We start from the raw sequence: 72,089 nt of genomic DNA on the forward strand, positions 1-72,089 counted from the left end.
GGAACAAGGTTATCTGAAGAACTTTACTAAGAGCACAGTGGTCTGGGGACTGATAACCATAGCTCCATATGATGAAATGGTTGGGTTCTTAGGACCCAAAGGAACCCCTCCACAAAGGCCTTGGCACCAGACCATTACCAACTCTCCAAAGCATATTTCTGGTTTTAGAGAAGGAGCTCCATTTTATTATCACTACATCAGGTCTCCAGGAAATTCATAAGGATTAGCCCCCAAGCTGTTACTAGATCTCCTAGGAATGTCCCTGATCCTTGCCTGAGGGAATAAATAAAACCCTTGATTGATCAGGTAACTCCTCTGCCCAACAATGTTTTGCATTTCAAATATATGTCTCCTGGTGTCCTATTGCCCATCTGGAAGAACTGTGCTTTTCTAAAGAAGAAAACTGGAACTTTGAGCCACATCAGGCCTTGAGGTTGTTTAGGAACCTGAAATGCCTCCTTGAAAAGCTTGCTAGAGGTTTTTTCTTATATGAGGATGTGCCTGATGTCTGGTTTTAAATCAATGGTGGCTTCTCTGTAGTAGTTTGGAGTTAAATATCTGGACAATCCAGTTGAACAAAGTGTGCCCTAGCATCCTAAATTCTAACAGCCCTGATTAAAATAAATTTATTGGCAGATGGCGCTCCAGCGTCGATCCCGGGAGCATCCTGGCTGCCCTGTGCGAGCAAGGTGGGGGGAGCACGCGCAGGGGGCGCGCACGTGAGTGCGGGGCCGCGCGCTCAGTGGAGCGCATGTTTGTGTGGGGGGGGGGCTGCTGGGCTTCCCCGAGCCAGCATGGAGCTGCTCTGCTCCAGGTGGCAGGCCACGGGAGCAAGGGAGCAGACATGGATTTCGACTGGTAGCAGCACTATTTCTACGACTATGACTGCGGGGAGGAGTTCTACCACTCCATGGTGCCCAGCGAGGACATCTGGAAGAAATTTGAGCTGGTGCCGTGGCCCCCATGTTGCCACCCTGAGGCTCGGGTCCTGGCGTTGGGGACCCAGCCTCTGGGATTAGTCCCGGGGAGCCATGGCCCGGAGGGGGTGCTTGGGTTGAGGTGGAATCTCAGGGCCATTTGAAAGCTTGGGGCAGGAATTATGCTTCGATCATCCCCCGTGACTGCATGTGGAGCGGCTTCTCTGCCTGGAAAGCCCTGAACGACTGGAGAGAGTAGTGAGCAACCGACTCACCCCAGGCGTGCCCCGGCTGAACTTGCCCAAAGCTCCCACCACCCCGAACTGCACTCCCAGCCTGGAAGCCAGTAGTAACCCGGCGCCTGCCACCACGTGTCAGCTGGGCAAACCCAAGACTCAGGCCTTCTCCGGGTCGAAGAGCCCCAGCGACTCCGAGGGCGAAGAAATTGACATGTTAACGGTGGAGGAGAGGCGATCTCCGGACATCCGATAGCCAGTCAGCATTACGGTGAGAGCAGACCCCCTGGACCCCTGCATGAAACATTTCCACATCTCTATCCACCAACATCAGCATAACTATGCTGCCCGCTTTCCTCCAGAAAGTTGCTCTCAGGAGGGGGCTCCAGAGAGGGGTCCCCAGGAACCAGAGGCTCCAGAGATGGAAGCTCCCAAGGGCAAAGGGGAGGAAGAGGAGGAGGAAGAGATTGTGAGCCCCCCACCTGTAGAAAGCGAGACTCCCTAGTCCTGCCACCTAAAACCTGTCAGTTCTGACACTGAGGACGTGACCAAGAGGAAGAACCATAACTTCTTAGAACGAAAAAGGAGGAATGACCTCTGTTCACGGTTCCTGGCCCTGAGGGACCAGGTGCCCACCCTGGCCAGCTGCTCTAAGGCCCCCAAAATCGTGATCCTAAGCAAGGCCTTAGAGTACTTGCAAGCTCTGGTGGGGGCTGAAAAGAAGATGACTACAGAAAAGGCAGCTCCGGTGTCGGCAACAGCAGCTGCAGAAAAGTATCGCGTACTTCAGTGACTACTAACCCACCAAAAAGCCTGACTTCTCTGTCACACACATGCATTCACGCCCTGCGTTTGGAAGTAGGGGAACAGTGTGGGGGGCAGACAGATGGTAAATACTACCTGTGCCTCTCAAAGACCAGCTGCCACTTCCAGATCTGCCCATCAAGATGGCTTGGCATTGCTTCCTGCCCTCAGAGAAAGCTTTGGAAGTAGCCGTTCTGCCTGCTGGGACTCTGCTGGAAGGGTAAGTGGGAAGCAGGCTACTGAAGACTCATTTGAACAGCTTGTTTTCTATAAGCTACTGCTGGGTTACGTGCTTCGCGAGTTTTTTTTTAATACTGTATTTTTGTATGCTTTTTGCAAAGTGGTGTTAACTGTTTTTGTACAAAAAGAAACACAAAAAAATAAAATACATTTATCTTCTGGGTGATTTAGAGGCAGTCCTCTCTCAGCTAATTCTACTCTGTGAGACTGAACTATTTCCAAGGCATCGGCAAATCCTTTATATCAGCAATTCAACTCTTCTACATGGCAGCTTAGAAGTGCAGCGCTACCCAACAGGTGAGCTGCCTTGAGACCGTCCACATAGTTAAGCACAAATGGAGATTGTATGTAAAGTTAAATGCAAAGTGCTCAATTTTGAAAAGATACTGGAGAAACTAGGCCTCTCGAATATGGCATATTGAAGTTGAGCAGAAAGATTTTTGTACACACAACACCCTGCTCCCAATTCTCTAAGCAGATTAAGCCCACAGCACTAGGTCTACGAATTAACAGGACCACATGGGAATTCATGAGGCAGAGAATATGGCGGCAGATTCCCACACAGATCCCGCAAGGATGCACCATGCTGTTTGCCGCACCTCTCCCTCTGCTCCTCCCCATCTGGAGACAGCATTCCCTTGCTCACCATGTTGTGGTTCCTCAGATCGCCAAAGCTCTCAGATCGTCCTCTCCCTGCAGCAGCAACTTCACCACAGCACAGGAAACAACTGGCACAAACTCCTCCACAAAGCCGAGTCTGAAGGCGGTGCCCGGAAGAGCCCTGCACTGTTTCTGACTGGCAGGTCACCTGGAGGACCTGATTGGCTGGTGTGGTCTGAGTGGCAAGAACACTCTCCACAGGGCTATAGTGTGCTTAAAGACACAGTACAGTAGTTCCTGGCCATTCCTTCCACCTGAGTCAAAGATCTTTTCTAGATTGGCCAAGCTTTCCATTTCAATAGCACTTGCCCCTTGCTCCAAAAGGAGACACTTTCACAATCTTGCACTCCATAGGAACTTTTCCTTTTTCCTCCGGACACAATGTGGCTAGGTAGCTTGTACTGTGTGAAAGATCCTACACACCCCCTCCTCAGAACCCGCAGCTAGCAGGCTCCCCGGAAGAACGTCCTGTTTGCTTGAAAGATTATCAGGATCAGCAGCTAGCCTGCTCTCGTGAGAGGAAAACAGGATATCTATAAGATAGGACATCTACAAAGCAGGATGACTTCAAAGTAGGATACCTATAAGATAAGAGCAGGATGTCTGCTGCCAGACATCCATGCTGGGAGAGGAAAACCATTCATGCCCCCCACCTCATTCTGATAACCACGCTTCTGCTTCTGTAAATTGCTTTTTGCTGCCCTCTTTCCTATAAAAAGTCCTCCTCCCAGTCTGCAGGCGAGCAAGTCCTCCGAAAGACTTTGCCGCCCGCAGGTACCTGTGTCTACATAATAAACCTCTTGCAGTTTGCATCCGACTCGTGGTCTCGGCCTGGTCTGTGGGTCCGGGGTCTCCACCTGAGGGAAGGTCCCTACCGGGGGTCTTTCACTGTGCACTGTGCTGTGCTAGGTGTGCACAGTGATTTCTTGTCCTACAGGGGGACGGGTGCACAGAATATTAACAGCTAAAGATAACTTTAAGGTCACAAAAGATGATTGTTCTCAGGCTTCCTGCTGAGGTCACATGAATATAAGGTACTTTTTACATGGTTTTCACAGGGATTTCACACAACAGGAAAAAAGAAAAGAAGGAACCAGATCTTAAACAAGATGATTAGTCTTTCCCCAACTGATGGCTGGATGATGGCTCCATTGCTTTATGGATTCTATTCCTGAAATTCAAAGCAAATTCCAGGCAAATGAATAATAATAAAAAAGTGTAGTGTTCATAAAAATTTGAATACATAGATAATAATGGAGCTAGGAAGAATGTCTCTTGAGAACTATTGTTAGCCAGCACATCTCTTTCCTTGGTCAGGTAAATAAAATATACAACTGCAGTATTCAAGATTCTCTACATGAGCAGAACAGGTAGAATGAATCTCACCATGATTGTAAGAAGTGGGCTTATTAGAATGTCTCACAAGCTGTGGTCCAGGTAACTTAAAAGTAGCTGCCTACCATGGTAATTGGAAAACTCCAGGACATCACTTCTCAATGTTTTGTCTAAGATCAAGTGTAGAATTCAGTAATTATTCAGTCCACGAGACTGGGTATTGTGTGTGTTTTGTTTTCTGCTATGAATTTGAGTAGTGTGCTTTCAAGGTCTGGGAAGAAGACTTTGGTATATTGATGGAGATTACATTAAATATATTAATTGATTTTGGTAGGGTTGCCATTTTTATTAGGTTGATTCTACCTATGCAAGAGCATCTTTCCATTTTCTTGTATTTTCTTCAATTTCTTTCTTTAAAGACTTAGAGTTTTGAAATAACAGGTCTTTCACTTCTTTGGTTATTGTTACCTGAAGATATTTTAAATTATTTGTGGCTATTATAAATGGTAATACTCCTCTGATTTCTTTCTTAGCTTCTTTTTTATTTGTATATAGGAGGGCTACTGATTTTTTTGAGCTGATCTTGTTTCCTGACAAATTACTGAAGGTATTTATGGGTGGTAGAGGTTCTCTGATAGAGTTTGTGGGCTCACTTATTTATACTATCATATCATCTGTGAGTAGCAAAAGCTTAACTTCTTCCTTTCCAGTTTGGATCCCCATGATCTTCTTTTGTTTTGTTTTTTCTCTAGCTAGAATTTCAAGAACTATGTTTACTAGATATGGTGAGAGAGGACAGCCTTGAATTGTTCCTAATTTTAGTGGGATCATTTTGAGTTTCTCTCCATTTAATTTGCTCTATGTTTTCTATATATTTCTTTTATTATGTTAAGATATCTTCCTTGTATCCCTGATGTCTCCAAGACCTTTATCGTGAAGGGGTGTTGGATTTTGTCAAATGCTTTTTCAGCATCTAATGAGAGGATTATGTTTTTTCTTTCAATTTATTTATATGGTGGATTACATTGACAGACCATATACTTCATATGTTAAGCCATTCTGCATCCCTGGGATGAAGCTAATTTCATCATAGTGAATAATTTTTTTGGTGTGTTCTTTGATTCAGTTTGTCAGTATTTTATTGAGTATTTTTGCATTAGTGATCATGAGGGTGATTGACATATAATTCTCCTTTTTGATTCTTTGTGTGGAATTAGTATCAGGATAACTGTACCATCATAAAATGGAAATGTTTGTATGGAAACGTTCCTTCCTTTTTTATTTTGTGTAGCTATTTGAGGAGTATAGTTGTTACCTCTTCTTTGAAGTTCTAGTAGAATTCTTCACTGAAACCATCCAGTCCTTGGCTTTATTTTAGGTAAAGGGAGGCTTTTGATGTCTGTTTCTATTTACTTGAAGGTTATAGGTCTGTTTGAATTGTTCACCAGGTCTTGATTTAATTTTTTTTTTTTTTGGATTTTTGAGACAGGGTTTCTTTGTAGCTTTTGGTTCCTGTCCTGGTACTATCTCTTGTAGACCAGGTTGGCCTCAAACTCACAGAGATCCGCCTATCTGCCTCCCGAATGCTGGGATTAAAGGCGTGCGCCACCACTGCCTGGCTTTTGATTTAATTTTGATATGTGGTACCTATTCAGAAAATTATCCATTTACCTTACATTTACCAGTTTTGTGGAATACAGGATTTGAGATATGATGAAATGATCCTCTGGATTTTCTCAGTGTCTGTTGCTATGCCCATCTTTTCATTTATGATTTTGTTAATTTGGATGTTCTCTCTCTGATTTTTGGTTAAGTTGGATAATGTCCTTAAATGTCTCTGCTTTTACATTGTGATTATGGTTAGAAGTGGATTTGTTAACTGAGCATGCTTCAGGAGAGGGAGAACATTGCATGAGCATGTTCAGACTCCCTATGTAAAATCCCCATGCTTCATTTGTTGAGGAAAAACACTGTTTTGAAAACAACTCCCAAGCTCTTTGTGCCTCCTGCAGGCAAGAATTTTTTTTTCTCATTTCTTCTGTCTTGGCTATTGATATGGCTATTTTTGGTAGTCAAAACTGACTACCCCTGGGATCATCTTATATGTAAAGAATTAATTATACCTGAGAGATTTTACTTCAAGGTTTTGAAATGGGAAAGTCCTCCATTAATCTGTATAATTTGAAATGATCAGACCCACCCTAAGCTGCTTTGTGTCTGTGCACACTTAACCAGTGAGCCATCTCTCCTGCCTGTGTCTGTGCACATTTTTAACACCATCACTCATGAGCAGAGGTAGTGGGATTTTCTGGTTTGAGATCAGTCTGGCCTACAGAATGAGTTTTCCAAATACACAGAAAAATCCTGTCTTGAAATCACAAAAAGAAAAAAAAAACTAAATCAAACAAAGACTATGACCCAATTTTGATCAGCATCTCCCGTTCTGGTAGCAGCAGTCACATATAAAGTATTTTGAAGAAGAAAAGTCCTTTTTGGGGCTGGAGAGATGGCTCAGTGGTTAAGAGCATTGCCAGCTCTTCCAAAGGTCCTGAGTTCAATTCCCGACAACCACATGGTGGCTCACAACCATCTGTAATAATGTCTGTTGCCCTCTTCTGGCCTGCAGACATACAGACAGAATATTGTATAATAAATAAATAAATAAATAAATAAATAAATAAATAAATAAGAAAAGTCCTTTTTTGCCTTTGTGCTCTAGCTCTGGTTACCAAACTCATTCCTTTACTAGCATTAGTACCTACTTCATTGTAATTTTGGTGAATACTTAAAACCAGCTGAGTCACAGAGCCTTGTGGGTAGAACAATAACTGGCTTCTTCACCTGATCTTAGGCAAAAGGCTGAGAAGCAAGCTATTGGATTCTTCAATTCCATTGGTAAGCACCTGTTCTTAAGTTACCTGAACAACAACTTGTCAGACATTCTAATAAGCTCACTTTTTACATAATGGTGAGATTTATTCTACCTGTCCCGTTGATGTAGAGAATCTTAAATACTGCAGTTGTATATTTTATTCACCTGACCATGGAAAGAGATGTACTAACTAATAATTGTGCTTATGAAGACATTCTTTCTAGCTCCATTATTCTCTATGTATTCAAATTTCCATGAACACTACTCTTTTTATTATTATTCATTTGCCTGGAGTTTGCTTTGAATTAAGGAATAAAACACATAAAGTAATGGAGTCATCATCCAGCTTTCTGATGGGGGAAAGACCAATCATCTTTTTTTTTCTTCTTTTTGGTTTGTCGAGACAGGGTTTCTCTGTGGCTTTGGAGCCTGTCCTGGAACTAGCTCTGTAGACCAGGCTGGTCTCGAACTCACAGAGATCCGCCTGCCTCTGCCTCCCGAGTGCTGGGATTAAAGGCGTGCGCCACCACCACCCGGCTAAAGACCAGTCATCTTGATTGAGATGTGGTTCCTGCTTTTCTCTTTCCTGATGTATAAAATCCCTGTGAAGACCATGTAAAAAGTACCTTCAGTACATCTGATCTCAGAATGAAGCCACAGAACAAATATTTACTTTTGTAACTTTAAAACTCTCTTTAGTTCTTAGTATTCCAGGCATTTTTCTCTCTGTGGGATAGGAAATTACTCCACCCACCTAGCACAGTGCACCTTACAAGTCACATAGTGTGCTGGAAGAAAAAGGGAAAGTTCCTAAGAGTGCATGGAAATGACATTGATTGCTTTTGTAGCCAGGGGCAAGTGCTATTAAAATGCATATATTCTCAGACCTGAAGAAGTTCTCTGTTGGTGTGAATGGATTAGACAGGAAACAGTATTCTGTCTCTTTAAGCACACTATAGCCCTATGTGAGGTGCTCCTGCCACTCAAAACTCATTAACCAATCATACACTCCAGGTGAGCTGCCAGTCAGAAGCAGTGCAGGTCTCTTCCGGGCATCCGCCTTCAGTTTCTCCTTTGAAGAGGAGCTGGCGCCAGTGGATTCTTGTTCTAGGGTGCAGTTGCTGTTGCAGAGAGATGATGAGCTGAGAACTTTGGCAAAATGGAGAAGCACAACATGGTGAGTGAGGAAATGCTGTCTCCTGATGGGGAGGAGCAGAGGGCGAGGTGTGGAAGACACTATGGTGTTACCTCCATGGGTCTGGGTGGGAACCTGCTGTCATATTCCCTGTATTGTTAAGTCCCTCATGGTCCCTGCTAACTCATGGGCCTAGGGGCAGGCGTCTGAATAACTTTGCTCTGTGGCTTCATCTCCTTAGAGTATTGGGAGCAGGAAGCTCCCAAACTCCTTCCTAGTCAACTTCAACAGGGTTCATGGATTCATGGACACAAGTTGGCAAACTCAGAGAAGCCTCGTTTCACCAGTATCTTCTCGATATCGAGCACTTTGCATATAAGCTTTAAATATAATCTGAATCTATATTAAATTTGTGGAGGTTATCAAAGCATCTCATGTGTTGTGTAGCTTTCCATTACTCTACCATAATGTTGAAGAGTAGAATTGGTGATACAATAGATTGACCGATGCTTAAAAAATAATTAAGTCCCACAAAGTAGAATTTAGCAGAGGGAGAACTGCATCTAAAACACCCAAAATGTAAGTATATGCTAATTAGGGCTGGAAGAAATTAGAATGCCCGGGTTTGCATTGTTCACTTGAATTGTCCAGATATTTGACTCCAAACCATTTCAAAGAAGCCATCACTGATTTAAAGGTGGTGGTTGTGCACACCTTTAATTCAGTACTCTTGAGGCAGAGGAAGATGGATTTCTTTGAGTTCAAGGCCAGCCTGATGTACAAGAGTTCTAGGACAGGCTCCTCAGGTACTGAGAAACCCTTTCTTGAAAAGTGCAGGGATTAAAGGCGAGCCCCACCACCGCCCAACAAAGATGCTATTTTTCTTCAGAAGCTTACTAGGCATGGCACGTATCTTCTGCAACACCTCTCCACTCTATCTTTTTTATCTTTTACTTGTCCAGTCCAGTCTTTCTATCCCCTTGTGATCTTCACCTTAGAACCCTGTCAGTGTAGAATGACCTGCTGTAACAGGTCACGGGCATACTTGAGAAAATAGTCTGAGAATATTTTTGCCTAAATATTTAGACTGACAAGTTGCTTGTTTCCATTTCAGTTGTTCAGAGTATAATCTGGACCATTATCCTAAGGGATACTTATGGATAACAGCATATACTGTATGGAAAATCTATCTAACCTAGCTCCCCTTGAGCATTGGCAGAGATCAATGCATAATATCATTAAAGAGGCTATTCTTTGTTAATATTCTAAGTGTATGATATGATTTCTCATTGGAAAGGCATATTAATTCTAGAAGAGCTGCATTTCCATCCAGATAGAAATATTGTTTCTGAGACAACTTCTGTTATGTTGACTCAGGTGGCCTTGGTCCCTGTCTGTTGCTTTCCTGGACAGTGACCTTGAGTGTCCTCTATATTAAACCATCAAAGTTCCTTTTTTTTTTTTTGGTTTTTTGTGACAGGGTTTCTCTGTGGCTTTGGAGCCTGTCCTGTAACTCACTCAGGTAGACTAGGCTGGCCTCAAACTCACAGAGATCCACCTGCCTCTGTCTCCGGAGTGCTGGGATTAAAGGCATGCATCACCACCGCCTGGCTCACCATCAAATTTCTTAAATGACTGTACCAATTCAAAGTTTTAAAATTATGTATATGTCAGACAGTGGTGGTGCATGCCTTTAATCCAAGCACTTGGGAGGCAGAGTTAGGCAGATCTCTGTGAGATACAAGCCAGCATAGTCTACAAGAGCTAGTTCCCGGATAGGCACCAAAGCTACAGCGTTACCTGTAGAAGGGAGGTGAGCAGGCCTGCTTTTCATCCCTGTCTCAAACCAAACCAATAAGTTAAAATAAAATAAAATAAAATAATGGATTTGATTCATGTAGTTGACTACCCAATGAAGTCGCAAGAAAAGGATTTGCATATGGAGCATTTCTTCTGTCCTCAGACCACAATTGGAAGAATAGATTATTGTGTTCACTGCAGGGGGCACAGCATAGGCAATGAAGGGTTGGAGCCATCACTATGGAAAAGGGCCTGACTGAGGTAGTAGTAGTGGTTTGTAATTGCCCAGCATGTGTAAATTAATGTCATGTGAATGAACACAGACCAGATTGTGTGGGTGTCCAGATTAGGAAGGTTATCTTGAGTGAAGAAACATTGAATTTGCAATTAGGCAACTATCCTCTGCAGATATGATCGATCTTTTTTTAATTGAAATTTACTGAGCTCTACAATTTTCTTTGCTTCACTCCCTGCCTCTCGACTCCCCACTTCAACCCTCTCCCAAGGTCCCCTGCACCCAATTTACTCTGGTGTCTTGTGTTTTTATACTTTATACTTCCCATATAGATTAGAGGTATGTCAGTCTCTTTTAGCATCCTCATTTTTGTCTAAGATCTGGGATTGTGGTTTGTAGGCTGTTTTTCTTTGTTTTATGCTTAAAAACTGCCTAGGAGTGAGTACATGTGACAATTATCTTTCTGTGTCTGGGTTAACTCACTCAAAATAATGTTTTCTTTATCCATCCATTTTCCTGTAAAATTTAAGATGTCATTTTTTTTTCTGCCGTGTAGCACTCCATTGTGTAAATGTACCACATTTTTTTATCCATTCTTCTATGGAGGGGCATTTAGGTTGTTTTCAGGTTCTGACTATGACAAACAAAGCTGCTATAAAAGTAGTTGAGCACATGCCCTTGTGGTATGATTGACCATCCTCTGGTTACTTATCCCAAAGTGGTATTACTGGTTCTTGAGAAAAGTTGTTTCCTAATTTTCAGAAAAATTGCCACACTGACATCCAAAGGGACTGTACCAGTTTGCATTACCACCAGTTGAAGTTACTTTCCTGTCATGACTTGGCCAAGTAATTATACAAGACATAAACTAGTTAAGATAGGATAATTAATGAATATATTGTTCTTATTGTATATAATTGTGTATTGGGCTTATTACTCTCTTATTTAAACAAAAGAGGGGGTGCTGTAGGAAGGCTTAACAGCCAGTAGTTGCCCAACCACTGGGGCATGGCCTCTTGTACTAAAAATGCCAGTATAGAGCATGAGTCCAGCCTCTTTTCCAGCTGCATGATTTGGTTTCTGATCTCAGTTCAAGCATAGGATTCTGATTTGTGAGTCTATCCCTAATAAATAAACATCTATTTCTCAGTTCTGAGCTAGTGTTGCATTTCTTTTAAGAGTCCTTCTTTAAGGATAATTAAATGTGAATCTTTGAAGTGATGAAATGATTTCTTTCAGTTTTTGACCATGGACCTATAGTGACTGGGTTCAGAATGTACTTGACGGAATGAACAACCTCCCAGAAAAAATAATGTGTTTGAAGAACTTTCTCTCCTTATTGGTTTTATTTCAATTTTCTGTGGATCTTTAGTAGGAGAAGCCTTTCTAGATGAAATTCCTCATTGTATGCTATGAGTTTCAATACCCTAAAGTAATTTCCTGACATTTATATCTACTGTGTTGTGCTTGACATTAATCAGTCAACTTCCTACTTATACTGAAATGCTTTTACCATCATTATAGGCTCAATCTCTAAATCACATAAGATAGAGCAGAAACAGTTGTTATTCAGTGCTCAAGAGTTTGGTAACCTCCTGTTTTAATTGTTTTGTTTGCTTATCTGAGTAATTGTGTGGCTCTAAATTCCTGAAACTAAAGGGAGGAATCATTCCTGGCTCTATTTGTTTCTATGTTATTGGATGATGGCCCTGGAATGCAGGTATTTTTTATGTCAAGTATATTCTACTGTGCTGAGCTTCATGGTTATCTTGAAATTTAAAATCTGACAGAGAGTATCACTCTGATTCCTAGGATGCCATCTTGTGGGTTGATAGAATTAATACTGCCTGAGTATTTTGAGTCATTAAATTGCAGTTGTATGAACATCTTCTTGCTTGTTATGCCTGCTTTGATTTTTTTAAATCAATATGACTGTTTTATATGCCTGCATGGATATGTACCATGAGAGTGATCAAAGGATATCAGAAATCCTGACCCTGGAAAAATGGATAATTGTAATCCCCATGTAAGTACAGGCAAATTTGTCGAACTCCATTCAAGATCAGCAAGAGTGCTGAATTAATCTGTTCTATCTTCAGGTCTGTGTTGATTATTTATAACCAACATTTATATTTCTACTGTTTTCATCTGTCCACTTGTAACTGTTTTATACAGGAAGTTCTTTTTCTTCAAAAAGTTATTGGTATTGCAGTTTATATTAGGGTACTTTAGGGTCTGGAAGATGACTACATAACTGGAGTGAAAATAACTCTTTGTAGAAATTTCAATAAAAGCCTGTTAGTTTTTCTATCCCATTGTTTATTTTATTGAGGTTTGCCATGGAGACAGAGTCTTAATGTGTACTGCCACCTCTCTTGGACCTTATTGCATTGACTTGACTGGCATTCAACTCAGTGACAAATATACCAACCTCTGTTTTCTGAGCGTTGTGGTTAAAGGCACAATATACCATTACACTCATTTGTCTATCTTTTTTCCTTTCTGTAATGAGTAATTTTTCATACAGATTTCTCATGCATGCAATTTACTGTTGATCTTTTTTTCTTGCCCCACCCTGTTAATAGACATTGTTCTTAAAAGGTGAAATCCCATTCACGGTGCATAGAAATGACAGAATGGTCTCTCCTTTTCAATTTTCTTTTAAGTAACTGACTATATCATGGAATAAGAGTGGGGAACACCAGAATCATACAAGTATACTTTCAAAGAAGTATGCATTTCCAATGATGTCACTGTCATGCTTACATTGTACACATATATGGTATATTTTTGAAGGAAGTGACCTATGATGATCTACATATCAACTTCACTTAGGAAGAGTGGGATTTGCTGAATCCTTCCCAGAAGAATCTCTACAAAGATGTGATGCTGGAGACCTTCAGGAACCTCACTACTGTAGGTAAAAATGAATTTCCTTCATGTTTCAAAATATGGAGAACAACTTTTCCTTGGCTTATAATGTTGTTCTGTAATTTGATTTAGAAAGAAGAAAATGAGATGAATAACACAATCGTAGTTCCTAGGTGTCATTAAGATAATGATCTAACTGTTGTACCATATTAAATAATATAACATACATATTCTGGTACTGTATTTCAGGGTACATTTTGGAGGAATGTAATACTGAAGAACATAGTCAATGTTCTAGAAGACCTGCAAGGTAATTTGCTTGTGCAAGTTTATAACAATGTGCCTCTGATGAGTTTGTAATATGTCCTGGAACAATTAATCAAAAGCAGCAGTGTAAATAAGCACAGTTTTAAATGCATTGATGGTTATTAAATTCTCACAAATCCATACTCCCAATTTCTCATATGTGAATTGCATTTGCAAGGCATTCATTTAAGAAAAAGTCAAGGAAGCAATGACTAAACAGATATCACCATTCAAGTCATAGCAACATGAGAGCTATGTAGTAGATCTGCCAGTTCATTTGTTTCTTTCTACTTATGAGAAAAAATGTATACACATTTTAGTGATGAGTATAGCTGCAAACTTTCTACTAAATCAATAGCCTATGGTAAGACTTGGATTACTCATATATTTTTTGTGACTTGTTAAGTTTAGTGAAAGTAGCAGTTAGAGTCAAGGGTCAAGGGGCTGTTGTTGTGAGAAACCTTAATATCTATACCACAAGTCTATGAGGAACAGCAAGTCAAACCATGAGGATTCAATGTGGAAATCTTTATTCACTATTCTTCCTTTACTATGTATATCATATGTTACTCTACACAAGTATATGAGAATATGGATATGGAAAGATGTAGCATACATCTCATTAAGAACAATTAGAAGATAAACTGTACTTCCCATGGAGAGTATACTTGTTCAATTAAATTGAAGTATACAAGTAATTGGTTTTGTACCATCATTGTTAATACATAAACAACCTCACATTACAAAAAAGCCTTATGAGTTCTAGGTCTATAAATACTTCTTGGTGTCTTAGTTCACTTAGCCAATGTATAATGATTCATAGTATTGTAAAATTTATTAATGCAGTAAAGTTGGTAAGTCACTCAGTGTATGTAGTTCTTTTCAAAAATGTGAAAAATATCATAGAAAAATATAGGGATAGGTATAAATGAAATAGTAAACTATGACACAAAGCAATTTATCATCACAAATATTTTTCCAGATGCAAAATGACCCCTAATGAAAGAAAAAAACATGATTTTAAACAAAGTTATAAGACCTTAATATTTGATTCATTTTTACAATTGGAACAAACTATGAAATTAATTCATACAGCTATGAGGTTCAACACTGTATTGAATGTGGTAAAGCTTTTACATGTGTCAATTATCCTTGCAGGATTGAAAGAAATCAAACTGGAGAGAAGTTTTCAGTATATTCTCAATGTGATAAAGCCTTGTCTTATGACACTCACCTTCTAAGAAATGAAAAAACACATACTGGAGAAAAATGCTGTGAAATGAAGCAATGTGGTAAAGCCTTTGCTTATCACAGTCATCTTCAAATGCATGAAAGAACACACACTGGAGAGAAACCCTATGAATATAATCTAGATGTTAAAGACTTTGTTCTTTATGAAAATCATCAAAGTCATAAAAGAACATATAATGAAGAAAAATCATATGAATTTAATCTGCTTGGTAAGGCCTTTGCTAATCACAGCCATCTTCAAAAGAGTAAAAGAACACATACTAGAGAGAAACCCTATGAATGTAATCAGTGTGGTAAAGCCTTTGCACATCACTGTGAACTTCAATTGCATAAAAGAACACATTCTGGAGAGAAACCTTATGAATGCAATCAGTGTGGTAAGGCCTTTGCTCAACGTGGTAATCTTCAAACACATAAAAGAACACATACTGGAGAGAAACCCTATGAATGTAATCAGTGTGGTAAGGCCTTTGCTTACAACTGTGCTCTTCAAAATCATAAAAGAACACATACTGGAGAGAAACCCTATGAATGTCATCAATGTGGTAAATATTTTGCACGTCAGGATCATCTTCAATTGCATAAAAGAACACATACTGGAGAGAAACCTTATGAATGTAATCAGTGTGGTAAGGCCTTTTCTCAACACAGTAGTCTTCAAACCCATAAAAGAACACATACTGGAGAGAAACCTTATGAATGTAATCAGTGTGGTAAGGCCTTTTCTCAATGCAGTAATCTTCAAATGCATAAAAGAACACATACTGAAAAGAAACCCTATGAATGTAATCAGTGTGGTAAGACCTTTGCTCAACACAGTCACCTTCAAACACATAAAACAGAACATACTGGAGAAAAACCCTATGAATGTGATGAATATGATAAGGTCTTTGCTCAGAACTGTGCTCTTCAATTGCATAAAAGAACACATACTGGAGAGAAACCCTATGAATGACATCAATGTGGTAAAGACTTTGCATGTCACAATCATCTTCAATTGCATAAAAGAACACATGCTAGAGAGATACATGTGAATGGAATCTGACGTGAATCCTTTTTCCCAATCATCTCCAAATATGTGCAATAAGACATCCTATGGAGAAACTCTGAGTTTAATGTGTGTGTTCTTTAAAACCATGAGAAAAATCATACTGTAGTGATACTCTATGAAAATCAGTCTCAGAATGTTTTGTGCTTCACATAGGTGTAAGAATTTTTGTGTGTAATCAATCTGATTAAGTTTGTGCATATTACCATAATCATTGGACCTGAGGAAAAAACAGAGGGCTTATTGTAAATTATTCTTTAACCAAAAGCAGTTATTGTATAGAAAAGAATTTTATAGTGTCAACAATTTGTTCAAGCATCATGATACATCTTTTTATTTTAGTTTGAAGTGGCAAACTAATGAACAAACATTTTATGAGGCATTATTGGTTGGAGAAAGGGTATTCAAAGAAACATACATTGGTCCTGAAACCAGAGCCAAAAGAAAGCACCTTGTCTCTGAATCTAGAAGTAGTTAAAGAAACAACATCTCTCTGAAAACAGCTAAAACATTAAAAGGGGCCAGTAAAGAAACACAATTTGGCTCTGAAACCAGATCCATAAAAACAAACTCTATCCTTGTCCAATTGAGCACAAAAGCAACGAATCCCTTGGCAGAAAATCAAGCCCATCTCTGAGCTTTTTCAGGATCAGGGATTGAAATTCAGCAAATTCCCACCATCAAAATCTCCTTTGCTCTCTGTTATTAAGAAGTCTTATTTAAGCCATATGCTCATTCAGTATACAGCTGCCCCTTTCCACACTTTGCAGAGGTATTCAAGGTTCAACGGATGGGATGGGCCTACTTTCAGGAAACTCACAGGCTAGCTGGCTAGGGAAGCTGAGGCCACTGGGGGGTGTCCTGGGATTTTGTTCTGGTATGGAGGACATAGAGAGTGGGGTGTCCTGCTGCATGGGTAATCACTCACCTCTTGATCCCCTCTGAGTAGTAGCAGGCTGTGTTTCAGAGTTCCATTGAGGTTGTGGCAGGGGGTTTGTAGGGATGTAATAGGAGATTTGGGGCAGAATGGGACCTGTAGAATTCAGGGTCCAATGGATCATGAGTATATTTCTTAAACTTTAGTTTTTAAGTTTCTTCACTTATAGTTTCTTTGCTTTTCAGTTTCTCGAGACAGGGGTTTCTGTATCTTTGAAGTCCTTTTGTTTTATGTTTTTGTCTGTTTTGTTTTTCTTACTTATTTATGTTTAAGCAATGTCTCCTGTAACTTAGGCTGGCCACACACAATACCATTGAGAATTCCATTGCACACCCTATCCTGCTTCTGCTTCCAAGTGCTGAAAAGTCCTCCATCTGCTTCATGGCTGGACCTTAACTGGTCAGTGAGAAAAAAATAAACCGGTAAAAAAATAAACCTCCTACTTTTCTGGGTTATAATGCAAACTTAAAAATAAAGATGGATTGTGTACAAATTGAGTTCAATGACGAACTTAAAGCATGCATAGCCCCAGCACAGAAAGGGATGGCCAAGAAGAAACATGAAAACTTACTAAAGTAGTCTACTTTAGAAATAAATATTGAGGTGATACATTCTAGATGATTGATTGAAGGGTGATTCTATTTAGTAGTATTAACAAAATCCCAGAGTCAGATATTTGGGTAAAGCTGAGAGAACAGAGAAGCAACACAACAGCCACATTCACTTCTTGCCCCTCCAAATCCCTATGGATATGGGGAATAGAATTGAGATCATTCTTTTGGGCAGGAAGTGATTTTAGCCTCTCAGCAATCTCCCCAGCTCAAGGCTGAGGGCCTTAAAACCAATTAGAGCTTGACAAATGAGACAGATTTCTGCTGGGCACATTGTTCCCCACCAATAATCCCAACACATTGAATATGGAGACAGGAGGATTTTTTGGCTTTCAGGTCAGGCTAGTCTACATAGCAAGAACTGTCTCAAAAGAAAACATTAAACAAACATTCGTGCTGATTTTGGTGGTTCATACTTTAGATTTCATTCAGTACATGGCAAGTTGATGCAGGAGTATCACCAATAGATTCAAACCAGGCTAAGGTATCTTGTGAGACCCTGGTCAACAAAATTTCCCCTCCCCAAACGTTTCAGACGGCTGTTCTTTTTAACATTTCTTAAACCTAACAAAGGTCTACCCATTTGTTTGGAAATGCTGAAACCAATACCCAAAATGAAAATGGAGAACTGATTAGCACTTACTGTAGATTCTAAATCATAATTCTCAAGGGGAGAAATACTAGCTAAGCACTCTTCACTCTTTTAAATAAGTGAGCCTGTTAAAATAATCTTAAAAATGTTTGTATTAAATATGCAATGATTTACTAGCTAGGGACTTGAGAAATTATGAGGAAAATCTATCTTGGAAAAAAACTTCAGATTGTTAATTCAACAGATCCAATACATAATATCAGTGGGTTTTACCTTGCTGTGCTTTAACCTTTAAAGGTGATATATCCCTTTTAAGCATCCATTTACTTAATTTTAAATTTTAATAGACATGAATAAATGACAGCAAGATAAAATAGATTTCTACTAATAAGCACCTTCAACTTGATCAAAACAAATGATTAAATCTTCCACACATCTAATGGCTCATACTGTTTGATAAATTTTTCATCAGAAATAACACTCAATATTACAGTTTATTTTTCACATACTCTTTGGACTATTACTGCATGAAAGGTTATTTTCTTCATATGTATATAATGTGATACTCAAGTATTAGCTAAAAGTGTTTCAGGTGTGTAATTATGACATAAATAAAAAATTGGGAACTAGAAGTTTAAAATTTTAATTGACTAAAAAATAACAGTATATTAGTCAGGATTCTCTAGAGTAACAGAACTTAAGGACTAAATCTCTCCATCTATATATCTGTCTGTCTGTTGTCTGTCTGTCTATGTGTGTGTGTGTGTGTGTGTGTGTGTTTGTGTGTGTGTGTGTATGGGGATTTATTGGAATAACTTAAAGGCTGCACTCCTACAATTGCTGTCAGTGACTAGAAAGTGCAAGCTCTCATAGTTACTCAGTCCCACCAGACTGGGTGTCTAAGCCGTTTAGTGTATGTGCTGGAATCCCAGAGAAATAGACTTCAATGACAATGAATACATGTGCTGACAAGTTGAGGGAAAGCAGAGAGAGCAATAACAGCCCACATTCCTTCGAGCAGAATATGAACTCAGACTAAACATGTACCTTCCAGCCTCAAGGTCTAGATTAGAGGCAGGAGTCATCCATCCTCAGTATCTGGGTCAAAGGCATGTCTTCCTGCCTTAATGTCCTGATGATATTTTTTTTTCTCCATTTTGGAGTTGTAGTTCATTCCAAGTGTAGCAAAGTTAACAACCAAAAACAGCTTTCATAATCAATCACTTGTCAACTTGGCATACAGTCATATCAACTTATTAATTTCCAAATTGAAATCAATAACCAGGTTGTAATTATGCCTAAGCATAACATAAGTATACCAAATACAATTGCAAATGCATTATCTATTTAGAATAGTGGCAATGTCCCTTGGAGCACGTTTTTTCCTATTATTTCAAAATTATTTCTAATAACCACAGATATACCCATAATTCATATTGCAACATATGTTTAGAAAATGAAAAGAACATAGAAGTAACTGTACAAATGCATTATCAACAAAATACAACAGAAGCACTCATGCCAGTTAAAAGTCTCCTTTCTGCAATGGTCACGTGTCTTAGATGGTATGTATAACTGCCATCTCTATTACACATTCTGTATTTCTTTTACCCTCTTCAAGCACTTTACATGGTCTTGGGCCTTTTCCTAGAGAAGTGACCTATCCCATATTCCTGATGGATATGTGACCTTTGCCATACTTATTGTATTAGATTTTTGTCATTTCCCATTAATTTTAATCACAAGGTACAATGTCAGATTGAGACATCCCAAAGGATTTGTTGCATTCAAGACATAATCCTTCTTATTTTCATCATGCAGAGGCAATTCAATTCCCCCAAAGTAATCTGGATATATCACCCTGTCAAAGGTTGTTATTCCTTTCTTATTTTGTTGGTTTAAGAGTATTTGAAGCCAAAGTAACCAGAGGAAAGTCTGCATTGAAAGTTCAATACAATATTTGTTGTGTCTCCTGACAGGAGTTCCTTCATTTTGGTAACAACAGTTCTAGACCAGGCCAGCAGAACTTAGGGTGGCAGAAACTGGAAGCAGACATTTTCCTAGATGGTTGCTGGTGGCAACAGTAAGCGGAAATATTCCATTTTCAGACCTTGATTCCTGGACTTATCGATCCTGCTTACAGGAAAAACCATACCATATATTGCATGCAGATTCGGTGCTTATAGTACTTTCTGGAGAAACTTGCCCCAGTCCTCACGATGCTGAGACCTTATTGGTACTGTAACTGTTTCTTCAAAAGAACAAAGTTCATTCAGTCTTTCTCTGAGGTGAATTTCTTCAGGATGATGGAGAATGCCAGGCCATTCTCTATTATACTTTCTTTCACCCTCTGCTAGCACATCACGTGGTCCTGGGGCTTTTCCTAAGAAGTGACCCATACCTTCCTTTTTCATCCTTCCTGGATAAGGTGTTATAGTTTCCCATTAACTTTAATCACAAGGCACAGTACCACAAAGAGATGTTCTAAAGGATCTCCTGCACTCCAGACATAATCCTTCTTACCTCCATTGTGCAGAGGTAATTCAATTTCCGCATGGTAATTTGGATATATTACCATGCCTAAGGTTGTTTTTCCCTTCTTTGTCTGTGGACTTAAGCGCATTTGAAGCACATATTGTGAAAGGGAAGTCTGCTTTTAAAGTTCAATAGAATATTTGATGTGTCTCTTGACAGGAGCTCTTCCCCTTTGGTACCAAAACATCCAGGCCATCAGAACTTTGGTGGCAGATATAGGAAGCACACACTTTCATAGATGGACCGTAGTAGTAATAGTCAGTGGAAATATTTCCTTTTCAGCCCTAAATTCCTGGACCAATGGATCCTGGCTACAGGAGAAACCATACCATATATTGTGTATATTCAGATCATATATGGTTTTCTGGAGAAACTTGTCCCAGCTCTCAAGACGCTGAAACCTAATTGGTGCTGTAACTCTTTTTTTCAAATGAATAAAGTTCTTTCAACCTTTCTATCAGTCCAGCTTCTTCAGGATGCTGGAGAACATGTTAATAGCAGAGGATTCCATGATTGTAGGACCACTCTCAGGGTTCTCTGGCTGGGAAGAGAGATCCCTGTTCAGAAGCAATACTGTAGGGAATACAATGTCCATGGATAAGACATTCTGTAAATACATTGATCAGGGTTTTATAGAAGCATTACTTGTAGGAAAGGCAAATCCATAACCAGAATAAGTATCTACTCCTATAAGGACAAAAACTTGTTGCTGAGGGACAATTGTCTTCTACCCTATAAAGTTTTGTTGCTTGTATTGCTTTAATAGAAGGCTGATTGGCCAGTAACTAGGCAGGAAGTTTATGTGGGGCAACCAGAACAGGGGAGTTCTGGAAGAGGAATGGCTGAATCTGCAATCTCACCTGAGTAAATTGAAGCAAGATGATAAAGCCTCACTGATTAAAGGTACCAAGCCACGTGGGTAACACAGCAATATTTATGGGTTAATGAATGATGTAAGAGTTAATAAGAAGCCTGAGCTAATAGGCCAACCAGTTTATAATTAATGTAAGCCTCTGTGTGCTTCATTGCGACTGAACAACTATGGGGAGAGGTGGAAAGAAGCCTAAGTCAAAAACTTGTCCTTTCCATGGAGGAAGTTGTCCAGTGTAGTCAACCTCCCAGTAGGTTGATGGCTGGTTACTGCAGCAATGGTGTCATATCTGAGGCTCAATGTTGGTCTCTACTGTTTGGTCATCTGACAATCAGCAGCAGCTTTAGTCAGGTCAGCCATTGTGAATGCAAATCTATGTTGTTGAGCTCATGCCTATCCCCTGTCTTTGTGAACAATATATTGTCCCAGGTTTCAAGTGATTCATTTCTTGTATGTTATTCAGTTTTCTTCTTTCTTTCTCTGTCTCTTTCTCTCAGTATGCAGTGCTGTTAGGTGACTTTACCTTGAAGTTTTCTGGTTTTGTGTTCTCTATCTTTTGTTTCTGTGAGAATTAAGGTATTGGTCCAGTTATTATTTTAGATCAAACATTAAGGTTGACAATCAACTTTTCACAGTGTCATTTACTGGATTTTCAAATAAAACATTGTGGTGCAATATGAACATGCCAGAGACATTTCTTTCCACCATTTTTATAATGTATATATGTTCCAGCATGAGTGAGGTAAGAATGTCACTAAATGTCTTTGCTTTTACATTGGGATCATGTTTAGAAATGGATTCGCTGATGGAGCATGCTTAAAACGAGGAAGAATATTATGTGAGCATGTCCAGACTCCCTATGTAAAATTTCCATCCTTCCTTTGTTTAGGAAAAAGACTTCTTTGAAAAAAAAAAAAAACTCCTATGCTTTCTATACCTAATGCAGGGATGAAAATTTTCTCATTTCTCTATCTTGGCTCTTGAGTTGGCTATTCTTGGTAGTCAAACACTGACTACTTCTGGGATTATCAACTACACAAATAATTGATTATGCCTGAGAGGGATTTTATTTAATTAAAGGTTTTGAATAGGTAAACCCTTCATTCATGTGGATCATCTGAGGTGGTAAGCTCCACATTTTTTTTTTTTTTTGGTGTTTTGCAACAGAGTTTCACTGCAGCTTTGGACCCTGTTTTGGAACTATTTCTTTCTTTCTTTCTTTCTTTCTTTCTTTCTTTCTTTTTTTCTTTCTTTCTTTCTTTCTTTTTTTTTTGTTTTATCGAGACAGGGTTTCTCTGTGGTTTTGGAGCCTGTCCTGGAACTAGCTCTTGTAGACCAGGTTGGACTCGAACTCAAAGAGGTCCACCTGCCTCTGCATTCAGTTCCTGGGTTTAAAGGCATACACCATCACCACCCTGCAAGCTCCACTTTTAGCTGCTTGGTGGCAGTGCACACCTTTAATATTATCACTCAAGAGGCTGAGACAGTGGGATTTTTTGAGTTTCAGACCAGTCTGGCCTACAGAATGAGTTTCAGGTCTACAGAGATGAATCCTATCTTGAAAACACCAATCTAAACAAAACAAACAAAACAAAAACAGAAATAACAAACAAACAAAAATCCAAACAAAGACTATAATCCACCTTTAACCTAGATCTCACCTTCTAGATGATTGCAACTGGAATAATAGAAAGGATATTGAAGAAAGAAGCTCTCTTTTTGCTCTGGTATCAAATTCTGGCTACTAAGTTCATTCCATTATTAGCATTAGAGTCGACTTCTTTGGAATTTTGATGTATATTGAAAACCAGGTGAAACATTGAACCTCATGGACTGAACAACTACTGGATTCTTCACTTGATCATAGACAAAAGGCTGTGCAGAAATCGACTGAATTCTTCCAAATTCCATTAGTAGACAGCTATTTTTAAGATGACCTGGACCACAGCTTTTGAGACTTTGTCATAAGCCCAATTTCTACTAAAATGGTGAGTTCATTTGTCCTGTCTTGTTCATGCTGTAACACAGCTGTATATTTTATTCACAGCAGTGCTCATAAAGACATATTTCCTGGCTCCATTATTCTCTATGTATTTAAATTTCCATGAACCCTACTCTCTTTAATATTTTTCATTTGCCTGGAATTTGCTCTGAATTTCAGAAATAAAACTTGTAAAGCCATGGAGCCACCACCCAGCCTTCTGTTGGGGGAAAGGTCTTTTTTAGGATCTGGTTCCTGCTTTTTTCTCATGATTGTCTGAAATCCCTGTGAGAGTGAGGTAAACTGTACCTTTAGTTCATCTGACCTCAGCATAAAATCACACAACAAACATTTCCTTTTGTGATCTAAAAATTGTCTTTAGCTGTTAATATTCTGGGCTGCCTTCTACATGTGGGACAGGAAATCACTGCACCCACCTAGCACAGCCCACTGTACAAGCTAGCTAGCCACATTGTGTCCTGGAGGAAAAAGGCAAGATTCCTATGGAGTGCAGGATTGTGGCAGTGTCTGCTATTGGATGCTCAGGCAAGTGTTATTGAAATGCGTGTTTTTGCAGTTCTAGAAAAGACTTTTGATGGGAGCAGAAAGGAATGCCCAGGAACCATTGTGCTGTCTCTTTAAGCAAACTATAGCCCTTTGGGAAGGTTCATCCCACTCAGGCCTCACTAGCCAATCAGACCCTCCAGTTGACCTGCCAGTCAGAAGTGGTGCAGTGCTCTTCCTGCGACCTGCCTCCATGTTAGGCTTTCCAGAGGGAGCTGGCACCAGTGGATTATGTGCTGTCTGCCTTTGCTGCTGCAGGGAGATGATGAACTGAGAGCTTTGGCGGGCTGGAGAACCACAACATGGTGAGCAAGGGAATGCTGTCTCCAGATGGGGAGGAGCAGAGGGTGAGGTGAGGTGCATTTTCCCCAGATCTGGGTGGGAACCTGCCACCAGTTTTCCTGTGTTGTGAAGTCCCATGTGGTCTTTGCTAATTCATGGACCTGTGGGAAGGCCTCTGAATAACTCTGCTCTGTGGGCTTAATTTGCTTAGAGAGTTGGGAGCAGGGAGCTGTGTTTACAAACGTCTTTCTAGTCAATTTCTGCAGGCACGATACATTAATGGAAAACCATTAGCAAACTTGGAGAGGCCTAGTTTCTGCAGTATCTTCCTGACATTCAGTAGTTTTCATTTAACCTTCGCATATAGTCATCATTAATTTTAAATTTGTGGAGGTCATCCACAGCTTCTCATGTGTTGGGTAGCACTCCACTGCCAATGCTTAATGCATAGGCTAACAAAGTAGAATTTAACTAAAATTCTACTGCATCTAAACATTCAAAACCTAAGTATTTTTTTTATTTATTTTTTTTATTTTTTATTCTTTTTTAATTAAAATTTCCACCTGCTCCCCGTTTCCCATTTCCCTCCCCTCCTCCCAAATATTGCCCCCTCCCCCCACTCCCCTCCCCCTATCCCCATTCCTCTTCTCCTCCCCCCACACCATTCCCCCTCCCTCTCGATACTGAAGAGCAGTCCAAATTCTCTGCCCTGCGGGAAGACGAAGGTCTTCTATCTACGTCCAGGAAGGTGAGCTTCTAAACAGGCTAAGCTCCCACAAAGCCAGTTCATGTATTAGGATTGAAACCTAGTGCCATTGTCCTTGGCTTCTCATCAGTCTTCATTGACCGCCATGCTCAGAGAGTCCGGAATAAACCCATGCTTATTCAGTCCCAGACCAGCTGGCCTTGGTGGGCTCCTAATAAATCAGTTCCACTGTCACAGTGGGAGGGTGCATCCCTCGTGGTCCTGATTTTTTGCTCTTGTTCTCCCTCCTTCTGCTCCTCATTTGGACCTTAAGAGCTCAGACCGTTGCTCCAAATTGAGAATCTGTCTCTACCTCGATCCATCGCCAGATGAAGGTTCTAAGGTGATATGCAAGATATTCATCAGTATAGGATAGGGTCATTTCAGGTTCCCTTTCCTTAGTTGCCCAAGGTACCAGCTGGGGACATATTCCTGGACACCTGCGAACCCCTCTAGAGTTAAGTCTCTTGCCAACCCTAAGATGGCTCCCTTAGATAGGATATATACTTCCCTGCTCCCGTATCCATCCTTCCTATATCCCAACCATCCCAATCCCCCGAGCTCCTCCCATCCTCCCCTTCTCATATTTCTCATCCCATTTCCCCTTTGCCCCATGCCACCTCACCCGCAAGTTCCCAGTTTTTGCCCTGCAATCTTGTCTACTTCCCCCTCTCCATGCAAATGACTATAGGATTTTCTTTGGGTTCACTTTCTTATTTAACTTCTATAGGATCACGCATTATATGCTTAATGTCTTTTATTTATGGCTAGAAACCGATTATGAGTGAGTACATCCCATGTTCCTCTTTTTGGGTCTGGGATACCTCACTCAGGATAGTGTTTTCTATTTCCATCCATTTGCACGCAAAATTCGAGAAGTCATTGTTTTTTACTGCTGAGTAGTACTCTAATATGTATATATTCCACACTTTCTTCATCCATTCCTCCATTGAAGGGCATCTAGGTTGTTTCCAGGTTTTGGCTATTACAAATAATGCTGCTATGAACATAGTTGAACAGATATTTTTGTCATTTGATGTGGCATCTCTTGGGTATATTCCCAATAGTGGTATTACTGGATCTTGGGGTAGGTTGATCTCAAATTTCCTGAAAAATCGCCACACTGATTTCCAAAGTGGTTGCACAAGTTTGCATTTCCACCAGCAATGAATGAGTGTGCCTCTTTCTCCACAACCTCTCCAGCAAAGGCTATCATTGGTGTTTTTGATTTTAGCCATTCTGACAGGTGTAAGATGGTATCTCAAAGTTGTTTTAATTTGCATTTCCCTTATCGCTAAGGAGGTTGAGCATGACCTTAGGTGTTTTTTGGCCATTTGAATTTCTTCTGTTGAGAATTCTCTGTTCAGATCAGTGCCCCATTTTTTTATTGGGTTCATTAGCATTTTAAAGTTTAGTTTCTTGAGTTCTTTATATATTTTGGTGATCAGACCTTTGTCTGTTGCAGGGTTGGTGAAGATCTTCTCCCAGTCAGTGGGTTGCCTTTTTGTCTTAGTGACAGTGTCCTTTGCTTTACAGAAGCTACTCAGTTTCAGGAGGTCCCATTTATTCAGTGTTGCCCTTAATGTCTGTGCTGCTGGGGATAAACGTAGGAAGTGATCTCCTGTACCCATATGTTGTAGAGTACTTCCAACTTTTTCTTCTATCAGGTTCAGTGTGTTCAGACTAATATTGAGGTCTTTAATCCATTTGGACTTGAGTTTTGTGCATGGTGATAGATATGGATCTATTTTCATTCTTCTACACGTTGACAACCAGTTCTGCCAGCACCATTTGTTGAAGATGCTCTCTTTTTTCCATTGAATACTTTTAGCTCCTTTATCAAAAATTAGGTGTTCATAAGTTTGTGGGTTAAAATCAGGGTCTTCTACTCGGTTCCATTGATCGACTTCTCTGTTTTTATGCCAATACCAAGCTGTTTTCAATACTGAGGCTCTGTAATAGAGTTTGAGGTCAGGGATGGTAATGCCTCCAGACGATCCTTTATTATATAAGATTGTTTTGGCTATCCTGGGTTTTTTGTTTCTCCATATAAAGTTGATTATTGTCCTCTCAAGATCTGTGAAGAATTTTGATGGGATTTTAATGGGGATTGCATTGAATCTATAAATTGCCCTTGGTAGAATTGCCATTTTTACTATGTTGATCCTCCCTATCCAAGAGCAAGGGAGATCCTTCCATTTTCTGGTATCCTCCTCAATTTCTTTCTTCATTGACTTAAAGTTCTTGTCAAATAGATCCTTTACTTCCTTGGTTAGGGTTACCCCAAGATATTTTATGCTATTTGTGGCTATCGTGAAGGGTGATGCTTCTCTGATTTCCATCTCTGCTTCCTTATCCTTTGTGTATAGGAGGGCAACTGATTTTTTGGAATTGATCTTGTATCCTGCAACGCTACTAAAGGTGTTTATCAGCTGAAGGAGTTCTTTGCTGGAGTTTTTGGGGTCGCTTATGTACACTATCATATCGTCTGCAAATAATGAAAGTTTAACTTCTTCCTTTCCGATTTGAATCCCTTTGATCCCCTTATGTTGTCTTATTGCTATTGCTAGAATTTCAAGCACTATATTAAAGAGGTATGGAGAGAGTGGACAACCTTGTCGTGTTCCTGATTTTAGTGGAATAGCTTTGAGTTTCTCTCTATTTAATTTGATGTTAGCTGACGGCTTGCTATAAATAGCTTTTATTATATTTAGGAATGACCCTTGTATTCCTAATCTCTCTAAGACCTTTATCATAAAGGGATGTTGAATTTTGTCAAATGCTTTTTCCGCATCTAATGAAATGATCATATGGTTTTTTTCTTTCAGATTATTTATATGATGGATTACATTGATAGATTTTCGTATGTTGAACCAGCCCTGCATCTCTGGGATGAAGCCTACTTGATCATAATGGATAATTTTTCTAATGTGTTCTTGGATTCGGTTTGCCAGTATTTTATTGAGTATTTTTGCGTCGATGTTCATGAGTGAGATTGGCCTGTAGTTCTCTTTCTTGGTTGTGTCTTTGTGTGGTTTTGGTATCAGAGTAACTTCAGCTTCATAAAAGGAATTTGGCAATGACTTCTCTGTTTCAATATTGTGAAATACATTAAGGAGTATAGGTATTAGGTCTTCTTGGAAGTTCTGGTAGAATTCTGCATTAAAGCCGTCTGGACCTGGGCTTTTTTTGGTGGGGAGGTTTTTTATAACAACTTCTAATTCTTCGCGACTAACAGGTCTATTTAGATTGTTCACCTGGTCCTGGTTTAACTTTGGTATATGGTACTTATCTAAAAAAGTGTCCATTTCTTTTACATTTTCCAATTTTGTGGCATACAGGTTTTTGTAGTAAGATCTAATGATTCTCTGAATTTCATCTGTGTCTGTGGTTATGTCTCCCTTTTCATTTCTGATTTTGTTAATTTGCGTATTCTCTCTCCGCCGTTTGATTAGTTTGGATAGGGGTTTATCAATCTTATTGATTTTCTCCAAGAACCAGCTTTTTGTTTCATTGATTCTTTGGATTGTTTTCTGTGTTTCTATTTTGTTGATTTCAGCCCTCAATTTGATTATTTCCAGTCTTCTACTTCTCCTAGGTGAGTCTGCTTCTTTTCTTTCTAAAGCTTTAAGGTAGGCTATTAGGTCTCCAATGAGTGCTTTCTCTGTTTTCTTTATGTGGGCACTTAATGCTATGAACTTTCCTCTTAGCACTGCTTTCATAGTGTCCCATAGGTTTGAGTATGTTGAGTCTTCGTTTTCATTGAATTCAAGAAAGACTTTAATTTCTTTCTTTATTTCTTCCTTGATCCAGGTGTGGTTCAGTAGTTGACTGTCCAATTTCCATGAGTTCATAGGCTTTCTGGGGATAGCATTGTTGTTGAATTCTAACTTTAATCCATGGTGATCTGATAAGACACAGGTGGTTACCGATATTTTTTTGTAACTGTGTAAGTTTGCTTTGTTACCGAGTATGTGGTCTATTTTCGAGAAGGTTCCATGAGCTGCAGAGAAGAAGGTATATTCTTTCTTATTTGAGTGGAATGTTCTATAGATGTCTGTTAAGTCCATTTGATTCATTACCTCTCTTAATCCTCTTATTTCTCTGTTAGGTTTCTGTCTGATTGACCTGTCCATTGGTGAGAGAGGCGTGTTGAAATCTCCTACTATTAGTGTGTGTGGTTTGATGACTGCCTTGAGTTTTAGTAACGTTTCTTTTACATAAGTGGGTGCTTTTATATTAGGGGCATAGATATTCAGGATTGAGACTTCATCCTGGTGAATTGTTCCTGTTATGAGTAAAAAATGTCCATCTCCATCTCTTTTGATTGATTTTAGTTTGAAGTCAACTTTCTTAGAAATTAGTATGGCCACACCTGCTTGTTTCTTAGGTCCGTTTGCTTGATAAACCTGTTCCCAGCCCTTTACTCTGAGTAGATGTCTGTCTTTGTGGTTGAGGTGTGTTTCTTGTAAGCAACAGAATGTTGGATCCTGTTTTCATATCCAATCTCTTAGCCTGTGCCTCTTTATAGGTGAGTTGAGTCCATTGATATTAAGTGAAATTAATTACCAGTGGTTGTTAACTCCGGTCATTTTTCCTTTCTTTCTTTCTTTCTTTCTTTTGGTAGTAGAGTTTGTGTGTTTCCCTTCTTCAAGTTGTGCTGGTGAAGGGTCATTAGATGTCTGAGTTATTGTGGGCATTGTTGGACTCCTTGGTTTGTGATTTTCCTTCAATTACTTTCTGAAGGGCTGGATTTGTGGCTACGTATTGTTTAAATTTGTTTTTATCCTGGAAAATTTTGTTTTCTCCATTTATAGTGAACGAAAGCTTGGCTGGGTATAGTAGTCTGGGCTTGCATCCATGGTCTCGTAGTTTCTGCAGTATATCTATCCAGGACCTTCTGGCTTTCATGGTTTCCATAGAGAAATCAGGTGTAAGTCTGAGAGGTTTACCTTTATAGGTAACTTGACCTTTTTCCTTTGCAGCTCTTAATATTCTTTCTTTATTCTGTATGTTTTGTGTTTTGATTATTATATGACGAGGAGATGTTTTTTTTTTGATCCAGTCGATTTGGTGTTCTGTATGCTTCTTGGACCTTCAAAGGAATATCTTTCTTAAGGTTGGGAAAGTTTTCTTCTATAATTTTATTAAATATATTTTCTGGACCATTGAGCTGTAGATCTTCTTCTTCTTCTATCCCTGTTATTCTTAGGTTTGGTCTTTTTATTGTGTCCCAGATTTCCTGAATGTTTTGTGATGAGAATTTGTTGGTTATGCTGTTTTCTTTGATGAGAGTGTTTATTTTCTCTATGGTATCTTCAGTGTCTCTGATTCTTTCTTCTATCTCTTGTAATCTGTTGATGGTACTTGTCTCTGTAGTTCCTGTTCGTTTATTCAAATTTTCCATCTCCATCCTTCCCTCGGTTTGTGTTTTCTTTATTACTTCCACTTCATTCTTCAAGTCTTGAACCGTTTCCCTTACCTGTTTGATTACTTTTTCTTGTTTCTCTTGGTTTTCTTGGGTATCTTTGAGAGATTTATCATTTCCTCTACCTTTTTGTTTGTAATCTCTAATTGGTTGTGGCAGTTTTTCACCTCCTGTTTAAGGTCCTCTATTATTTTCATAAAATTCACTTTTGAGTCGAATTCTTCTAATTCTTCTGGATTAGGGTGTACACTTCTCATTTCGGGATTCCTGGATCCTGGTGATGTCACGTTGTCTTTCAAGTTGTTGGGGGAATTCTTGCATTGGCGCCTGCCCATCTTTTCCTTCAAATGGAGCCAGGAGAGGCCTGATGTCTTGGACCAGTCTTTGCTGTGACTAACTCTCTAGGTGTATCTCCTCAGTGTAGGGGCAGGAACCGTTCCCTTCCAGATGAACTCCTCAACACCAAAACATGGATGCGTGGTATTCCAATGACCCGCGTAAAGAAGGCCGAATGCAAGGGGTCGGGCGGGGTCCAGTAGAACACAGGCGACACTGCAGTACAAGCTGGAGGTGCCTGCGCTCCCTTTTGGGGGTTGCTGAGGCCTGCCCGCTAGGCAGGCACTCACTGCTCTGGTTGGGTAGCCTTAGTGTAGGGGCGTTTGTGCTCTCTACGGGGACCGTCCGCCCCAGGATAGCACACACTCACCTGTCCCGATGAAACTTCTCGGCACCTACACAGGAACTCCTGGATGCCCCAATGAGCCAGGGACAAAGGGAAGTAGGGCGCAGGCAGAGCAGGTCCAGGAGATCACAGCAGAGACTCCAGCCCCAGCAGCGGGGGCCCGCTTTCCCTGGCAGGGACCTTGAGGCCTGCCCTCTAGTCAGGCCCTCACTGCTCTGGGTTGGTAGCCTTAGTGAAAGGGCAGGAAACTGTTCCACAGCTAAGGACCTTGCAGACAAGGCAGGCTTGGGGGTGGGGGTGGGGGGTGGGTGTGTAGGAAAGAAAGCCTTGCAGCAGGAGCTGGGGGGGGGGGGGGCGTTTGTGCTCTCTACCGGGACAGTCCGCCCCAGGATAGCACACACTCACCCATCCAGATGGGACTTCTCAGCACCTATGTGAGCCAGGGACCAAGGGAAATAGGGGGCAGGGAGAGCAGGTCCAGGAGATCACAAGCAGAGACTGCAACCCCAGCAGCAGGGGCCTGCTTCCCCTGGTGGGGACCTTGAGGCCTGCCCTCTAGTCAGGCACTCACTGCTCTGGGCTGGTAGCCTTAGTGAAAGCAAAACCTAAGTATTTGTTAACCAGGGCTATTAGAAGTTAGAATGCTCGTGAACACATTTTTCAACCGGAATGTTCAGATATTTGGCTCCAAACCACGACAAGGAAGCCATTAAAACCAGTCACTTGGCCCTTTGCCATATCAAAAACAGGCTTCTAAAAAGCTGCTCAAGGAGGCATTACAGGGTCACAACCAATCTTAAGGCCTGGTGTGCCTTAAAGTTCCCCTTTCTTTTTGAGAAAAACATAGTTCTGCCAGATGGGCAAAATGACATCAGGTAACAAATATTTGAAAAGCAAAATACTGTTTTGGTAAGGACTGACCTGGTCAATCAAGGCTTTCATTTGGGACCTCAGGCAGGGAGAAAGAACATTCTTGGGAGCATTCCCTAAGGGCCCGATGTATTAATAATAAAACAGAGCTTCTTATCTAAAGCCAGGAATATGTTTGGAAGAGCTGGTAATGACTGGGGATAAGTCCTTTGTGGAGAAGTTTCTTCAGGTCCTGAGAAACCAACTCTCCAACTCTTCCCAGCATATGGAGCTATAATTTTTAGTCCCAAACCAAATCTGCATGTAGGAAAGTTCTTGAGATACCTACCCTGTGTTCCCCTTGTGTAAAATTGTTTGAATGGCCTCCTCCTAAATTTTTCCCATTGTGTAATAGTTTCTACTGAGTTCATAAAATTCTTCCATTTCTTTCCATTTACTCCCAGGAAGTATACAAGATATAAAGTGCTTTTCTTCTTTTCTCTTTTTTATGTTGTTTTTGTTTTTTGGGACAGAGTTTCCCTGTAGGACTGACCTGACTATCCTAGACTGTCATGACTATTCTAGAACTCATGCTGTAGACCAGGCTTGCTTCAAACTCACAGAGATTACTTGGCTCTGCCTCCGGAGTCTTGAGAATAAAGGCCTGTGCCACCATTGCCTGGCAAGATGCTACTTTTCTTAAGAAGCTTACAAAGCATAGGACATATCTTCTCCAAGTCCTCCTCACCATAGCTTCTATCCTTTTTACATTTTACTTGTCCCGTCTTTCTCATTCCCTGTGACCTTCACCTCAGAACCCTGTCAGTGAAGAATTCCCTGCTGTTTCAGGTCACCCTTGTACTTAAGAAATTATTCTGAGAATATCTATGCCGTGTAACTCTCTTGTCTGCCTAAATGTCTAGCCTGCCAAGTTGTCTGTTTTTATTTCAGTTGTTCAAGGTGTAACCTGGAGCCTGAACCTAAAGGACACTCAAGGATAATAGCATATGTGGAACTCAAAATCTCTCTTAGTTTGCTCCTCTTTGAGCATTAGCCAGAGATAGATGCATGCCATCATTAAACAGATTTTTCTTTATTAATTTACTAAGTGAGTGAAGTGGTTTCTCAATAGAAAGGCATATCAGTTCTAGAACAGTTGCATTTCCATCTTCTTAGAAAAATTGTTTCTGAGACAACTTCTATTATATTGACTTAGGTGGCCTTGTTCTGTTGCTGTCCAGGGCAATGACCTTGCTGTTCTCTATATTACATGTTCAAAATTCTTAAATAAAAAGACTGTACCACCTCCCAGTTTTAAAATTTTGCATTTGAGTCATGCAGTTGACTATGCCATGCACTCACAGGAAAAGGATTTGCATATGGAGCATTCCTTCTGTCTTCAGACCACAATAGGAGGAATAGATTATTGTGTGCACTGCAGGGGACACAGCATAGGCAATCAGGTGTTGGTGCCACCATTATGAAAAAGGACTGGACTGTGGTAGGGGGTGATTCTGTAATTTGCCAGTATGGTTTATTTTAATTAATGCCATGTTAATGTATACAGACCAGATGGTGAGTGGTGAACACTTTGGGAAGGTTATCGTGAGCCAATGAGCATGGAATTTGCAATTAGGAAACAATCCTATGAAGATATGAATGATCTTACTTGGCACAGTTATGTCAGTTCAGAGTTTTGGGAAACAGGCCACTGATTGTAACTCTACTTGTCACATTATATATCTCAGCAGCCAACATATGTATAGGAGCAACATCAATCTATCTCTTATTAATGATGTCCTCTCTCTTAGGGAAGGGCCTACTCTTTTTCACAGTCAATATGGCAAAGTTTTTATTTAATCTTGAAAGTGTAATTTCTTTTATCACTTTAGAAATCACTAATTGGAATCATTTTCAAATATTTAATTTAAGTGTATTGCTGTTCTTATCTCTGTTTGTTTCTGTTCTCCAATGTTTCTAAGTCATTGAGAGTTGCATTTCATTTCTCTCATGAGGGTAACTGTTGATTTCTGTGTAGAGATATGTCTCCTATAGCTTAGGCTTGCCTCATGCTACGTAACTGAGAATCATTTTGAACACCTAATCCTGCCTCTGCTGCCCAGTGCTGAGAAGACAAACCTGCAACTTCTTCCAGGTTTGGCCTTGGCTAGCAATGAGAAAGAAAAATAGAACAGTTAATGAGTGTCTACTGATCTTTCTGGATTTTATTGGGGCCTAATAAGAAGAGGGACCTGTGCAAGGATTGAGCTCATTGACCAACTTTGAAGCTGTGGAGACACAGTGCAGAAAGGAAGAGGATGGATGGAGGGCGAGAGCTTTCCTCCTTCAACAGTAGTTGAGATTACCTATGTGGAATCAGGCAGTCTGTAGGCCCATATTTCTGTATGGCACAAGAGCCATAAGCCTGGTCTGAAGTGGTCACGAACTCTGCAGACACGTGACTCCATTCCTGTCTAGTTAGTGAATCTATGTTGGACCCACACGGCCTTCAACAGCAGTCCATTGTAGATGTGGTATGTTATTCTGATTGACCATTGCTTGCCATGCACAGACCATGGCAATCAAGAATCTGGGTAAGTTACAGACCTTATCTTTAAACCTAATCACAATATTTATAGTAGCTCATCCAAAATAGAAGATCTGGGTAAAATGTTTTGGTCCTGCCGAACAAAAATGTTACTTTTCTGGATTAAGTTGTTCATCTTTAGGGAAAATATATAGGACATCTTTAATGAGCTCTAATACAAATCCCTAGTCGCTTGAGCACATGGACAAAAAGTCTGTTTCAACTTTTCAAAATGATTTTTGAGATGAAACCTGTATCATTTTCCCATTCTCTTTGCTCCCTCCAAGCCCTGACATGACCCCAATTGTTTTCTAATTCCTGTTCTGTTTTTCTTTAACAACAGTTACAAAGTAACAACAGTTACACAGCAACAGTAGTTATGTTATGAATGTGACCTGTATTTGTCTGCAGGATTTCCCATCTCTGAGGCAATGGGATGGCTGCACTGGGAAGTGAATGTGTAATGGAATGTGCACACAGAGGACCCTGTGCTTTGAATGAGGAACAGAATGTGCTCTAGGAGAGGGGAATAATGTTTACTAAAATAAAAAGTGAACTAGGGAGCTGTCTGCAGGTCTGAGAGGACAGAACTGAAAAGACTGTGTTGAGTCATTTAATCTCTAGTCATCCTGTAGGGGAGCTGCTAATATCCTGAGGTCCAGCTAGGTGACCATAGTCAATTAGGGATTCTGGGAAGGGTTAGCAATCAGGATTGCTAGTGGCAGGTTTGTGGGTTATTTCAATGAATCTTTTTTGCCTCTGTTTTAGGAAGACAAAAAGCTATACCATGTTGAGTGAAAGGTGTTCAGAACAGGTCTGTTGAACTGTCATTTCTGCTGTGACTTGGATGGACCATGAGACAGACTGTAGTCATGTTGGTCCATGTGGTTCATGTTGGCAGGGGCCCTTGTTGTCTGAGCCTCCTTTTGTAGAGATTTACAGGGTAAAGAGAGACTCTGGAGCCATGGAAATGAAGAATATGATGCAGGTTGTGTCACTGTTCAGAGTATCCATATGGGCACTGCTTTTAAAGTTGTGCAGTGGGAAGTGAGACTAGAAAACTGAATGTCTAGATTCCAGAAATTTTGAATATCTAATTCTAATTTCAGGTTTGTATTATAAAGGTGTTATATATTATGCTACCTGGTAGGAAAATGTTGATATCAAACTTCTTACAGCAATACATGTTTTTTTTTTTTTTTTTTTTGGTTTTTCGAGACAGGGTTTCTCTGTGGTTTTGGAGCCTGTCCTGGAACTAGCTCTTGTAGACCAGGCTGGTCTCGAACTCACAGAGATCCGCCTACCTCTGCCTCCCGAGAGCTGGGATTAAAGGCGTGCGCCACCACCGCCTGGCAGCAATACATGTTTTGAAGGCTTTTAACGTGATGTTGCTGCTAGCCACAATGAAGTAATACAGTGAAGCTTAGTTCCAGAAGGCAAAAGGAATTTCTGATGTGCAGAGACTTCTCAGGTGTGCATTGTGTTAGTCAGGTAGACAGGGCACAATCCACATCTCCTGCCATATTCCATATAGCAGGAAGTAAATTTTAAATCATTTTTTGGTTGTTTTGGATTGAGCATCAGTGGGGCTGCCTTTCCCAGAAACCAGAAGAAAGCATGATGGGCAGGAGAGCCATTGAAAGAAATCTCCTCCATTTGAAAGACAGCATCTATATCATGAGGCTTCTTTCTTGGGAAGATATCAGTAACTTGGGGGGTCAGAAATAACAGTTTAAGGATCACTTTGAAAAACCTTTGTGAAAGTTGTGAAGTTTGTGATTATTTAATTTCTGTTCACTTATCATGAAAGGTAGGTGGGTAATGTTGGTCAAGTTCACATTTTTCAATACCTAAGTTGTCGTTGGTCTTTCGATTTAAACTTGACAATATTTCACTGCTTTTGTTCTTTGTTTTTCTCCAACCCTTTATTTTTTCACAAATTTTGTACACATTCTTGATTGCTGTGCATTTCTGGAACATAAAGAAGTCATATTATATGAATATTTTTTTTCCTGTAATGTATGACTGTAATTTAACAATATTATTTTTTTCTTCAAAATGGTAGACCTTCACAAATTTTATTCAGAAAGTCTCTTATGTTATCAGTTTCTTAAGTTTTGTTTATTGGTACAGTTTCTGTGGAAAGACTCAATTTTTTTATCTAGATGCCTAGATTTTTTTTATCCATTTACTGGCATATCTGTGTGTTCCAGTTGTTGCTATCTTCATATTTGAATCTTTGCTACTAAAGTGTTGGTATGATCAATACATAATCCCTTTGAGCATTCTTTGTGTTTCCACTGTGAATGTAGCTTTGTATTTAGCTTTACTGTTATAAATTGTTGGACAAAGTTATTGGATTCCATTCATTTAATTGTGGAAATTTACCAGACACAAAATCTTAATTTTGATACATCATTTTCTTATGGATCATTTCTTTACTTCATTATTTATTTATGCCTTGTTTTTCTTGTTTTTATCAACCTTAGATAGACTTGACTTATTGGATAAAAGGTTTTATATGTCTTGGCAAGTGGCTCAGCACATATTCTTTTTGTGGGTGACCTGAGTTCAGATAGTTACACTCAAGGTGGGAGATTAATAAATCTCTACTATTCACAATCCAGCAGATTTACCAACCTCCCTTTTTGTATGTCACCTGTATACATCTGCAAGTCATTCTCTCTCATACACAAACATTCACAAAAAATAGCAGTAACCTTGTTTTCAAAAGTGCTTGTGGCTTATAAAGTTGGAGCAAAGGAAGTTGCTTTGCATGTACCCTGATTCTTCAAAAACCTGTTCTTTTGAAATTTCTTTTAAAAAGTTTTCATTTCCTCACCGTGATGCAGAGTTAGATTCAATCACCAATAGTAGGAAACAAAACGTTATCTAAGTGATCCTAAAGTACATTATATTTTATTATAAGAGAATAAAGTGTTTTAGTAATCAAAACTATTTTCTACAAAGTAAAAACATCAGAAGACTTCAAATGAATCTTGTGACTTTTTGGAACAGCCCTACTCCCCCAACATATTTTATATTAATGATAAAGGAGAGAACTGGAGTGTATAGGATGCCTGTGATTTCTTGGAGTTTGATTTTCATTAGTTAGTATCTTGTCGTTCTTGTTTAATGGACCAAATCTATAAATATATAATATATATTATATATTATTGTGCTTCTGTCATATTCTATAATGATGCCATGTATATTTTTGATTTTTTGATCCATAATCTTATTACAACATTCATTTTCCTGAAAACTGTAGACATTCACCAATTTGTATTCACAATATTGCTAATGCTATATGATCCTTAATTGTTCATTTTAAAATAGTTTCTGTGATAAACAGTTTTAGCATTCTCTTATTGATCTTAGATGCTTGCCCCTTTCCATTTTCTAGCATGTCTGTGCTCTCTACTTGGTGTTTTTTATGTTTGTTTTTTTTTTTCTGTTGGTTCTTGAAGTCAAACTACCGGGAAGAGTTTCCCCAAGAGACCATCTCTCACACCACAGTTAATGTAATGAAGATTTTATTAATTCTGTTGTGACAGGGTCTTTCAGCATTCAAGAAGCCAGAAAGACCCTGAATAGCTGGTACAGGCAATTTTAAAGCAAAAAGGCACAAAAACAAGGGCGGTATCTGGGGGTTGTATTTTACCATTATGATTGGCTTATTTAAAAGGTTATTACCAATAATTGGGTGGAGAGTGGTTGCCAGATCAGATGAGGTAAGAGGGAACATCTGAGGGTCACTTTGCCACTTTCCCAGGGACTGAGTCAAAACACCAGGAATGGAGTCAACACCTAAGGGTTTTCTTGCCCCTATTTAATAACTGAGTTTTAATTGGAGAACATTCACAAGGACTCAGGAAGAGGATGGAAAGTTCCCAACATTTTAGTACGTGAATGTGTAATTGTTAGATTCCCAGGGAGGGGGGAGCACTAAGTCACTGAGACTGAGAGGGCTCAGCTTAAAGTTCAACACTGCTTAAGTCATTGACAAGATTAATACATTGTCTTTGGTTCTCTAAAACCTTCTCATATATTAGTGTGTCTATGTGCTAATTAGCCTCAGCTGTCAACATGAAAAAGCCAAGGTTCATCTGAGGGCACAACAATTAACCATGTGCTCAGATCAGAATGTCTGGTTTCTGTTTTGATTGACGATTGATGTTGGAAGATCTTCCCCTGAGTTGGCAATGTCTCTAAGCAAGTGGGCCTGGGCTGATTAAGAGAGCTAGATGAGCATAAGACAGTGACAAAGCAAAAGAGAAAACCAGGAAACAATGGTTGTGCATGTTTTGCCTTCAGTGATTAACTTGAGTTTCAACCCTACACTCCCACAATGGTGGACTCTGACTTAGGAGTAACAACCAAATAAACCTGTTCATTACCAGAGTTCCTTTTGGTTAGATAATTTAATCACAGCAACAGAGATGAAAGTAGGAATTAAAAAATGGTACCTCAAAATTGATTTTGTTGCTACAATGGACTTGGAGATATGGACTTTGAAAGAATTGAAGATATCAAGACTTTAGATGGCAAAAGTCAAGGAAAGCTCTACACAGAGCATAATTGACTGTTCTTGTAGGACCTGAAAGACTGGAATGTTGAGAGTTATAGCAGGCAGTGGAGGTTGAGGTCATAGGAGTTTAGTGGGCAAAATGCCCTACAGAGAAACAAGGAGTTGATCTGGCCTATCCCTCCTGAGAGGTCTGTGTCTTAGGGATTTCAGGTTAAGTCAATGGCTACTGGGGCACAGTGTGACTTCCAGTTCCTGACAGATTGAGGGACTCACTCAGGCAGAGGCATTCAGGCTAATTTGTATTTCTCTTTATAATCCCTTAGTAGTCAAGGAAGCTTGGAAGCTTTACAGGGCAACTGGACTGAGACAATGAACTTGTATTCCCTGTATAGCTTACAATCTTCATGGCATCTGGTAAACCACAACTGTATTGAGCCTAGAAATTGCCATTAACTTCTGATTCTGATAAATATATAAAAATTCTGATTGCTCTCAATAAGCTTTCTTAGCATCATCTAGCTCTGGTCTCTCCAGCCCAAGTCTGTCCTTATTCCTTGTGGCTCTATTAGGTGACATTGATCTGGTAAGTAGCTGCAGGTGCTTAGAAGACTTTATAAAAATTTTTCTAGAGGAGCTGGAGAGATGGCTCAAAGATTAAGAGCATTGCCTGCTCTTCCAAAGGTCCTGAGTTCAATTCCCAGCAACCACATGGTGGCTCCCAGCCATCTGTAATGGGGTCTGGTGCCCTCTTCTGGCCTGCAGGCATACACACAGACAGAATATTGAATACATAATAAGTAAGTAAATATTAAAAAAACTTAAAAAATTTTTCTAGAGATTATTTTTGTGATTTTTTTGGCCCCAAATCTTTCTTAATATTTCCATATGCCAAGAAGATTATTAAGGCACAATTAAAGAGTAATAGACTGTTATATTAGAAAAAAATATTTCTGTTGGATAGTTATTACTGCTGACTGCTTTAGGTCTACAGTGAAAAAGATACACATAGAAAGGAATGAAAAGAAAGAAAACACTAGGTAATTTCAGATGGTAGTCCAGTGGTGAAAAAGAGGGATTTTCAAGGATTTTGTACCATTAAAGGGAAGACCCTTGCTCTGCATTGATAGCTAAGTAATGGGCCTTACAGTGTAAGACTGTATCTAGCTAATCTCTTGATTTATGGAAGGCATATGCAGCAAAATTCTTTATCTCAGGGCAACATCATACAGAACCTGTAGTCAATTTTGTTCAAGCTTGGTAGGATACCTCATATGGTCTGTCCAGCAGAATTCAGTTAGGGGTTTCCCTGGATAGGGACACTGAGACTGAGGAAAATTGAGATTAAGAGAAATGAAGACAGAAACATAGGTTAGACCAGGAGGACTCAAGGCCACTACCAAGCAGCTCTGAGTTTATTTCTCAGACAGCATATATACTGTTTTTTTGTCTGTTTGTTTTTGTTTTTTTTTCATATATACTGTTTTTAAGAAAAGTTCAGTCTCTGAATCTCTTAAACGTCTCCCTGCAGTTGTCATCAATTGAGAAACAAAATCGTGAAACAATTTATCAGGTCTCTGTCTTATCTTAGACAATTATTCTGTTTTCTTTCCAGTGCCAGGTAATTTATACAAGGCCTTTTTTTTTTGCTGGAATACTAAGTTGAGCATATCCTGCCATATCAAAGTTCAACTGATGATCTAAATCTTTATAATTACCTTCTCCTGCTAACATGTCAAAATTAACAGGCATGTTTTGAGCTTTTTGATATTTGCTCTAAGTTCACATACCCATGGAATTATGATTCCACAATACAATAATCTCCTCCAGACAAACAAGCTCTGGCCAGTTTTTTCCAATCCACCAGAGGAAAGCTTTAACTGCTATTGTCTACAAAATTGCTTGAATAGAGTTTTGGCCCAATTTGAGAACCAATATTTTTAATTCTTTAAGTTGTGTAAAAGGTAAAGGTGTGTGAACTGTCAGAACATTTCCTTGAGGATCCTGATGTTCTATAACTGGAAATAAATTAGATCCTTGAATGACTTCTTTCTTGGTTCCACTTCTAATACTTCCATATAATGGGCTAATAGTCAAAGTCTGCTAAGAATTTGCAGGCTTCTGGACCATAGACATCGTAGGAAATTTCTTTTCTTTAATAGTATAATCCTCAGGAGAATCTAAATCTGTCTTCTCTCTGGGGGAAGGCGAGGGAGTGCTCCTTCTTGAGCTTCTCCATGAACTCCTTTGTGAGATCCTTCATGAGTTTTATTTCTTTTTTTTATTTTATTTTTTTGCCAGGAAGAAATTTGGACTGCTTCCAGTTTTATATTTAGAGAGTCCATCAGATTCCTCAGCCCCTTAGTCTCTGACTGTTTTTCAACTGTCTTAGATCATTTACATGACTATTCTTCAACATTCATAGATAATGTGGGAAATCGGAATCAGGACACTTAGAAGTCTCTCTTTTTGATTTCATCTCATTGTCATGAACCTCTCTTTTAAATTTTACCTCATCATCAGTATCTGATGTGACATCCTCAGTCGACTTTTCAGAAGCGTTTGCATTAAACAGTTCCTTCACTGAAACAGAAAACTTAGTTTTACTTTTACTTCAGTTTGGGTGCAATTTCTGTCTTTCAGGACAAAGATCTAAGCTGTCATGAGTAAATGACAAGAGGCTGAAGATATCCACTGAAATGTTCTCTGGATCATGTACATCATAATATTGCTGTATTTTAACTCCAATACGCACCCTCATATCTGCATTCAAGGTTCCATGCTCGGGAAACCAAGGACAAATTCTTTCAATAAATTCCAAAAATTTATACACTTGCTAACACCTACCTTAAAATATACCTAAATAAATGTACAAACAGATGTTTGCTGTTTCTTGTCCCATAATTACTTTTTACATTTATATGAAAGTTACTTCTTATTCAAGTTAATTCTTTCCTTATTTTACACTTACATGGCAGTTACTAAATTATTTTTTCATGCTGCCTAACTCACCTCTTTTGTCTTGTATGTACACTCCTGCATTAACTTTCCTTTGTACGTACAGCAATGGCTTCCTGAGAATACTCACTGCAGATGTCCCTTTAACTGAGTACTGAGTACACTCTTTCATCCTGAGGTGTCCTTGTGTTGTTCCTGCCACCCCCTTGCACATCCCAGCATTTGGTGCCAATCTCTTGAAGCCCACTCATTGGAATTTTCCTGGCCATTCCATGTGAGTAGATTCTGAGGCTGAGAAAATTTTAGATTAAGATAAATGAAGACAGAAACATAGGATGGACTGGGAGGACTGAAGGTCAATACCAAACAGCCCTGAGTTTATTTTTCAGCCAGTAAATATACTAGATACAGTCAATAGGCAGAACAAAAAGCAGTTAAGTCAGGTAACCATTTTTCTGCACTATCATTGGAATACTGGTCAAAGAGTTCCATTATCTTATTCAGATAAGCAGATTCTAATCTCTAAGGATGACTGGCTATTGCTGGCCTACACCAGCCCAAATCTTAATTTAAAAAGTGTGCTCTTTGAACTGGGCAAAATGTTCTTTCTATGGGCTAACACAGACATTACTCATAGCCCTCATGGTTACTGGAAAATGCAGAGCAGGCAAGCTTGCACTCAATTGACTTCTTTAAGACAGAAAGAACTCTAAATAGAAACTGAGTTATTTGTGGACTCCCACATTGGTCTCAGGATTTCATAGAGCTAAGAACTAGTGGCTGGCTGCTCTGCCTCTTGGATTTTTTTGGCTTTCACCCTAATATCTGATTCCAGGTTTTATGAATAAGGCCAATTAGCATTTCCATTATAACTACTAATTTCTTCTTACTTCCTATCCATTAATTTATGTTTAAGTTTCTATCAAGTAGGTTAAAATTAAGTTTATGAATTCTGCACCTATTTTGGTCTTTTAACCTTTGAACTTTACTACATATAACATTTCCTTTATCTGTTCTTTGGTTGAGGAGCATCTAGGTTGTATCGAGGTTTGGATTTTTACTAATAATTCTGCTATGCACATAGTTGAACAAATATTCATGTAGAATTATTTGGTTGTGCATCTTTTATGTATAATGCCCAAGAATTGTTTTCTTTGCCCTGAGGTATGTTGATTCCCAATTTTCTGAGAAACTGCAATAATTTCCAGGGTGGTTGTACAAGTTTGCATTCCCACTAGCAATGGATGAGTGTTCCCCTTTCTCAACATCCTCTCCAGCCTAAGCAATCAATGATGTTTTTGATCTAAGCCATACTGACTGGTGTGAGATGGTATTTCAGAGTCATTTTGATTTTCAGGGTTTGGTGCAGTCATATTGCTGGAATCTGCTAGACACATTGCTCTTTCTGTTGTTGATTGTGTTCTTTCCTTTGGTCCAAGAATTTGGGCTTGAGATTGTGTTTTAAGTGCCAATCTCTCAGTTTGTCTTTGTTGGATGGGTGTTTGCTTCCCTGATTTCTGTTTGTTCTCTGGTAATCTAGTCTGTGTGGCATAGGGTTGAACTGAGGTTTGTTTTTAAGGTCTTTTGGTACTTTATTTTTTTTAAAATAAGAAAACAATCTCTCTATTCCCTTTATACATACCAATCAAAGTTGCTGTTCCCTCTCCTCCACTTATTGCCTCCACATACCCTCCCACCCCGCTATTCAAATTTCAGAGAGGGTAAGGTACAGGCACACTGCATGGGGGAATTCCACAACCCTCCCTACTCTATCTAGCCTGAGCAAGGTATCATCCAAAGAGACTAGGTTCCCAAAAAGCCAGAACATGCACTACACCAATTTTAGTACTGAAATTCTTGCAGTATGTGTAGCCTTAATGTAGCCTGGAGTATGAGCCTAAGGAGGTTAGGACTGTAAACAGAAAAGAAGGGGAACTTGGGGAAAGTGTTGAGGGTGTAGGGAAGATTTGGGGAGGTCTGTGGGCTGGTGGCCTACATGGAATTCTGGCAGGTGGTTTGTCCTTTCAGCCAGGGGTCTCCACCCAAGTTGGAAGCTACAATACAGACATGATGAGGAGAGTGGGCTTTTGGTTTAGTGTTGAGGGTTTTTGAAAGAATGAAAGAAGTCTATTTGAATTTTTGCCATGGCCTCTGGTCCAGCATGTGTTCTTTTCCTTCAGTTTATCTACTTGTTCTTCATGTGGTGTGTCCTGTATTTGAGCAGAGGCTTTCCACCCAATGTGTAGGTTGTGGTAACTGTAGAGTTGGTTGGGGATTGTGTCTGGGAATGCAGTGAATGTGTTAGTTTCATAGACTGGTGGACTGCCTACCTGTTCTTCTGGCTGGGATGATGTGCACATGAGCAAGAATTTTCTGCTTGAATTTGGGGATGAAGCACAACTATATTCCTTTTTCTGAATGGGAATTTATCCTATGCCATTGCATGTTGGAAATCCTTCATTTTTTTACTTGAAATCTCAAGATGTGCCAGACAAGAGGTTGGCTGGAATTCAATCCAGAGGAGTTTTGGGATATTTGTGCTATATGGGTTATTACAGATTATAAAGATCAAAGAACTCAGACTAAATGCATTTTCATGTTTTCTCTTTTATTTATTCTTCTCTCATACAATACATGTTGACTGCAGCTTCCACTTCCTCCACTCCTTCCAGTTTCCCCCAGTCCTCATTCCCCCAGGTCCATTGCTCCTTTTTCATCTGTCATGTAATAGAAAGCCTCCATAGGATATCAAAGACACCCTTCATGTAAAGGTTCAAGAAAACTAGGTAAAATCCCTTATCAAACTGGACAAAGAAAATTAATAGGAAGGAAAAGGTCACAAAAATTGGCAAGAGTAAGAGACACCAAGAGTTCTACAGTTAATAATCACACAAACACCCCAAGCTAAGAACCAAAGCATGCGTGCACAGGGCAGATACAGAGCTGTTCATGTTCCATGATAGTCACTTCATTTTGTCTGATACACTATGAGATTCATTTTGTTGATTCTGTAGGTTTGGTTTTCCTGGGTTCCTCAACCCCTCCAGATGCTACATTTTTTACCCCTTACTTTCAGAGGATTCCAAGAACTCAAGGTAAAGTTTGGGTAAAGATCTCTGCATGTGTAACCATCAGCTGCTGGAAGAATTCTGTCTGGTGACAGTTGTGCTGGGAATCAATCTATGATTTTAGATATGACTCATTTCATTTCTTTTTTTCTTGTTTAGTTGTATTTGGTTCTACCCTAATTCTGGAAGCCATCAAGTTCTGGTTCCTGGCCATCCTGCAGTATCAGCCATTGGCTTCATCTCATAGCTTGGACTAAAAGTTAGACCATCATTGGTTGTTCACTTCACAAACTCTGAGGCCCCTTTTCCCCAGTGTATCTTGCTAGCAGAACAAGTGTAGTTCTAAGTTTAGTGACTGACTTTGTGTCCCAATCCCACCAATGGCAGCTGTATGTGTTTACAGAACAAGGCTGGTTCAGCCTCTGCATTCCTCACTAGTAGCAATCTTCAACAGTGTCTTTCTTGTAGTTCTGGAAGTTTGCAGTGTACTGTTTCCACATCTCCTGCAAATAGCTCCCTTATTCCTGTCATCTCTCCCTCCTATTCTTCATTTCTGTCCCTTGCTTACTTGATCTTTCCTGTTCCCATCCCCACTTGCCTCCAGTGCACCCACAAAATCTATTCTGTCTTCCCAGAGAAATCCATGCATGTCTCCCAGAGCTGTTCTTGTTACTTAGCCTTTCTGCATCTATGGCTTGTACTGTGATTGTGATTACTATGGTTGTACTTTGCTTACCTGTTCATATCCACTTGTAACTGAGTAAACCATGTTGGTTTATGTCCTTCTGGGTTGTCTCACTCAGGATAAAAAATAGTCGTGCAACAAGACAGCAACCAAATAATTCAAATATAATGGGGTACACCTCTAAACAGAATTCTCAGTAGAGAAATCTAAAATAGATGAGACACATCTAAAAATATGTTCAGTATCATTAGCCATCAGGAGGTTTCATCATAAACCCGACAGAAAGGATAAGTTCAACAACACAAGTGACAGCTAGGGCTCCAAGGATGTAGAGAAAGGGAACTCATTGCTCTTGCAGTGTAAACTTGTCCAGCCACTGTGGAAATCAATATGAAATCCTCAGAATATTGGGAGTCAATCTACCCAAGACCCAGGTGTCCCACTCTGTGCACATTCCCAAAACATGCTCTTCCCTCCTACCACATGGATACTTGCTTGACTCTGTTCATAAAAGCCAGAAACTGCTGTGTCTGTGAGAGACTGTGTTGATTAATAATTGATGTAGGAAGCCCCTAAGAAGGTGGACCTGTGCTGGCATATGGAGCATTCTGAGCATGAAGTAGAGACTAGGCAAGAGAGAAAGGCTGGAAATAGGCTTTGCAAATGTGTTTTGCCTTCAATTGTTAGCTTGCAGTTTCTCCTACACTTCCAAAATGATTGAGTGTGATTTGACACAATCAATGAAATAATCCCCTTTACTGCCTGAGATGCTTTCAGTTTGAGGATTTAATCACAATACTATAAAATCAGGTTAGCACAATTACAACACAAAAGTTGATTTTGTTTGTCAGTATAAGAATGATGTCTTTTGCCAGAGTGTGGAAGATATCAAGGTTTTTTTTTTCCTTTTTTTCTTTTTCCATTCAATTATTTACACCTCCTTCCCTCTTCCCTATCCACTCCAACTCATCCACACCCTCTCCTCCCTCTCCCACCCTGCTTGAGAGAGGGCAGGCAACCCTGCCCTTTGGGAAGTACAAGGCCATCCCCCCTATATCCAAGCCTAGGGACCTGTGCATCCATATAGACTAGGGTCCTAAAAAGCCAGAACATGTGGTAAAAATAATTTCCAGTGTTTTTTCAATGGCTTCTCAGTCAGCCCCCATTGTCAGCCACAATCAAAGAGTCTGGCTTGATCACATGCTCATTTGGACCCAGTCCAGCTAGACTTGGTGTGCTCACATTCGAACAGAAAGTGTAGAATATATATGCATTAGAGTACTACTCAGCGGTAAAAAAACAAGGACATCTTGAATTTTGCTTGCAAGTGGATGGAAATAGAAAACACTATCCTGAGTGAGATAACGCAGACCCAAAAAGATGAATATGGTATGTAGTCACTCATTTGTGGACTGTAGCCATAAACCATGGTCATTAAGCCTATAGTTCACAAGCCTAGCAAAGCCAAATAACAAGGTGAATCCAAAGAAAAACATTTATAGATCCTACTGGAAATTGGAAGCAAACAAGATTGCAGGGCAAAAGTTGTGAGCATGGGGGAGGGGACAGGCATGGGGGTGAGGTTGGGGGAAATTGGAGAGGGGGAGAGGGAAGGGTGAAGGGAAGGACTGGCAAGAGCTTGGGGGAGGTAGAGGGTAGAGATGGCGGAAGGGCGGATATAGGAGCAGGGAAGAAGATAGCTACATTAAGGCATCCATTTTAAAGTTGGCAAGAGACTTGGCTCTAGAGGGGATCCCAGGTGTCCATGGGGATGTTACCAGCTAGGGCCTTGAACAGCAAGGGAGAGGGTGTTTGAGCAGTCCTTACCCCACAATCATGCTGATGATTATCTTGAATATCACCATAGAATCTCCATCCAGCGATGGATGTAGATAGAGACAAAGACACACATCAGAGGAATGGACTGAGCTCCCAAGGTCCAGTTAAAAGGCAGAAGGAGGGAGAAGATGAGCAAAGAAGTCAGGACCACGAGGGATTGGTCTACCAACTGAGGCAGATATCAAGATTTTTATGTGACAAAAAGTAGAAACTTGAACATAATTAACTGTTCTTATAAGACCAGGAAAATGAAAATGTAATGGCAGAAAGTGGGTATTGAGATCATAGGATTTCATTTGAAAATAAACTTGATAAAAAAAAAACAAAAACCCAAGCACACCGGGCAGGGGTGACATACACCTTCAATCCCAGCACTTGGGAGGCAGAGGCAGGTGGATCTCTGTGAGTTAGAGACCAGCCTGGTCTACAAGAGCTAGTTCCAGGACAGGCTCCAAAGCTACAGAGAAACCCTGTCTCAAAGAAGAAAGAACAACAACAAACCAAACCTGAAGTCTTTTGTCTGATTTTTTTTCTTTTTTTCTTTCTTTTTCTTTTTCTTTTTGGTTTTCCAAGACAGGGATTCCCAGTGTAACAGTCCTACCTGTCTTAGAACTACTGGAACTAGCTCTTGTAGATGAGGCTGCCTCTGCCTCCCCAGTGCTGGGGTTAAAGGTGTGTGTCGCCACCATCCAGACTTTTGTGTATATTTTAGCTCCAAGATTTTTCTTATTCTGCCTATGCTCTAGAAATTTAGTAATGCCAAGTTAAAATATAATGGGCTAATGTCTTTAATGGAATATTGAAGCTGTTCAATGATTATCACTGATGACTCTTTTAGGTGTACAGTAAAAGTACCCAAGGAGGGCAGAAATAAATGAAAATAAAAAGGTAGCTTCAAAGGGCATTTATGTGTTAATACAGGCAGGAATTTTCAAAGAGTTTATAATCATTACAGAAAAGCCATTACTGTGCAGTGGAAGCTTATCAAGGCGCCCCAAGGGTAAGACTCCATATAAAGAAACCTTCAGTTTAGGGATGGTTGAGCAAATTGATTCATAGTCACAGGAAGCTACTTCATTCAAAACCTGCACTTGTGGTACAAGCTCGTTAGTGTTCTCTACATTAAAAAAAACACTCTACTTCTCAGCATCACCAGTAATGTGCTGGTCTTGGGAACATGAAATAATCAAAATTTAAGATCATGGCTTTTTAGCTTATGGTTAGAGTTTACCATTGTTGCAGGCATCTGTGTTTGGCTGAGTCAGAAGCCCAGCGAGGAGACAGAGTTCATTGCATGAAACTGTGAGGACTGAAGCTGGGTGTCTTCTTGTTTCTTTTCCTCTCTTGTTCCTTTAGGGCCTGCCACCCAGTTCTTAATTAAATTTCACACATGGAGGCTTACTTTTTTCTTATAAATGCTTGACTTTGGCTTGTTACGAGACAGGTTGTTTTTAACTTAATGGTTCTCTCTACAGTTTCCTCCTGGCCTTTATCTTTATTCTGTATTCCTCTCTTTATTTCTTACTCCATGGCTTGCTGTGTAGCTGGATTAAAGGCTCCTGTTGTTTTCTCCTTCTGTTGCCTCTTATTTCTTTTTTCCTCCCAGATTTCCCCTCCCATTGATTCTCTTTTCCTTACAGCCCTCCCTGTCCTTTCTTGTCATGTGACATGTTACTCAAATGTTTTAGACCAACCAGTTATTTTCGATAGGCAAAGTATCACAGCTTCACAGAGCTAAACCAATGCAGCAATTCTTTGCATCATTAAAACAATTGTTCTACAGCATAAATAAATATAACACATTTAAAAATGTGATTTCACAGCACAGTCGGTTCCATTTTGAACCCAAAGATGTTAAGATACCAAAGTTACGACACAACTTCCATGGAGACCAAGCTGCTTACAGTGATGGGAAGTTACCAAAGAGAGAAATACATGAGAACTTGCAAGGATAGGGCCATTTAAGTCATTTGAAACTGAAGCCCATACATCTGACAAGAGAGCTATAGGATTTGATGATTGTCTTGCTCTGCTTCACTCTTGCCTTGGTTCAATCTTCCCTTGCTGTGTCTTTATTTTTCTCTTTTGGAATGTTAATGGTATTTTGTGCCACTGGTGTTAGAAAGAGTTAACATGTTTTCAGGTTTTACAAGATGTTGCTGTGAACAGATTATCTTGAGTGCCAGAGGAAACATTACACATTTGGACAGTGTAGGGACCATTGCAGATGAGGATCATTAAATGTCTATCCTTGAAATGACAAAATGCAATTTTTCCATTGTTGACTATGAACCAATAGTGGCTGGTGTCAGAATGAACTTGATTGAATGAACAGACTCCCAGAAAAGATCACGTATTTGAACAAGTTTCTCTCCTTGGTGGCTTTCTTTAAACTTCCTGTGAATCTTTAGTAGGAGAAGCCTGTCTAGATGATATTCCTCATTATACATAATGAGTCTCAATACCATGAACTAATTTCCTAACATTTATATCTACTATTTTGTGCTTGATATTAATTAGCCAACTTCCTCCTTATACTGAAATTTTTTTGCCATCATTATAGGTTTGATCTCTACATTCTATATCTTACCTATATTCTATAGGTAAAAATGAGATATTTTTATTGGGTGATAGCCCTGTAATATAGATTTTTTATGTATCAAGTATATGCTGCTGTGCTGAGCTTCACGTATATCTTGAATTTTAAAATTTGAAAGAGGGTATCACTCTGATTCCCAGGATACCATGTATTTACGACATTAATACTGTCTGAGCATTCTGAGTCAGTTAATTGCAGGTGCATGAACTTCTTCTAGTTTGTTATGTTTGATTTGATTTTTTAAATCAATATGACTATTTTATATGTCTGCATGGATATTCATTACCTGGGTAGCTGGTCATCAAGGTGATCTAAATATCTCAGAATTCCTCATCATAGAACAATGGAAAGTTGTGATCCCCATGTAAGTACTGGAAAATGTGCCCAGCTCCATTCAAGACCAGCAAGAACTCTGAATTACTCTACCTTCTCTCCAGCTCTTTGTTGATTATTCATGACCAACATGTATATTTCTTGTGTTTTCATCTGTGCATTTTAACTGCTTTACACATGAAGTTCCTTTCTACAAAATGTTATTAGACTTACAGTTTCAATTATGACACTTGAGATATCTGGAAAATGAATACAGAAGTAGAGTGAATGGAAAATTATTTAGAAGAACTTCAATAAAAGCCTTTCAGTTCTTTCTATCCCATTTGTTTGTTTCACTGATTTTGACACTGGAGACCGTGTCTTAATGTGTACTTCCATCTGTCCTGGACCTGATTGATAGCATAGACTTGACTGGCATTCAACTCAGAGACAAATATACCCACCTCAGTTTTCTGAGTGTTGTGTTTAAAGGCACAATGCAACAATACACTCAGGGTGTCCATATTACTTTTTTGTGTGGTCTGTAACTCTTCATACAATTTTCTCATGCATACTATATAGTGTTGATCTTTTTTGTTGTCTCTTGCTCTCAATAGACCTTGCTCTTATAACAGAGTTGACTCTGCTTTTCAATTTCCCTCTAAAGTGACTGTCTATGTCATGGCATAAGAGTAAGGAACAACAGAATCATCTGTCTACACCTTGAAAGAAGTATGCATTTCCATCTTTGTCACTGTGGTTCTTTCCATTTTACACATGTGTGGTGTATTTCAGAAGGCAGTGACCTATGATGATGTGCACATCAACTTCACCCGGGAAGAGTGGGATTTGCTGAATCCTTCCCAGAAGAATCTCTATAAAGATGTAATGCTGGAAACCTACAACAACCTCATTTCTATAGGTAAAAATGAATTTCCTTCATGTTTCAAAATATGGAAACAACTTTTCCATGGTTAAGGATGTTGTTCTCCAATTTGATTTAGAAAGAAGAATGAGGTGAATACAGCAGTCATAGATCTTAGGTGCACTTAAGATATTAAGCTAAATCTTGCACATTGTTAAATGATATAACATATATTCTGGTCCTGTATTTTAGGATACATTTGGGAAGACCATAACACTGAAGAACTTTGGCAATGTTCTAAAAGACATGCAAGGTAATTTTCATGTGTAAGTTGATAACAATGTGCCTCTGATGAGACTGCACTTTGTCCTAGAACTTTTAAATAAAAGCAGCAATGCAAATAAGCACAGCTTTAAGTGCATAGATGGTTATGAAATACTCACAAATCGGCCGGGCGGTGGTGGCGCACACTTTTAATCCCAGCACTTGGGAGGCAGAGGCAGGTGGATCTCTGTGAGTTCGAGACCAGCCCAGTTTACAAGAGCTAGTTCCAGGACAGGTTCCAAAACCATAGAGAAACCCTGTCTCAAAAAACCAAAAAAAAAAGAAGAAGAAAAGAAATACTCACAAATCCATATACCTCAATTTCATGTATATGAATTATTCTTCCTTTCCTATGTGTATCAGACACTACACTTGATATAAGCTTATGAGCATAGAGACATGGAAAGATTTAACATACCTTTCTTAAGAACAAAAAGAAGATAAGCAGTAGTTCCCATGTAGAGTATACTTGTTGAATTTGATTCAAGTATACAATACTGATGGTTTTCTACAATCATTATTAATATAAAAACATTACAAAAATGCCCCATGAATTCTAAGTCTGTGCAAATACTTCTGAATGTCCTACTTCACTTAGCAAATGAAATATGATTCACAGTATAGTAAAATTTATGAATGCAGTAAAGTTGGTAAAGCTCACAGTGTATTCAGTTGTCTTCAAAAGTGTGAATAATATGATATAAAAATATTTTTGTAAATGTGAAAAGCTAAACCATGAAAAAAAGGAATTTATCATCGTACTTATTTTCCTAGATGCAAACTGTCCCCAAATTAAAAAGCAAACATGATTTTAAATGGAGTTATGAAACCTTAATAACTTATTCCTATTTAGAATTGAAACAAGTTACAAAATAAATTCATACAGATATAAGGTTCAACAGTGTATTGAATGTGGTAAAGCTTTTAAATGTGCCAATTATCCTTGCAGGATTGAAAGAAACCAAAATGGTGAGAAGAAACTTTCAGTGTATACTCAATGTGTTAAAGCCTTTTCTGATGACAGCCACTTTCTAAAGAATGAAAAAACACATACTGGAGAAAAACAGTCTAAAATTAAGCAGTGTGGGAAAGCTTTTGCATATCACAGTTATATTCAAGTGCTTAAAAGAAAACACACTGGAAATAAACCCTATGAAAATAATCAAGGTGATAAAGACTTTGTTCTTTATGAAACTCATCAAAGTCATAAAAGAACACATACTGGAGAGAAACCTTATGAATGCGATCAGTGTGGTAAGGCCTTTGCATGTCACAGTGTTCTTCAAAGGCATAAAAGAACACATACTGGAGAGAAACCATATGAATGTAATCAGTGTGGTAAGGCCTTTGCACAACACAGTAATCTTCAAAGGCATAAAAGAACACATACTGGAGAGAAACCCTACGAATGTAATCAGTGTGGTAAGGCCTTTGCAAATCTCAGTCATCTTCAAAGGCATAAAAGAACATATACTGGACAGAAACCGTATGTATGTAATGAGTGTGGTAAGGCCTTTGCACAGAACGTTGCTCTTCAATACCACAGAAGAACACATACTGGAGAGAAACCCTATGAATGTAATCAGTGTGGTAAGGCCTTTGCACGACATAATCATTTTCAATTGCATAAAAGAACACATACTGGAGAGAAACCCTATGAATGTAATCAGTGTGGTAAGGCCTTTGCACAGAACATTGCTCTTCAATACCATAAAAGAACACATACTGGAGAGAAACCCTGTGAATGCAGTCAGTGTGGTAAGGCCTTTGCTCGACATGGTGCTCTTCAAATGCATAGAAGAACACATACTGGAGAGAAACACTATGAATGTAATCAGTGTAATAAGGCCTTTGCATGTCACAGTGATCTTCAAAGGCATAAAAGAACACATACTGGAGAGAAACCATATGAATGTAATCAGTGTGGTAAGGCCTTTGCACGACACAGTAATCTTCAAAGGCATAAAAGAACACATACTGGAGAGAAACCCTATGAATGTAATCAGTGTGGTAAGGCCTTTGCACAGAACAGTGCTCTTCAATACCATAAAAGAACACATACTGGAGAGAAACCCTGTGAATGCAGTCAGTGTGGTAAGGCCTTTGCTCGACATGGTGCTCTTCAAATGCATAGAAGAACACATAGTGGAGAGAAACACTATGAATGTAATCAGTGTAATAAGGCCTTTGCATGTCACAGTGATCTTCAAAGGCATAAAAGAACACATACTGGAGAGAAACCATATGAATGTAATCAGTGTGGTAAGGCCTTTGCACAACACAGTAATCTTCAAAGGCATAAAAGAACACATACTGGATAGAAACCCTATGAATGTAATCAGTGTGGTAAGGCCTTTGCAAATCTCAGTCATCTTCAAAGGCATAAAAGAACATATACTGGACAGAAACCGTATGTATGTAATGAGTGTGGTAAGGCCTTTGCACAGAACGTTGCTCTTCAATACCACAGAAGAACACATACTGGAGAGAAACCCTATGAATGTAATCAGTGTGATAAGGCCTTTGCACGACATAGCCATCTTCAAAGGCATAAAAGAACGCATACTGGAGAGAAACCCTATGAATGTAATCAGTGTGGTAAGGCCTTTACACGACATAATCATCTTCAATTGCATAAAAGAACACATACTGGAGAGAAACCCTATGAATGTAATCAGTGTGGTAAGGCCTTTGCACAGAACAGTGCTCTTCAATACCATAAAAGAACACATACTGGAGAGAAACCCTGTGAATGTAATCTGTGTGGTAAGGCCTTTGCTCAACATGGTGCTCTTCAAATGCATAGAAGAACACATACTGGAGAGAAACCCTATGAATAATATCAGTGTGATAAGGCCTTTGTAGACTCCTGTACGTTTAAAAGGCTTAAAATGTAACATACTCTAGAGATATCTGTGAATGGAATGTGGTAAATTCTTTTTCACAATAATCTCCAGATACATAATATGAGCCCTTCTGTAGAGAAACCCTGAAGTTAATTTGTGTATTTTTCAAAAACATGAGAAAAAATTCATACTGTAGTGAAACTCTTTAAATTAATTCAGTGTCATAATATTTTGTGCTTCATATAAGAGTAAGACTTTGTGTAGTCATCTGAAAAAGCTTGTGCATATTATCATAATCTTTTGGACCTGAGGAAAAAAATGGGGGCTTCTTTTAAATTGTTCTTTCAAATGTTAAGGCACTTACAGTCAGTTAACCAAAATCAGTTATTGTGTAGAAAAAAAGTTAGATAATGTCAACAATTTGTTTATGCATCATTATATCTCTCTTTATTTTAGTTTGAACCAGCAAAGTAATGGATAAATCCTTATTGGTTACAGGAAGGGTATTCCAACTTTGATCTTCAAACCAGAGCCAAAGGAAAGAACTTTGTCTCTGAATCTAGAACTATATAAGAAAACAACACTCCCTGAAAACAGCCAAAACATTAAAAAGGCCCAGTGAAAGAAACACAATTTGGCTCTCAAACCAGAACCATAAAATCCTAAAAGTTTCAACAATGTTTTTAAGCTCAAAGAATAACATTAACTGAAATACGAGAGGCATGAAGAGTCAAATCTCTCATACGTTTACTTGTATGTTTTGTATAAAAGTGTCCTTAGAAGTTGAGGGTATAATTATGGTTATCAGAAGATTGGGAGTGGTCATCAGGAATTCTAGAATTGCTTCCAGGGACGATGTTCTTTCTATGGGATATTATTATGGTAAAATGATGGTTAAATTTCAAGATTGCTGTTTTGGATAATTGCAAATGGTTTCTGAATATTCGTTAGGGTTCTTCTGAAGTTCTTATTTGGAATTCTGGCCAGAATGTTGTAAGAAGGTGCCTCATATCTGCAGCTTGTACCCATAAATCAGTCTCATAGTGCTATCAGCATCATGCAGTCATATCAACCAGGTAGAGACATTGGGGGACCCCAATATATTCTTGGAAGCTCTTTTTGTTGAAAATGTAAGCATTATTCATGTAGACATATTTTCAGTGAAAGATAAGATATAGACAAAATGGGCATGAAGGAGAGGAAAATGTTCCTTTAAAATTGATCTTCTTTCTGTCTCATACCAGAAGGCTGTTGACATGAGACAGAGTTTTGAATTTTTCTTTTAACATCATGCTTGGATTTAGAGAAGGATAGACATTGTCTAATTCTAAAACCATTTCTGATTCTGAAGTAGAAATATAACACAAAAAGACATCTTCTAAAGCTGTAGCCCATACAAAGCACCTAACAGATTATCTCTCTGGGGGTGTGCCTCCTCACAGATTTACAGGTCAGTATCTGCCCCCTTCCTGAGAGACAAAGCATAAAATGTGACAAACAGAACAGAAGAGACAGATCAGCTACTACTGGTGATGGAAAAATGAAAAATATTCCAGATAGTGAGAACAGTGTAAGCCATGGCTTAGAGGCTGCAGCAAAGTCAGCAGGACCTTTAGAGCCATTCATCCCTGTGCCATCAGAGCAGCAACAGCACACATCTGCCCTAAGCCAGAAACTCTGGAAGGAAAACACACTGTGTTTTGACAGTCTTCCAAATAATTCCAGTATGTGTGTAAGTTTTAGAACCTCTGATCCAGGCTACTAGCTCTCAAATGCTGTTTGCAGGTCACTTCTCTGTGATAGGATCAGAGGTGAAGTGGATGTAAGATCAGATAAGTTTGGAAGTGCATAGTCTACATTGCTTTTGGAGAGCTTCCGATAAACATTAGCCATTTAAACGTTTTAAGAAGTCCTACAGTAAAGACCTTTATTTCTCATTCAGCTGTGGCTCTCTGTGATCCTGCCTATTCACATTTCCATAAATACCCTCTTAGGGAAATTATCCTCACTATTCACATGGATGCAATGTAACCTACAGAAGATGAGGAGACTGTCCCCAAGTCACAGAACTTGTATCCATGTTGAAAAAGATCCTAAAAATTTTTGTTATTTGCTGCGGAGCCAGAGGAGGAGGGGAGAGGTCCAGAGGACACCAACATGAACAAGTTGAAATCATCGCAGAAGGATAAATTTCGTCAGTTTATGATCTTCACACAATCTAGTTAAAAAACTGCTGTGAGTTGTCTTTCTCAAAATGACTGGAAGTTAGATGTTGCAACAGATAATTTTTTTCAAAATCCAGAACTTTATATACCGGAGAGTGTCAAAGGATCATTGGACAGGAAGAAGTTAGAACAACTTTACAATAGATACAGAGATCCTCAAGATGAAAATAAAACTGGAATCGATGGCATACAGCAGTTCTGTGATGATCTGGCCCTCGATCCAGCCAGCATTAGTGTGTTGATCATCGCATGGAAGTTCAGGGCAGCCACACAGTGCGAGTTCTCCAAACAGGGGTTCATGGATGGCATGGCAGAGTTAGGATTTGACAGCATAGAAAAACTAAAGGCCCAAATACCCAAGATGGAACAAGAATTGAAAGAACCAGGACGATTTAAAGATTTTTACCAGTTTACTTTTAATTTTGCAAAGAATCCAGGACAAAAAGGATTAGATCTAGAAATGGCCATTGCTTACTGTAACTTAGTGCTTAATGGAAGATTTAAATTCTTAGACTTATGAAATAAATTTTTGTTGGAGCATCATAAACCAAAAGACATGTGGAATCTTCTGTTAGATTTCAGTTCAATGATTGCAGATGACATGTCCAATTATGATGAAGAAGGAGCATGGCCTGTTCTTATTGATGACTTTGTAGAATTTGCGCACCCTCAAATTTCTGGGACAAAAAGTACAACAGTGTAGCACTAAGGAACCTTCTAGAATGTACATAGTCTGTACAATAAATACAACGGGAAATACACAGTCAATTTCTGCTGGCTGGACCAAACTGAAGATCAATCCTCACAGTTCAGACTGAGGGTTGAGACCAACTTTAAGGATACATCTTGGATCATATCGTACTCATTCTTCTACTGGTGGTTTGGGCTTGTCTTCTAGTCTGGGCCACTCTGAACATTTAAAATTCCAACATTGGATTTCATCTTATACCTGTGGACCATCTTAGTTTGTCTTCCCATAAGTCATAGAAGCTTGATAGTGATTATTTTGAGGTTTCCATTCTTGCATAAAGCACAATGCTGTCTTCATCAGAAAACAGTTTGGCATAAGAATTAAACATAATAATGAACACCACAAACAATTTATAAAAACTTCTTAAGTATATGCTTTGGGCTAGTTGCAAAGACTATGCTGGTAGCCCTTCAAAGGAAAGGGATTTATCTGAGTGTACCGGATATGGAATGGTGTTTGCTTTGAGGGAATTCTGGCAAACTACATGTACTGTTGATGTGAGTGGAGTAGTTGATGAAAGAAATGTCAAAATAACCCACATATGACAAATTTAGAATAACTTGGTGACTACCTGAAATACGTCTTGTGTTTCAGACTCTCACAAAGGTTCTACAGAACAGTCTGTAGTTGTCCTACCCATGTTTGTATGCAGTGGTCCTACAGGGAACTTTATTTAAAAAATATTGTACTAGAATATAATGTTAGATTCCACTCATGTGCATCACAGCACAGAATTGGAATTCATTATGTTCTGAAATGCTTCTATGCCTTTCGAATAAGTTAAATTATTTTGTTTATTTTGAATGTTTTGGATTGTTATACAATACAATGTTCTAAATTTAGGCATGAGGGTTTAGTTTTTGTGTTTTTAATTTTTTTGTCATCGCACTATGGAACATAATGCAATTCACTTAATTTATTAGAAGATAGTAGGATTTACATTTTCCAAGTGGTTGTGATGAGCCGTGAAGTTCAATATTTATCATATCGGCACTGCTCTTTCGGGCGATACTCCAGCCTTTTTGACCTCTTGTGTTGAAATGGCTGTACTGCTAAATCACTGTGGTTGCCAAGTATTTACTCTGAGAGCAGAGGTTTTCAAAGGAGCGAGTGCTGGTGCAGAATACCAATGGCTTCTGTTCTAGAAATTATTTGAACTTTTGATTGTTTTCACATCACTCGCATTTGCTATTTCCACACAAAGCAGATTGTATTTTATTTTTTTCTTGACAGGACCCATGACTTGCTCTCCTAATGAACATGCTTGTTTCTCTGGTAATATACTGACATGTGAAAAGGGCATACTTTAAATATTTTCATGAATTTAAAATGACGAACTTAGGTGTTGGATGATTGGCCTTTGATAGGGACAGTTTGCTCCATGTGTCCAGCTCCTCTTCAGGGCACAAAGGATGTGCTTCGGAAGAGCAGACCATTTCATGCAGATATGGAAATGATTAAGCTGCTTTTAGTTGCATGATTTGGAAACTGCATAGAAAGATTACCTTATAGATATATCATTATACCAATCATAACTTTAATTTAGGAATACATTTCAAATACCAAAAGAAGGCTTAGAGTCAATTTTTATTCACATTACAAGAATCTGATTATTAAAAAAAGAATCTTACTGTTTTCAGTATTTCTTGATTTCAATTTTGTAAATATGAAGAGCTTCAATTATGAAAAAAATTATTAAAGATATATATGTATACACACATATATCTTTAGAGTAAAGATATATAGTATACACACATATCTTTACAATAAAGATATATATATATGTACACACACATACACATATATATCTTTAAAAGTTTTGCAGTCATATATTGCTTATTCCCTACATGGACCATTTTGAGTTCTGCTACTCTCTTCAGATTGATTGAGTCATGTGTGATTTTTTTCCAATGAAAGCCTGCTGGCTTCCCTCCTCACCTCAGACCTTTCTCATGAGAATCGTGATGTTCATTTGTGGCCTAATGCTTTGAGTTTGACAGATTTTATTTTTGAAAGCAAGACTTTTCAACTTTGTCATCAGTTTCGTACTAAACATTTACAATTACTGTGTAATTATAAACAAAAATATATAAAGCTTTAATATAATTATGTAGCAAAAGAAGTCAAGGTTGTTCACCATGATGGCATCTTAGCATTAAACAAAACTATCACTAGGGCTCAAAAGAGAATCTGATTTAATGTGTTTATTCGGAGGATAAATGTCTGCTTATAGGGAATGTTTTGTACTAAAAATGCTTACACTGTTGGGGGAGGGGCATCAACAAGTTTTGGGAGAAACAGCCCACGCACACACAGCCATTGCAGCTGCTCCGGGTCACGGGCATCAGTCTTTGTGAGCGTCAGCGCGCCATGCTGATTCCTTTTTTTTTCCAGACAGACCCATAGGGAGAGTTTACTTTTTGCCAAATGACATAACGGGTACACATTTTTAAATGTAATGCTTTTTAAATAGTAAAATGTATTAAATGAGAAGTACCCACATATAAAATACTTGCGATCAAGGTTATCTTCAGTGAATATCATCTGCATATCTCTGTAAGTTCAAGTGTGTCTTTTATGATCCCTGTCATATTACCAACAGAGGCAATAAAAGCTTAAGTGAAATTGCCATGACAAAAAAAATGTGTTCTCAATACACTGCATCCACTGTGCTTCCATTCTACTGTGTATCCAGGCATAACTACATTATGTAGCCCAGAATCACGACAAAAGTCTCTGTATTTATCTTTTAAGGAATTTTCTGACTACTCATCCCAGGAAGACCTATTCTTTCCTCTGTGCTCAGTTATGTACCTGGTGACTCTGCTCAGAACACTGCCTTCATGACTGTGTGCATGTTGGATCCCTGCCTACACACACTCATATACAATTTCTGAGTAATATTTTCATTTATAAAATCTGCTACACATCTACTTTTGTGCCTCTAATGCTGTTCTGCCTACTCTCATCCCAGAAGACCATCTCTCTGATGGCTGTGACATCCAGATGTATCGGAGACTTTCCACAGGCTCCACAGGGTACCTGCTGCTTGTCATCATGGCCTGTGATCACTACCTTGCAATTTGTCAGCAACTCAGGTACCTGTGTACATGAGCCACAGGTTTTTCTCAATGCCTCCAAGAGCCTTCTGGGTATTTTATGTCATCAGTAGTTGACAGAAACAGTTCTTGCCATGGGACTGTCATTGTATGACCACCAAGTATTCAGAAAGTTCACCTGCAAGGTCCTGGGTGTGCTGAAGCTGGCCTGTGGTGACACATCAGTTAGTAATGACTTTGTCCTGTGGGTGTCATCCTTCTGATACCTCTACTCAAGTACCTCATTTGCCTTTCTGACATGCCAATCCTGGTCACCTTCCTAAAGGTGCTCTCAGTCAGCAGGCCCAGCAAATGCTTTTCCACCTGCTTGGAGCACCTTGCTGTGGTCCTATTTTTCTATAGCATCATCATGTTCATGTATCGGAAACCCATGAACACAAAGGGCTATATCTCTAACATGGTCTTTACAATCCTCTGCATTGTGGACTTCACACCCATGAAGCAGGCAGTGATCTGCAAAGATAGGGATCTTAACTTCTTGTCTGCATCATCAAATACCAATACCAATGCAGGGCAGATTATAGAACTATGGGGACCTCCACTGTAGAGACACAGTCTAAGCCTCACTAAAACTGTCAGTCTGACTCTCCGGTTTTCTCCCGTCCTGAACTTGTCTGAGCTAGTGCCCAGCATTTTAATGTGATCTAATCTCAAGACTTCAGCCTTTTCTAGCTTCCTTCATTCACAACTATAATACCAGCATTTGTGGGGCAAAAGCAGATTGATGGTCAAATTAATGTCATCCTGTGCTACATAGTGTGACCAGTACCAAGAAAATAAATAGATACTAGACATTAGTATTTCCTCTCTTAATGTATCCTCAGTGGGTCACTGGGAGTACCATTTTAAGTACTACTTAAGAGTGCAACATTTCCTGACTGACAGTCACAAATGGCTCCTCACTGCTCTCAATAAGATGTTCATCAGCAGGAACTCACAGCTGCCTGCCTGCCTGCCTAGTTCCCAACCTTCTCCCAGACTTTCAGTCATAGACAATTGACTAATGTGTGTTTCGATCTTCTCTAAACTCCCTACCCCACAAACTCTTGTGTTCTTCTTGTTAGGCAGTTATTATCAGCACTCATTCAAGAGCACTTGACCTTTCTTTCCCTTTAGACTCAAAGCTGGTTTCTCCTCTCATTATCTCCCTCCTGTATCCTTGGTTTCTAATATTGTTTATGGCCAGATGACATTTTTAGGAATGTATTTTTATTGATTTTTTTATTGAATTCTACATTTCTCTCTGCTCTCCTCCCTGCCTCTTCCCTACCCCCTTTAGCCTCCCTACAAGGTCCACAATGGGACCTTGATCTCAATTTAGTCAGGAGATTCTGTCTTTCTATACTTTGCCTGTAGATTAGATATGTGTAAGTCTCTTTTAGTGTCCTCATTGTTGGGTAATTTCTTTGGAATTGTGGTTTGTAGGCTAGTTTTCTTGGGTTTATGTTTAAAAACTACCTGTGAGTTAGTACATGTGATAATTGTCTTTCTGTGTCTGGGTTACCTCACACAAAATAATGTTTTTCAGCTCTATCCATTTTCCTCCAAAATTTAAGCTGTCATTATTATTTTTTTTGCTGTGTAGTACTCCATTATGCAAATGTACCACATTTTCCTTATCTATTCATTGTTCAAGGAGCATTTAGGTTCTTTCCAGGTTCTGTCTATGACCAACAATGCTGCTATGAACATAGTTGAGCACATGTCCTTGTGCATGTTTGAGCATCCTTTGGTTATATACCCAAAAGAGGTATTACTGTGACTTGAGGAAGGTTGTTTCGTAATTATTTGAGAAACCACCATACTGACATCCAAAGGGGCTGTACTATCTTGCATTCCCACCAGCAATGCAGGAGTGTTGCCTTTACCCCACAACTTCTCCAGCATAAGTTGTCATCGGTGTTTTTGATCTTGGCCATTCTTACTGGTGTAAGATTGAATCTCAGAGTTGTTTTGATTTGCATTTCTCTGATGACTAAAAATGTTGAACATTTCCTTAAGTGTCTTTCACACATTTTAGATTCCTCTACTGAGAGTTCTCTGTTTAGTTCTGTGCTCAGTTTTTTAATTGGATTATTTGTTCTTTTGATGAGCAATTTCTTGAGTTCTTTGTATATTCTGGAGACCAGACCTCTGTCTGATGTGGGATTAGTGAAGATATTTTCCCATTCTGCAGGCTGTCATTTTGTATTATTGACCACGTCCTTTGATTTATAGAAGCTTTTCAGTTTCAAGAGGTCCAATTTATTAATTGTTTCTCTCATTGTTTGTGCTGCTGGGGTTATATTTAAAAACTTTTCTCCTGTGCCATTGCTTTCAAGCGTACTTCCCACTTTCTCTTCTATAAGGTTCAGTATGGCTGGCTTTAGGTTGAGGTCTTTTTTTTTTAAATATTTATTTATTTATTATGTATACAATATTCTGTCTGTGTATATGTCTGCAGGCCAGAAGAGGGCACCAGACCCCAATCCAGATGGTTGTGAGCCACCATGTGGTTGCTGGGAATTGAACTCAGGACCTTTGGAAGAGCAGGCAATGCTCTTAACCGCTGAGGCATCTCTCCAGCCCCCAGGTTGAGGTCTTTGATTCATTTTGGACTTGAGTTTTGTGCATGGTGATAGATATGGGTCTATTTTCCTTCTTCTACACGTTGATATGCAGTTATGCTAGGACCATTTGTTAAATATGCTTTCTTTTTTCCATTTGATATTTTTTGTTTCTTTGTCAAAAATCAGGTGTTTGAAGATATGTGGATTAATATCTGGGTCTTCGACTCAGTTCCATTCGCCTTCCTGTATGTTCTTATGCCAATGCCAGACAGTTTTCAATACTGTAGCTCTGTAGTAAAATTTGAAATCAGGGATTGTGATTCCTCCAGAAGTTCTTTTATAGTACCTGATTATTTTGGCTATCCTGGGATTTTTGCTTTTCCATATGATATTGAGTACCATTCTTTTGAGGTCTGTGAAGAATTTTGCTGAGACTTTGATGGGCATCACAGTGAATCTGTAGATTGCTTTTGGTAAGATTGCCACTTTTACTATGTTAATTCTGCTTACCCAAGAGTATGGGAGATCTTTCCACTTTCTCGTGTCTTCTTCAATTTCTTTCTTCAAGGATTCAAAGTTCCTGTCATACAAGTCTTCCACTTGTTTGGTTAGAGTTATTCTGAGATATTTTATAATATTTGTGGTTATTTTGAAGGGTGTTATTTCTCTGATTTCTTTCCCAGACCTTTTAGTGTCTGTGTATAGGAGAGTTACTGATTATTTTTTTAGTTGATCTTGTATCCTGCTACATTACTGAATGAAAGTGTTTATGAGTTGTAGAAGTTCCTTGGTATAATTTTTGGGATTGCTTATGTAAACTATCATGTCATCAACAAACAGTGAGAGTTTAACTTCTTTTCCAAATTGTATCCCCTTGATTTCCCATTCATATCTTATTGCTCTGGCTAGGACCTCAAGAAATATGTTGAATAGATATGGAGAGAGTGGACAATCTTTTCTTCTTGATTTCTGTGGAATCATTGAGAGATTCTCTCCATTATAGTGTGTTGTTGGCTGTTGTCTTGCTGTATATTGCCTGCATTATGTTTAGCATATTCCTTGTGTACCTGTTCTCTCCAAGATCATTATCATTAGGAGATGTTGTATTTTGTCTGAAGCTTTTTTGACATCTAATGAGATGATCATGTGGTTTTTATTTTTCAGCTTGTTTATATTGTGGACTATTTTGACAGATTTTCATATGTTGAACCATCCTTGCATCTCTGGTATGAAACCAACATGATAATGCTGGATAATGGTTCTGATGTGTTCTTGGATTTGATTTGCCAGTATTTTGTTTACTGTTTTTGCATCAATGGTCACAAGAGAGATTGGGCTGTAATTCTCTTTCTTTATAATGTCTTTCTGTGGTTGGAGTATCATTCTAACTAAAGCCTCATAAAAAGAGTGTGTCAATTTTCCTTCTGTTTCTATTGTGTGGAATAATGTGAGGAATATTGGTATTAGTTCTTTGAAAGACTTGTAGAATTCTGAGCTGAAACCGTCTGGTCCTGGGCTTTTTTTTTTTGGTTGGGAGACTTTAGTTGACTGTGTCTATTTATTCAGCAGTTATAGGTGTGTTTAATTTTCTTATATGGTCTTGATTTAATTTTGGTAAGTGATATTTATCCAGAAAGTTGTCCATTTGCTTTAAGTTTTCCAATTTTGTGGAGTACAAGTTTTCAAAATATGACCTGATGATTCTCTGTATTTCCTCTGTGTCTGCAGCTATGTCCCCCTTTTCATTTCTGATTTTGTTAATTTGGATATTGCCTCTCTGCCTTTTGGTTAATTTCGATAAAAGTTTGTCTATTTTGTTGTTTTCTTGAAGAACCTACTCTTTGTTTCACTGATTCTTTGTATTTTTTCTTTGTTTCTATTTTGTTGATTTCAGCTCTTAGTTTGATTATGTCTTGCCATTTAGATCTCTTAGGTGAGTTTGCTTCTTTTTGTTCCAAAACTTTAAATTTTTTGTTAATTCACTTGTGTGGGATTTTTCCAGCTTCTTTATATAGGCATTTAGTTCTATGAACTTTCCTCTTAACACTGCCTTCATTGTGTCCCAAAAATTTGGGTATGTTGTGTGGTCATTTTCATTGAATTTTAGGAAGTTTTATTTTCTCCCTTTATTTCTTCCTTGACCCATTGATGATTCAGGTTAACATTGCTTAATTTTCCTGTGTTTTTAGGTTATCTGAAATTAGTTTTGCTGTTTACTTCTAGTTTAAACCATGGTGATCTGAGAAAGTACATTGTGGTATTCCTTTTTATTTTGTATTTGTTGGGATTTGGTTTGTTACTGAGTATGTGGTCAGTTTTTGTGTAGGTTCCCTTGGGTGCTGAGAAGAAAGTATTTTCTTTTCTTTTGAATGGAATATTATATAGATGTATGTTAAGTCCATTTGAGTCATAATATCTGTTAGTTCTCTTACTTCTCTGTTAATTTTTTGTCTGATTGACCTGGCCAGTGGTGAGAGGGGAATATTGAAGTTTTCTACTATTAGTGTGTGGAGTTTAATGTATGTTTTAAGGTTTAGAAGTGTTTCTTTTACATATCAGGCTGCCCTTGCATTTGGGGCATAGATGTTCATAGTAATGATATTTCTCTTGATGGATTTTTCCTGTGACTATTATGAAATCACCTTCTTTGTTCCTTTTGATTAATTTTAGCTTGAATTCTATTTTGTCAGATATTTGGATAGCTACACCTGATGTTTCTTAGGTCCATTTGATTGGAATCCTTTTTCCTAACCTTTACTCTGAGAAAATGTCTGTCTTTGAGGTTGAGATGTGTTTTTTTGTATGCAGAAGAAGGATGGATTCTGTATTCATATGCAATCTGTTAGCCTGTGTCTTTTTTATAGGTTAGTTGAGTCCATTTACATTAAGGGATATTAATGACCAGTGATTGCTATCTCCTGTTAATTTAGTATTCATTGTTGGTGATGTTAACTTGTGCATTTTTCCCTTCTTAGGAATTTGCTGCTATGCGACCATCAATTGTCTGTGTTTTTGTTGGTTAAGCCAATTTTCTTCAGTTGGAGTTTTCCTTTTAGTATTCTGTGTAGAGCTAAGTTTGTGGCTAGGTACTGGTCAACTTTAGTTTTTTCATGGAATGTCTTGTTTTTTTCTTGCTATGGTAATTGAAAGTTTTGTTGGGTATAGTGGTCTGGGCTGGCATTTGTGGTCTCTTAATGTCTGCATAATGTTTGATCATGACCTTCTGTCTTTCATTGTCTCCAATGAGGAGTCAGGTATAATTCTGATAAGTCTACCTTTATATGGTACTTGGCCATTTTCCTTTGCAGCTCTTAAAATTCTTTATTTACTCTATATGTTTACTGTTTTGATTATTATATGTTGAGGGGACTTTTTATGAATCCAGTCTATTTGGTGTTCTGTAAACTTCTTTTATCTTCATAGGTATATATTTCTTTAGGTTGAGAAAGTTCTTCTTTGATTTTGTTAAATATATTTTCTGTGCTTTTGAGTTGAGCTTCTCCTTTGTTTATATCTATTATTCTTTGATTTGGCCTTTTCATGGTGTCTCATATTTCCTGGATATTTTAGGTTAAGCTTTTGCTATATTTAATATTTTTTAACTGATGAGTTTATTTCCTGTATTGTATCTTCAATGCTTGAGATTCTCTCTTCCATGTCTTATATACTGTTGTTCATGATTGTTTGTAGTTCTGGATCATTTTCTCATTATTTCTTTTTCTATAATCCCCTCAGACTGTGTTTTTTATTGTCTCTATTTCAGTTTTCAAGTCTTGAATAGTTTCTTTCATATGTTTGATTGCTTTTTCTTGGATTTTTTAAAGGGATTTGATGATGTCTTCCATTTTTTTTGTTTGATTTTCCCTCCAATTCTTTGAGGTAATTTCTCATTTCCTCTTTATGAGTTTCAAACTCTTGAATCTATTTTTTAGGTCACTTTCTTCTGCTTCATCTATATTTGATTGTTCAAGTCTTGCTGTTGAAGGTTCTTTAGGTTTTCCTGATGTTTTGTTGCTCTTTGTGGTGTTGCATGTGGTTTTTCCTTTTGTACTCTTTTATTACTCTAGTAGGTGCATGTTGCAGCTGTCTGAGATTCTGTTGATTAATTTACTAGATGTCCATGAATCCAAACCTCCTAAGGTCTCCATAAGTTTGAGGCCAGACTAGTCTACAAAGAAAGTTTCAGAACAGCCAGAGTGGTTACAAAGACCAACCTTGTTGCTGGGGTAAAAATGTATAAAAACCTAACCACAAGCTGGGCGATGGTGTCGCACGCCTTTATTCCCAGCACACGGGAGTCAGAGGCAAGCGGATCTCTGTTAGTTCGAGACCAGCCTGGTCTACCGAGCTAGTTCCAGGACAGGCTCCAAAGCCACGGAGAAACCCTGTCACGAAAAACCAAAAAAAAAAAAAACAAAAAAACCTAACCACAAAACAATAGACAACTCTCTTTAATTAAGTCCAAAATGTCTATGGCTTGCATTTTACTGTGTTAGCATACCTTACTCATTTCTAAATCTAGTTAATACACCTTACAATTTCATTTCCAAAGGAAATACCTGAGGATGAGGAATAAAACCATAAAGGATGACTCAGCAGTTAAGAGCACTTACTGTTCTGCACAGGATTCACACCCACATAGCAGATCACAACATAGATCCAGGTGACCCAATGCCCTCTTTTGGCCTCCATGGACACTGCATAAATATGACTCAGTGAGGCAGGCTAGAAAGAGCAAGTAAATAAAGGAGCATGGCAAGGGATAGACGCTGCTCTGCTTGGGGTCTAGTTGGTATATTTTCCTTGCTAAGTGCCAAGAAATTTTTACACAAGTAATAAAACACGGATTTTCTGCAGAGGCAGAGTGGTTACTCAGAGAAACCTTGTTGCCAGGATAAAAATAAATGTATAAGGCTGTGGAACAGCTTCCTGCCCTTTCACTAAGGCTACCAACCCAGAGCAGTGAGTGCCGGACTAGAGAGCAAGCCTCAAGGTCCCCGCCAGGGAAGGCAGGCCCCTGCTGCTGGGGCTGCAGTGTCTGCTGTGCTCTCCTGGACCTGCTCTGCCTGCCCCCTACTTCCCTTGGTCCCTGGCTCATTGGGGCTACCAGGAGTCCCTGTGTAGGTGCTGAGAAGTTCCATCTGGATGGGTGAGTGTGTGCTATCCTGGGCGGACTGTCCCGGTAGAGAGCACAAACGCCCCTTTCCCAGATCCTGCTGCAGGGATTTCTTTCCTACACACGCGCCCCCACCCCCACCCCCACCCCCAAGCCTGCCTTGCCTGCAAGGTCCTTTGCTGTGGAACAGCTTCGTGCCCTTTCACTAAGGCTACCAACCCAGAGCAGTGAGTGCCGGACTAGAGGGCAGGCCTCAAGGTCCCCGCCAGGGAACGCAGGCCTCTGCTGCTGGGGCTGCAGTGTCTGCGGTGCTCTCCTGGACCTGCTCTGCCTGCCCCCTACTTCCCTTGGTCCCTGGCTCATTGGGGCTACCAGGAGTCCCTGTGTAGGTGCTGAGAAGTTCAATCTGGACGGGTGAGTGTGTGCTATCCTGGGGTGGACTGTCCCGGTAGAGAGCACAAACCCCCCTACACTAAGGCTACCCAACCAGAGCAGTGAGTGCCTGCCTAGCGGGCAGGCCTCAGCAACCCCCAAAAGGGAGCGCAGGCACCTCCAGGTTGTACTGCAGTGTAGCCTGTGTTCTACTCGACCCCACCCTACCCCTTGCATTCGCCCTTCTTTCCTCGGGTCATTGGAATACCAGGCACCCCTGTGTTGGTGTTGAGGAGTTCATCTGGAAGGGAACGGTTCCTGCCCCTACACTGAGGAGATTCACCCAGAGAGTTAGTTACAGCAATGACTGGTCCAAGACACCATGCCTCTCCTGTCTCCATTTGAAGGAAGAGATGGGCAGGCGCCAATGCAAGAATTCCCCCAACAACTTGAAAGGCAATGTGACATCACCAGAATCCAGGAATACCAAAATAAGAAGTGTACACCCTAATCCAGATGAGTTAGAAGAATTCGACTCAAAAGTGAATTATATGAAAATAATAGAGGACCTTAAACAGGAGGTGAAAAACTGCCATAATCAATTAGAGATTACAAACAAAAAGGTAGAGGAAATGAATAAATCTCTCAAAGATACCCAAGAAAACCAAGAGAAACAAGAAAAAGTAATCAAACAGGTAAGGGAAACGGTTCAAGACTTGAAGAATGAAGTGGAAGTAATAAAGAAAACACAAACCGAGGGAAGGATGGAGATGGAAAATTTGGATAAATGAACAGGAACTACAGAGACAAGTACCACCAACAGATTACAAGAGATAGAAGAAAGAATCTCAGACACTGAAGATACCATAGAGAAAATAAACACTCTGATCAAAGAAAACAGCATAACCAAAAATTCTCATCACAAAACATTCAGGAAATCTGGGACACAATGAAAAGACCAAACCTAAGAATAATAGGGATAGAAGAAAGAGAAGAAGTACAGCTCAATGGTCCAGAAAATATATTTAATAAAATTATAGAAGAAAACTTTCCCAACCTTAAGAAAGATATTCCTTTGAAGGTCCAAGAAGCATACAGAACACCGAATCGACTGGATCAAAAAAAAAAAATCTCCTCGTCATATAATAATCAAAACACAAAACATACAGAATAAAGAAAGAATATTAAGAGCTGCAAAGGAAAAAGGTCAAGTTACCTATAAAGGTAAACCTATCAGACTTACACCTGATTTCTCTATGGAAACCATGAAAGCCAGAAAGCCAGAAAGTACTGCAAAAACTAAGAGACCATGGATGCAAGCCCAAAATACTATACCCAGCCAAGCTTTCATTCACTATAAATGGAGAAAACAAATTTTTCCAGGATAAAAACAAATTTAAACAATACGTAGCCACAAATCCAGCCTTACAGAAAGTAATAGAAGGAAAATCACAAACCAAGGAGTCCAACAATGCCCACAATAACTCAGACATCTAATGACCCTTCACCAGCACAACTTGAAGAAGGGAAACACACAAACTCTACTACCAAAAGAAAGAAAGAAAGAAAGGAAAAATGACCGGAGTTAACAACCACTGGTCATTAATATCACTTAATATCAATGGACTCAACTCACCTATAAAGAGGCACAGGCTAAGAGATTGGATACGAAAACAGGATCCAACATTCTGCTGCTTACAAGAAACACACCTCAACCACAAAGACAGACATCTACTCAGAGTAAAGGGCTGGGGAAAGGTTTATCAAGCAAACGGACCTAAGAAACAAGCAGGTGTGGCCATACTAATTTCTAAGAAAGTTGACATCAAACTAAAATCAATCAAAAGAGATGGAGAGGGACATTTTTTACTCATAACAGGAACAATTCACCAGGATGAAGTCTCAATACTGAATATATATGCCCCTAATATAAAAGCACCCACTTATGTAAAAAAACGTTACTAAAACTCAAGGCAGTCATCAAACCACACACACTAATAGTAGGAGATTTCAACACTCCTCTCTCACCAATGGACAGGTCAATCAGACAGAAACCTAACAGAGAAATAAAAGGATTAAGGAAGGTAATGAATCAAATGGACTTAACAGACATCTATAGAACATTCCACTCAAATAAGAAAGAATATACCTTCTTCTCTGCAGCTCTTGGAACCTTCTTGAAAATAGACCACATACTCAGTAACAAAACAAACTTACACAGCTACAAAAAAATATCAGTAACCACCTGTGTCTTATCAGATCACCATGGATTAAAGTTAGAATTCAACAACAATGCTATCCCCAGAAAGCCTATGAACTCATGGAAACTGGACAGTCAACTACTGAACCACACGTGGATCAAGGAAGAAATAAAGAAAGAAATTAAAGTCTTTCTTGAATTCAATGAAAACGAAGACTCAACATACTCAAACCTATGGGACACTATGAAAGCAGTGCTAAGAGGAAAGTTCATAGCATTAACTGCCTACTTATAGAAAACGGAGAAAGCACACATTGGAGACTTAATAGCCCACCTGAAAGCTTTAGAAAAAAAAGAAGCAGACTCACCTAGGAGAAGTAGAAGATTGGAAATAATCAAATTGAGGGGTGAAATCAACAAAATAGAAACACAGAAAACAATCCAAAGAATCAATGAAACAAAAAGCTGGTTCTTGGAGAAAATCAATAAGATTGATAAGCCCCTATCCAAACTAATCAAACGGCAGAGAGAGAATACGCAAATTAACAAAATCAGAAACGAAAAGGGAGACATAACCACAGACACAGAGGAAATTCAGAGAATCATTAGATCTTACTACAAAAACCTGTATGCCACAAAATTGGAAAATGTAAAAGAAATGGACACTTTTTTAGATAAGTACCATATACCAAAGTTAAACCAGGACCAGGTGAACAATCTAAATAGACCTGTTAGTCGTGAAGAATTAGAAGTTGTTATAAAAAACCTCCCCACCAAGAATGGATGAAGATAGTATGGAATATATACATATTAGAGTACTACTCAGCAGTAAAAAACAATGACTTCTTGAATTTTGCATACAAATGGACGGAAATTGAAAACACTATCCTGAGTGAGGTAAGCCAGACCCAAAAAGAGGAACATGGGATGTACTCACTCATATTTGGTTTCTAGCCATAAATAAAGGACATTGAGACTATAATTCGTGATTCTAGAGAAGCTAAATAAGAAGGTGAACCCAAAGAAAAACATATAAGCATCCCCCTGAATATTAACCTTCATCAGGCGATGAAAGAAGACAGAGACAGAGACCAACATTGGAGCACTGGACTGAAGTCTCACTATCCAAAGGAGGAGCAGAAGGAGAGTGAGCACGAGCAAGGAACTCAGGACTGCGAGGGGTGCACCCACACACTGAGGCAATGGGGATGTTCTATCGGGAACTCACCAAGGCCAGCTGACCGGGGACTGAAAAAGCATGGGACAAAACCGGTCTCGCTGAACATAATGGACAATGAGGACTACTGAGAACTGAAGAAAAATGGCAATGGGTTCTTGATTCTATTGCATGTAATGGCT

General features: G+C 39.1%; 3 pseudogenes; all 3 read left to right on the forward strand.

Annotated features, from left to right (window-relative positions):
* Positions 1-775: 775 nt before the first annotated feature.
* LOC130867082 (protein L-Myc-like) lies at positions 776-1,953 on the forward strand (annotated as a pseudogene).
* A 787-nt stretch (positions 1,954-2,740) lies between these two features.
* Positions 2,741-54,392, forward strand: LOC130866854 (zinc finger protein 431-like; annotated as a pseudogene).
* A 2,162-nt stretch (positions 54,393-56,554) lies between these two features.
* Positions 56,555-57,381, forward strand: LOC130867023 (DCN1-like protein 1; annotated as a pseudogene).
* Positions 57,382-72,089: the final 14,708 nt, after the last annotated feature.

The sequence above is a fragment of the Chionomys nivalis genome, chromosome 26 (genome assembly GCF_950005125.1).
Source record: "Chionomys nivalis chromosome 26, mChiNiv1.1, whole genome shotgun sequence".
NCBI lineage: Eukaryota > Metazoa > Chordata > Mammalia > Rodentia > Cricetidae > Chionomys > Chionomys nivalis.